At 51.1% G+C, this 60,658-nt stretch overlaps 1 protein-coding gene, 1 long non-coding RNA gene and 1 other non-coding gene across 4 annotated transcripts; all 3 read right to left on the reverse strand.

Annotated features, from left to right (window-relative positions):
* Window positions 1-5,030: 5,030 nt before the first annotated feature.
* MED10 (mediator complex subunit 10) lies at window positions 5,031-29,216 on the reverse strand. Of its 2 annotated transcripts, none has more exons than XM_058715115.1 (4): window positions 29,022-29,216; window positions 27,610-27,693; window positions 24,863-24,965; window positions 5,031-5,066 (listed from the first exon to the last, which is right to left on the reverse strand). In XM_058715115.1, exons 1-4 carry the CDS (start codon window positions 29,141-29,143, stop codon window positions 5,046-5,048), a joined length of 330 nt encoding a protein of 109 aa, XP_058571098.1. In that variant the 5' UTR covers window positions 29,144-29,216; the 3' UTR covers window positions 5,031-5,045. The 2 variants fall into 2 exon arrangements, with proteins under 2 accessions (XP_058571098.1, XP_058571094.1); XM_058715111.1 differs by lacking the exon at window positions 5,031-5,066 and adding an exon at window positions 22,086-22,722 and having other exon boundaries at window positions 29,022-29,214.
* Window positions 7,438-15,265, reverse strand: LOC131503631 (uncharacterized). Its single transcript, XR_009257499.1, has 2 exons — window positions 11,703-15,265; window positions 7,438-10,546 (listed from the first exon to the last, which is right to left on the reverse strand). It is a non-coding gene; the product is annotated as an uncharacterized LOC131503631 (long non-coding RNA).
* Window positions 29,217-34,187: 4,971 nt separating the features above from the next.
* LOC131489617 (U6 spliceosomal RNA) lies at window positions 34,188-34,294 on the reverse strand. The gene has a single exon (XR_009250666.1). It is a non-coding gene; the product is annotated as a U6 spliceosomal RNA (small nuclear RNA).
* Between the last annotated feature and the right edge of the window lie 26,364 nt (window positions 34,295-60,658).

Consider the following 60,658-nt stretch of genomic DNA (forward strand, 5'->3'; position numbering starts at 1 on the left):
GCCCACCAGTAGGAGCCCCAGAGGCCAATGGAGGAGAGCGACCGGATGTGGCTTGGGGAGTTGGAAGGAAGACACTTATAGGAAATGGATGCCCTTGAGGGAATTGAGAAAGAGGAAAGGGGGTGCTAAGGCCTGGGGAGCCAGGAGAGAGGCTTTGTCACCTTATGGAGACTGGTTCTGGGGATGGCAGATGTGGCAACTGAAGGAGAACCCCAGGTTCTATATGAAACCCGCCTGTCTGCCAGCGTCTGTCACCCTTGCCAAATACTGAAACCAGGATGGATGAGACAATGGCTGAATGGATAGGTAGATGGATGGATGGATGGATGGATGGATGGATGGATGGATGGGACAATGGCTGAATGGATAGGTGGATGGATGGATGGAAGGATGGATGGATGGATGGATGGATGGATGGATGGATGGATGGATGGGACAATGGCTGAATGGATAGGTGGATGGATGGAAGGATGGATGGATGGATGGATGGATGGATGGATGGATGGATGGATAGGCAGGATGGTAGATGGAAGGGTGGATGGATGGATAGGAAGGTGAGTATATGGATGGGTAGATGGAGAGATAGTCCATAATAAACCTTCCAACTAAACAGAACCTAAAACTAACAATAACCTCACTTTCCCATCTGTGAAATGGAACTGTTGTTTTCTATAGCCTTTATCTTTGCATTGTACAATTCGGTTTCAATAAATTGGGTGGCAGTTCTGATGTCATACCACAAAATGCTGCACAAAACTCTTCTAACCTTCTTTTCCTCCACCACTCTGTGTCCTCCTGCCTTTGTGTTCCCACCGAACTCTTGGAGAGCGGGGCTTGTGCCTGGCCAGAGTCCAGGGTCACTCACCTCACCATACCCATCGGCACCCAGCAAGAGGCTCTGTCCCCACTGGACACCAGCTTTTGGTTTGACCACCCCAACTTGTAGTGACATCAGGACCCGTGCACCGTGGCTGACGAAGAACTGTTTCTGAATGTGTCTCTTAGCTTCTGATCATGCTGAGCAATTCCAGGCCCTTGGTCGCGGCTGGCCGCGCATCGCCAACGTGTCTGTTATCATCGCTTGCCAAATGAGTGAATGTGTGAACACGTGAACCAATTCTCGGGCTTCTCCTACGCCGTCAGAAGACAGGCCCCCCAGCTCACATTGCTAACTCTGTTCAGACTCTGGAAAAACAGGTTCCAGAAAATACAGAAATTAGACCGAGAATAACAGCCCCTAACATCTGGGGAATATAATCCGCTCACTTCCCTACATCTAGTGTGCGCCACCCCCCACTCCCCCGTCCCCCCCCCCCCCCCGCCGTGAGCTAGAGAAGTCGTCTCAGAACGCATGCTGAGTGGTTTGTCTTCCCAGAATATGAACCCCTGCACTGTAACTGAGATAATGTAGAATAGATGTTACTTCATTTTCAGTGGCTTTCATTGCAACTGATCTGTTTCTAATGGAGATCTGACTACTACAATGAAGTTTATTTCTTTGCATTCCTAAGCTTCTCAACTTGACTTTCAATACTATTTCAATAGGCTTTTTAGTTAGTGACGGGATGCTGGGGGGACTGCCTTTAGCAGTTTTTAGTAAAAGCTTCTCTCATAAGCATAAATGTGTAACACCAATTTATTTCTCCCTGAACTTATAACCAGCGTCATTCAAAAAAAAAAAAGTCTTAAACATAAAGGTCACTGATTTACTTTTATGAAACTCATCAAAAATACAGCTTCCCAAGATGAGCAAAGCTCATGCAGACTGAACCTTCCCCCCAGTTCTCCCGGCCTGTGGTCACGGAGCATGGCTAACCAGACGCCTAGCGCAAAGGTTCACTGAGAGCCTTGGGCCCTGGAGGCCACCTGGGGGCCGCTCCAGGAGCAGTACCCCTGTGACCGGGGTTCAGACACCTCTGCCGCGGGCAGATGGGTGGGGACAGCAGGACTCAGCTCCCTCTGCTGTCAGGGTGGAGGCAGGAACTCTGCCAAGGGCGAGAAGGCAGCTGCAGGTGTCCCAGCTCCGGCAGGTGTGTGCAAGCTGCTTGTGACATGGAACCGGAGTGGCCCTGCAGACTGAGTGGCACGGGAGATCTGGGACACGGGGACACAGGGGGGCTGGGTGACAGAGCAGGCTCACAACCCGCACTCGTCCCTGGGGCCGGGCGGCTGGAGGCCAGGGTCCTCAGGGTGGTGGCAGGACCTTGCTCCCTCTGCGGGCTCCAGGGGAGTGTCTGATCCACGCCCTCCTCGCGGCCCTGGTGCTTGCCCACGTTCCCGGTGTTCCAGTCCTTGCCTCTGCCGCCACGTGGCAGTCTCCCTGCGTGACGTCACATGGCCTTCCCTCCCTGCTTGCCCACCCTGGGATTCCTCTTCTTATGGGGACACCACCTGTGGGATGAGCACCAGCCTAGTCTCCTACCTCATCACCGTAACTTGATGACGTCGGCAAAGACCTTCTTTCCAAATAAGGTCACATTCGCCAGGCTCTAGGACTTCCACACCACTTTTGGGGGACAGATTCAACTCCTAACAGACCAGCTGCTTGGCAGGCCGCAGGAGGCAGAGGCAGAAGAGGGCTGCGCCTGGCGGCAAGGCTGGGGAACAAGAACGCGGGGCTGTGGTCCCAGACAGGGGCCCCCAGGGCAGGAGCCCAGCTTCACATGGCTTTGGGGCTTCCAGCCGCCAGCGGGGCGCAGGCCCCCTCTGTGTCCTCACAGGACAGGTTAACGTTCCACCTGGTGCTACTTCCTTAGGGTCATGGAAACCGCCACTGCCCCCCCACCCCGAAGCCAACGGCAGGGTCATGGAAACCCCCCACTGCCCCCACCCCGAACCCAACAACAGGGTCATGGAAATCACCACTGCCCACCCCCTGAACCCAATGACAGGGTCGTGGAAATGCCCCACTGCCCCCCACCCCAAACCCGACACAGGATCATGGAAACCCCCACTTCCCCCCACCCCGAACCCGACACAGGGTCATGGAAACCCCCCACTGCCCCCACCCCGAACCCAACAACAGGGTCATGGAAATCACCACTGCCCACCCCCTGAACCCAATGACAGGGTCGTGGAAATGCCCCACTGCCCCCCACCCCGAACCCGACACAGGGTCATGGAAACCCCCACTTCCCCCCACCCTGAACCCGACGACAGGAGCCTGGGGGTGGCTGTTTGACCCTGACTGAGGAGCCAGCTTCTGTCTCCCACGGAAGAGGCCGACCCACAGGGGTGGTAGGAAGCCATCCTGGGACCCCAAGGCCCAGATTCCAGGCCCCACTCTGTGCCTCCCGAGCCAGCCTTCTGATCTACGAAAGGAGGGCTTTGGGGGAGAAATCTCAAGTGATTTCCGCTTCCACCACTCTGAACCCCACTTTTCCGCTGACTGATCTGGTAACTTCACAGTGGCCAGACTCCCCTTCTCCGTGACCTTCAGCGGCAACCTCTTGACCTTCCCATCGCTAGTTCACAGACACCTTCCAGAGAAGGCGCAGAGGCTCGGAGGGGCCCTCCAAGGCCCAGGAGAGCCACTGCCACACCTACCACCCAGAACCTGAACCCCGCTCTAGCTTTTAACGTGGTTTCCAACAGCTGAGGCAAGAGAAGGTGGGTGGGTGGCCAGCAGAAGGGCCCCCAGGGCCCTGAGTCAAGGATGCACCTTTCCGGCCCCGCCTTTATCTCCAGAAGTGCTTGTCCCCGCGAGAAGCCACACGGCACCGTCACCCGCAGAGGAGGCAGCAGACGTGGCTTTAAGGGCCCCGCTCCAGAAGCTCAGCCTCACCTTGGTGCCCCACGCGTGTCCCACACTGGACACCACTCCTCGCCCCCTGGAAGGAGGGGACGGGCCTGGCCATCCCCGCTGGCAGGTCAGGGAACCGTGCACGCTGGCTCTGAGACGCGACAGAGGTGCCCTGGCACCATCAGGCTTCCTGAGGCAGAGGCTGACTGGAGGCGAAAACCCTGGCCAGCTCTCACCTCTCCTTGCACTCGTATTTGGGGGCCATATTATCCATCAGCCATTAACGTACAAGAGGTTACGAGGGACAGGAAGTAGTGAACATATGTGTCAACACATGAGAAAAGAATAGCATCCAAGGGAACGTGCCAGCCTGGCATCACTTACCTGAAGTCGGCACACACTCGTCTAACGGGTTAAAGGCGCTAAGAAAATCAATGATTTTTTTCCCTCATGCATATGCAATTATATACGGGATACCGCCTCTCTCTGTATGTAGCTTCAAAATCATTATTACCTTTGTCAAAGGGGGCAGCTAATGAACGTGCAACGCTGCATAATTAGTGAACTCTTTAATAATAAGGTTCATTTAATTGACCTTCATTTCTGGTTTCAGAATAAATCTGACAATATTACTTGCCAGCCACTCCCAAAAGCAATAGTTGTACCGTAAGAGCAATAATCTTGGGGCCTGAAAATTCATCTCTAAATGAAAGAATTTTCTTGTTATGGCCGGAACCCTACAATAATGGCAGCACCCTGGGTAGAGGGCAGGGGAGAGGAAGTGGGAGAGACAGGATTGGAAACTTTCTGATAAAGAGGCACCGTGGTGCTCACAGTTGTTCTTGTCCCGTCCATGCATTATTTTATAAGAATTGTGTAAGGGCACCAGTTGGTAAATACCAGAGGGCTGTCACAGCAGGGATACCCGGCTCCGTAAACACATATGCGCACAAGTGCTTATAAACTGGCCGTCGATCATGCCAGGAAGACTTTCCAGCCTGTGCCATCGTGTCCCAGGGTGTCTCTGGCTACAGGAGGTGTTGTGAGGTGTCTCTGGGAAGCGTAGTCCCTACCTCTTCTCTTCAAGACCTACAGCATCACCCTCGGTGCAGGGACAGCACCATCAACAGTGACCCGTGGTGTGGGACAAGCCTGCACCAGTGTCCAATGAGTCTGGGCTCCCACTGTGCTCTGGACCCGGGGGGTGGGGGGGGGGGGGGGGGGTCAGGAGGAACCCACTGCCCCTCAGCACCTTCCCTACCCCTGGCTGGTGTCCCATGGTTTCCTCTTCTCTTCTCCAAGCCTATGCTCTTCCACTGGGTTCCTGGAAGGGCAAGGAAAGAAGGGCTTCTGTGGCCTCATCATCACCGAGAGTCCCCCGCTCTGACAACTGCACAGCTCTGTGCAGAAGCCAGCATCATCAACAAGTAATGAGAGCAATAGAAACACAGTAGCCAACAATCCCGAAATTCTGAAATCCACAATTAAAAACTGGAAAGTTTCTGCAACTGGTATGTTGGTCCCAGGCCGACTCACCACTAGGGGAACAAGAACCCGCCAGGATCGGAATGGCGTGTGCTCCAAGGCAGAGACTGCGGAGAAGCAAGGAGGACGGGCCGTGACAAGACCCCGGAGCAGAAGCAGGAGGAACATCTGACCAGCGTTCCCTCCAAAGGGCTCCCCTCGGAAGAGACGACCCGCGTTGCATGGAGAGCCATGCGGGACAGTCGCTTAGACGTGAGTTCCTTGTTTCACACGTACCTTGTTCGTTTCATCTTCTAGCAAACTTCTTTTCTCCCCAGCAGAGGGGTACTAATTAGTGCATATTAAGCACCTATTAATGGCACTTTGCCTACTTGGCCCTCAGGCATTGCTGAAAATGCAGACCTGGGTCCAAGAACCAACTGGTAACTGGGTTTAAAACCCTAGGAGCCAATTGTCCCACGATTCTACACCCTCCCCAGCCCACCCCACCACCATGCTTTTCAACCAGGGGCCACAAGCACACCAAAGGGACAAAAAGCACCAGGGTAAAACAAGGAACACTTTCTGTGCCAACAATGTTGCTCAAGGCAGACAAACTTTAACTTCTTTTATTTAGAGCAAATGCAAGCCTATTAAACTAGACAGTATTCATTATTCTTTAAGTGAGACGAGTGATTTTTCAAAAAATGTTCTGTGGAAGGTCTTTTTTTTTTTTTACCTTTATTTTTTATTTTTGAGACAGAGAGAGATAGAGCATGAATGGGGGAGGGTCAGAGAGAGACGGAGACATAGAAGGCTCCGAGCTGTCAGCACAGAGCCCGATGCGGGGCTCAAACCCACGAACCGTGAGATCATGACCTGAGCCGAAGTCGGACGCCCAACCGACCGAGCCACCCAGGCGCCCCAGAAGGTCTTTTTTTTAATTCGCTTATTTATTAGGGGAGGGGAGGGGAAGGGAGGGGAAGGGAGGGGAGGGGAGGGGAGGGGAGAGAATCCCAAGCAGGTTCCAGGCTATCAGCTCAAGAAACCTCGAGACCAAGACCTGAGCCAAAACCAAGAGTGGGAGGCTTAACGGACTGAGTCACCCCGGTGCCCCCTGAGGCAGATCTTCTATCCCTGCTTCCAGACCAGGAATCCAGGCCGGAGTCCTTCTCCGCTGTGAAGAGAGGCTTTGGTGAAAGGGTCCTAGGACACTGAGCAGCAGCGGGCCCCCCCTCTCGCCCAGCTGCAATGGCCCTGAACGCTGAAATCCCGGTCCATCTGTGGGCCTGCTGTTCCTCCCAGAGCCTCTCACCAGTAGACCTGGAAAGGTCCACAGAACTGGGCTCAGGCTGCACACAATTATGCTTTTAACTTCCTCTCCGAGTACTGTGTCGTGTTTGTGTTCATGGGGACCCCGGGCCAGCTCTACAAGTCTTCCTCCTCAGTGACATCTGGCCTGGACTCAGCGGGCAGCTCTGGGCTCAGCGGGGCTCTCTCACGGACCTGAGCTCGGCTTCCAGGTCAGCTGGGGACTGGCCGGTCCAGGGGGCCTCCGCTGGGTAGGTCAGTCTACACCACGAGGTTCTGATCCTCCTGCACACCAGCCCTGACCTGCCCACGACGGCAGCCGGGCAGGGTTCTCAGGAGACCGCAGAAGCACACACGGCCCCGTGAAGCCCGCACTTGGCACTGACACGGCACCACGTCCGTTACCGACTGTCAGTCAAAGCAAGTCGTGAGATCGGCCCAGATTCAAGCAGGAGAAAAACAGACGGTACCTCCTGACAGAAGAGAGCGGACGTCACACTGCAGACAGGGAGGGGAATCATCGCTGCCATTTTTTGCAAACATGCAGTGTTTTCTCTTCCCGTATGCTTCCATCCAGAACCTCTAGATCACAGCTTCCCAGGAAGCTTTACCCGTTCCCAAGGACGTGCAGTTGGGGGCCCCACAGACAGATGCGCGCACACGTGTGCATGTGCGTGAATGTGTCTGCCTAAGAAAGAGAGTAGGGGTTTCAGCATCATCTGCAAGAATGAAGCATCTGTAAATTGCACTTCGTAGGGGGAAGGGTCCGTGCATCTCTCATATTCCCTACTACCGCCAAAACACGTCCGCATGTCGTGTTCTGTTTCCTTTGCCAACAGCTGTCGTCTTTCTCCTTTCTAATTCACTCACCAGCTATTCCAGCTCTACGTAGCCAGAAAAACAAGGACCATACCAGACAGTTCAATAGACAACATTTAATATGGGAAACTGGTTACAAAGATGTTAGAAGAGATAGAAAACCAAACCATGAGGCAACCCAAGGATTGGCTAAAGCAGGAGAACCCTCCCCCGGGATGGGAGGACTACCAGAGAGAGGCAGAGGTTAGTGGAGCCCAGAGGCCAGGTCCCCTGCAGGAGCTGGTCCTCAGGAGGGGCCACAAGGCAAAAGCTGGAACCACAGCCAGCACATAGCAGCTGCCAGAAATACCTCCTGGGGCTGAAGAGAGAGGAGAGGGTCCAGGGACACCTGCTGGGGCTGAAGGCAGGGGAGAGGGGAGAGGGTCCAGGGACACCTCCTGGGGCTGAAGGGAGGGGAGAGGGTCCTGGTCCTGGGACACCTGCTGGGGCTGAAGGGAGGGGAGAGGGTCCAGGGACACCTGCTGGGGCTGAAGGGAGGGGAGAGGGTCCAGGGACACCTGCTGGGGCTGAAGGGAGGGGAGAGGGTCCAGAGACACCACCTGGGGCTGAAGGGAAGGGAGAGGCTCCTGGGACACCTGCTGGGGCTGAAGGGAGGGGAGAGGGTCCAGAGACACCACCTGGGGCTGAAGGGAGGGGTGAGGGGAGAGGGTGCAGGGATACCTGTTGGGGCTGAAGGGAGGGGAGAGGGTCCTGGGACACCTGCTGGGGCTGAAGGGAGGGGAGAGGGTCCTGGGACACCTGCTGGGGCTGAAGAGAAGGGTGAGGGGAGAGGGTGCAGGGATACCTGTTGGGGCTGAAGGGAGGGGAGAGGGTCCTGGGACACCTGCTGGGGCTGAAGGGAGGGGAGAGGGTCCTGGGACACCTGCTGGGGCTGAAGAGAAGGGTGAGGGGAGAGGGTGCAGGGATACCTGTTGGGGCTGAAGGGAGGGGAGAGGGTCCTGGGACACCTGCTGGGGCTGAAGGGAGGGGAGAGGGTCCTGAGACACCTGTTGGGGCTGAAGGGAGGGGAGAGGGTCCGGGGACACCTGCTGGGGCTGAAGGGAGGGGAGAGGGTCCAGAGACACCTGCTGGGGCTGAAGGGAGGGGAGAGGGTCCTGGGACACCTGCTGGGGCTGAAGGGAGGGGAGAGGGTCCTGGGACACCTGCTGGGGCTGAAGGGAGGGGAGAGGGTCCTGGGATACCTGTTGGGGCTGAAAGGAGGGGAGAGGGTCCTGGGACACCTGTTGGGGCTGAAAGGAGGGGAGAGGGTCCTGAGACACCTGCTGGGGCTGAAGGGAGGGGAGAGGGTCCGGGGACACCTCCTGGGGCTGAAGAGAGGAGAGAGAGTCCAGGGACAACTCTGGGGTTGAAGAGAGGGGAGAAGGGAGAGGGTCCAGGGATACCTGTTGGGGCTGAAGGGAGGGGAGAGGGTCCAGGGACACCTGCTGGGGCTGAAGAGAAGAGAGAGGGTCCAGGGACAACTCTGGGGTTGAAGAGAGGAGAGAAGGGAGAGGGTCCTGGGACACCTGTTGGGGCTGAAGGGAGGGGAGAGGGGAGGGGGTCCAGGGATACCTGTTGGGGCTGAAGGGAGGGAAGAGGGTACTGGGACACCTGCTGGGGCTGAAGGGAGGGGAGAGGGTACAGGGCCGGCTCTGGGGTTGAAGAGAGGGGAGAGGGGAGAGGGTCCTGGGACACCTGCTGGGGCTGAAGGGAGGGGAGAGGGTCCTGGAACACCTGCTGGGGTTGACAAGCAGCAAAGACACCCTGGCTGCTGCAACCCTCCTTCCAATGCCGCCCACGGGCCGACCCAGGCCAGAAGCCTGGCTGTGCACAGGGACAAACCACCTCGGTGGCTCACAAGGAAGGCCTATTTCTCACTCTGCTCCAGTGCCCATCACACCTGGGTCTGGGCTGAAGAGCAGGTGTGCTGTCCTCATGGCAGACAAGGGGGGTCAGGGCGGGTCAAGGACCACCAAGGAGGCTGTGCCGGGCCCTGGAAGGGCCCACACTTCATGGGACGACACAAGTCACATGGCCCAGCCCAACACGGATGAGAGAGCTCCGTCCACACAGGGTCCCCATCAGCCCCGTGGCGGTAGGCAAGAGAGGTATTCCTCTTGCAGAAAGGGCAGCTGTATGTTTCCTGTCGCTGCAAGTAAGAAATCACCACACACTGAAAACAACACAAATGTATTTTCTTACAGTGCTGGAGACCAGAATTTTGAAATCGGTCTCACTGGGCTAAAGTCAAGGAGTCGCCGGGGGTTCCTTCCGCAGGCACCAGGGGAGAATCCCTTTCCTGTCTTTTCTGCTTCTGGGTCCACCCACATTGTCTGGTGTGTAGCCCCTCCCTCACATCACCCCAACCTCTTACCTCCATTGTGACTTTCCCACTTCCTCTTCTGATCTCCTGCCTGTCGTTCCCCCATAAGGACACTTATTGTTACTTTGGGCCCACCTGGATCATCCAGACAGCCTCCCCATCTCATGATGCTTAACCTAATCCCAGCTGCAAAGTCCCCTTTGCCGTACAGAATAGCATTCCCAGGTTCTGGGGGTTGGGATGTGGACGTTCATCCACGACAAGCAGCACTAGCTCGATCCACCAGCAAGGGGTCTGGAGCGATGCAGGGTGCAGGGACCAGGCTCCCGCACCAGGGAGCACAACAGAGGAAGGGCAGGGAGGTCTTCCGGAGTCTCCTCCCAGCCTCTTCTTTATCAAGAAACAGTCCTTGCGTGCAGGGGGGGCTCCATCCCACCCACGAAGGGAAGAAATTCACAGCTCCTCGCCTGCCGCATGAGCTCATGAATGGTCTGCTGCTAAAGTCTGTGCAGCCCGGTGTCAGACTCTCGGACAAGTGAGATAAACAACGGTCATAATTCAGGTGTCCTACCTCGTAACACATTGTGTTTATGAACACACTGGCTAAGAGCTCCAGCTCCAGAATTTATCTCCTTGAGCACTATGATTCCTACAGGCTGTCACTGGAGGCCACCTCGGTTCCACAGGCAGGTCACAACATGGCCGTTTGCATCGTCAAGGCCAGTGGAAGAAAGAATGTCTTTCACACCAGTCTGCTAAGACGGCGTGTTAGATGATGTTATGTGGTCTGGGAAGGCACATGTCCTCTCCTTGGTTACACTCTATTGGTTAGGACTCACAGGTTCCACCTGCACTCAAGGGAGAGGGGATTATACACGAGTGTGACTCATTGAGAGTCATCTTAGGGTGTATCAACCAGACAGAAAGAGAGAGAGAGAGAGAGAAAGAGAGAGAGAGAGAGAGACGATAGACGATTGATAGATGATAGATAGCCCATCGATACATAATAGATGATTGATAGATGATTGATAGACGATAGATAACAGATAGACGGATGGATAGATGAATGGATGGATGGATAATGGACGGATAGACAGATGATAGACAATTGATAGATGATAGATAGCCTATCGATATATAATAGATGATTGATAGATAATTGATAGATGATAGATAACAGATGGACAGATGGATGGATGGATGAATGGATGGATGGATAATGGACAGATAGATAGATAGATAAATAGACATACAATAGATAACAGATGAATGGATGGATGGATGGATGGATGGGTAGATAAATAAAAGACGGATGGATGGATGGATGGATAGATAGATAGAAGTTCACTCAAATGGAAAGTTACTGAGAAGACCCCAAAATACATAATATTGGAACTGTCAGTAGACATACGGCTATCTTGTTCCAGGGAGAGCAAAACTGAAACCACCAGAGGAAAGCTGCAGGCAAACACACTTGGTCACCACATAAGAGAACTTTCTGACAATCCAGCGTTCAGAGGTGGAAGGAGGGGGTGGCCTGGGGACGGACCAAGTTCTTCCCTTGGCACTCACAAAGAGGCCCTGGGGACACTGACGCTCCTCTGCGGAGGGTTCTCGGCAAAAGCAGTCGTGGTACCTACCACCTGAAGGCCCAGGCTTCTTCCAGCTCTAGGTACCAATAACTTTCCATCTCCAAAGTTTTGAGAATGGATTCCTTCAAAACTAAAGGGACCCCGGCCCATCAGAGATACGGAGTTTAGAAGGCATCACGGCTTTGCGGGAACCCGGCAATGGTGACCATCTGTAACATTTTAGCCCTGGCTGGGAACACAGCAGCCAGGGCACAGTGAGACGGTGCGTGAGTGGAAGATAACGGGGGAGGAGTGAGCCACACTGGGGTCACTGACACTAGAAATCAAGAAAAAGGAAAATTCCAACATTTGGTCTTCAGCTGAAACCAAACAGATGTTTAGAGAACTGAGAGGAGCTTCGGGTAAGACGTACATAGTTCAAGCTGCAGCGACTGAGAGGGGAACCTCAAAGTATCTCAGATCCGTATCATTAACGGCCCTGGAGGAAGACACGGGAGCTGAGAAGCTTGCTCGTGGCTGGTCCGGTGGCAGCGCGTTCCACGTCTCGTGCCCCGCAAAAGCCTGGGGATGTAAGCACAGGGTTTCGCCTCTCATGAGGCCCTGGCCCAGGACCGGAAGCAGTCTCTCTCCCTGCTCCCTCTCCGTCCTACTCCTTTACCTTCTGCTCCTACGGCTGGGATTGCTCACCTCTTCACAGCAATCTTGAGAGACGACATCCCAGCATCCATCCCAGAGCTCTTTTTGCAAAGCCCAACTGGACCTCAGCCTCCTCCGTCTGAGCGAGCGGTTCCCGAGGGCCCCATCTGCCATGACCCACCCCCGCCACTCCAGGGGTAGGAGCCATGTGCCGAGAGGGTGGAGTGGACAGGGGCTGCAGGAGGCCGGTCGTGGGCTGCCCACCTCAGAGGACATCTTCGGGGACAGGCGGCCGTCCGGTCAACTGAGGTGTCCTTAGAGGGCAGTGTCCCATTTCCAAGTGTGTGGTTACAGATCGGCGCTGCTTTGCTCCCAAAAGAAACGGACGTCTCCCGGCTCCACGGTGCCAGCAGGCCGCTCTGAAAGGCCACGCGCACGGCGTGTTCCTGGGCTGTCCACAGCCCGACCGGCGCGTACTAACTACACGGCCAGAGCCACACCAGCAGCTGCAGAGGAAAAGGGCTGTCCACGGAAGGACAGCCGCAGCCGGCTCTCCAGCTTGGGGCAAGGCAGCCCAGCCCCAAGCCAGTTCCGCCAGCCTGGGCCCTTGGCCGGGACTCAGCTTCTCCGGATCCGCTTCCATGGCCAAGTGGGAGGACACAACTGTTGTGACAATAACCTTCCTTCAGTGTCAGTGTCCTTCTCTTCCTCCTCCTCGCCCTTCCTGGGAAGAAGGCTTCCACACGCACGGACCACTCACCTGTGCCCTGGGTGACCGTCTGATCCACAGCCCATCCCTTGCAGACGTCACACAGATGGGGGAAGGAGCCACCAGGTCTGAGAGCGTCACTCTGGGCCCACGGGGCCTCCTTCATGTCAGACCCGTGCAGGGCGCCCAGCCATGGCCAGCTGGCCGGAGGAAGGCCAAACGGCGGGGGCGGACACGGGTGAGGACAGAGGAGTGATAACAGAGCAGTGAGATTCAGCCACTTTTAACCTTGGGTGGCTTGAATCAACACTGCGCCTCTCATCACAAGAACACTGGGGGAGCACAGCATACTTTTCCCTCGGCAGGTAGGGGCCCCTCCATGGGCTGTGAACCCAATTTAGTGGATCACCATTGCTTCTGGGAAGAGAAGGAGAAAGAAAGGAGGGGAGGGGAAGCGAGGGGAGGGGGAGGGTCGGGTAGGTCAAAGCTCACACGTATGGCCAAAGTAGGTATGATTCTGTGAGGCTTTGGGTACGTGGTCCCGGAAGGGGATGGAAACTGTATTTCTGACCATGGGTGCACTGAAGCTATTTGAAAGCAGAAACGGACGTACTGACCTTGGCATGAGCCAGCCAAGCGCACACAGAGCCACCCTTCCCCTTGTTCCAACCACGGCCTCCGAGCCACACAAGAGTCGGGGCCGGCTTGTTCGGGGTCTGCATCCCTCCTCCCCAGCCGGACTCCTGCATGAACGTGGACGCCCGTGTCTGGAAGGCGAGAAGGGGACACATCTCTGATTTCCTTGGCCAGACACGGCCATCGCTGTGGGGCCTGCACCTCCCCAAGCACTTCCAGTGCTCCCGGGACCCACACGTCCCAGCCCGGGGAGATTTTCCGGACTATTTGGGGGATTAAGGGAGCGAGCACGCACATGACCTCAGCACACATACACGACCACTGGAAGGACACCCAGAAAACCTTGAGCTTTGGAGGTCTGCCTGCCTGTGCAGAGGGTCCAGAGAACTGGTGCTCAGCAACTCGGAGGTCAGTCCCGGCTCAGGGCTTCCGAGCTCCACGCTGGGAGACCTACTCGGGGCCTCTCTCTGGCTAGCAATCTGGCAATAATTATGAAAATGTATATACGTGCAACTCCCCTTCAAGACATTAATCTCAAGGGATACGCTCCGATGTCGTCGGTACTGAACAAAGGTGCATCCTGTGGTATCTGTGCTAGAGCTGAGAGAGAAGGGCCCAAGGACCACCCGACGGAGACAGTGTGGGTGCTGGACAGCGCATCCGGGGGACAAGGCTCTGGTGCCAGCCTGAGGTGGCCCCACACATGCTGACAGGAGGGCATCTCCAGAGATACTGTAAGTAAAAACAGTGAGAGGCTGAACAGTGTGTATAACGTGATCCTGTTTGTATTTTTTTAAGTTTGTTTATTTTGAGAGAGAGAAAGAGAGAGCGAGCAGGGGGGAGAGGGGGTGGGGACAGAGAATCCAAAGGGAGCTCTGTGCTGACAGTAGGGAGCGCTTCGCGGGGCTCAAAGTCACGACCCGTGAGATCGTGACCTGAGCCGAAGTCGGACGCTTAACTGACTGAGCCACCCACACATGCTTCTGTATAAGCAGAAGCGTGGACGCATACTTAGAGCATCTGTGGTTGCCGGGAAGATATCTGGACTTAATAAGCTGGGGGCTGGCATATGCCATCCACACTGTGCTGTCTGCATTTTTCAAGGTGGAAAACAAGCACGTGAGATAACAGCGCTAAGCACGCTCTCTGATTTCGCTTGCTGTACATTTGTACCAACAGGACCACTGAAGCTTAACACGAGACGCAGGAAGAAAAACCGGTCCAGATCGATACTGCGTGGCCCGCCTTCTCTACGTGGGGAGGCCGCGACGCTCTGTGCGAAGAGCCTGGCTGCACACTGTGCACGGTGAGTAAACGGTTATTAATAACAGTAATGACGGCCTCCATTTGCTCCTGCAACACCATTGGCTTCACCGTGGGGCAGGATATACCCTGAAGACAGGCCTTCGGTTTCCACTCCCATCTCAAACTTAAAGAGGTCAGAAGACAGTTTACATGAAAGGCCCATCTCTTGTTCTGCTCTCTGCCGGGGCCCCAGCTGCTTCCTTTGATTAAATCCGCCGACAACCGCGTTAGCATCCCTTTGGACACTAAACGCTCCCGTCTGCACACACTCACAAATTCATAAATGCCTCGGCACACACGGGATGCCCACAGGCTACAATACGTGCACAGGTCCCCGAACATGGGGCCCCGCCCAGTTAACAGAAGGGTCCTGCAATGTCGCCTGGGGTAGCACACAGAGAGGGCGGGAAGGGAGGACGGGGCGGAAAAGACCAGTCTCTCCTTCATCCCGAGCGCATCTCACACTCGGCGCCTCCCTAGGAGGGCAGCTGAGACGGTCTGGACGGAGCTCAGGGCCTTCTCCAGAAGAAGGGGGGCAGGGGTGGGGCTGGGGGGCAGCAGACCCTGCAGGAACCCAGCCTGGAGAAGGGAGAACACAAGGAGGTGGAAGAGGTGACGGCAGATGTTGGGGAGAAGCGGGGCACGTGTGGGGCAGCGGGCTTTGAAGAGGCCGATGGCTGTCCCCGCGCTCCCCAGGCCCCCGCTTCCCCTCCCCCGCCCCCTCCAGCTGCAGGAAGCTTTAGAACCACGGGGCACCCAAGGCTCTTGCAGCTCAGGGACCCGGGGCTCCTCCACCTGGCCTTGGAGGACCAGAGCCAGCACTGGCCACGGCGGCCTCTGGAGCCACTAAGAAGGACCACACGGGCAGGGACGACAGTGAAGCCGGGTCAGAGGCGTGACAAGGACCTGGGGCAAGGCACTGCCGAGGCCACTCAGCTCCCTGGCGAAAGGAGAAGTGGGTCACAGGCTCCACCTGCTCTTGATCTCTGGCGTCCAGATTATCGCCCGGCGCCTGGGATGAGCCTGGGGAGGGCCCTGCGTCCTGCCCCTTCTCCTTCCACACGCTGTCCACGCAGCGGGACCACACGTAGCTTTGTACCTTCGGCTCATAATACAAAAGACACCACGTGTGCGCCAAGTAAACTAAACTTGAAACACTCCTAGCGCTGCATCTGGGATCTAAATTTACTTCCACGAAATTTAAGGTTTTGGCCTTAAATTACCCCTACAAGTGAGCTTCTGCGGAAAAGAATCGACGTCAGCACCTGCTACCTGGAAATCCAGGTCTCATGTCCTGAATGTGCCAGAAGGGGCCCTGTAGGTCACCTGACAGCTCCCTTTCCCAGTCCCCTCCCTCCTGACCTGCCTCTGCCCTACAGGCCGTAAAAGCTAAGATCTAGATCCCCTCGCCACCCTCACGATTCGGGGTGCCCAAGAGACACCATCCTGGCCAATGAGACGCAGTACAAGCCCCTCAAGGAGACAGTTCCTCCAGAATGAAATGGCGAGGCCTCCGCAGTCGCGGTCTTTCTGTCACCCTTTCCCCATTCCTCTTCTACGTTCTCCCTGCCTGGAATGCAGTCGCTGTGCCCGGAGGGAGAGCAGCCATCTTGTGATGTGAAGGCAAGACCATCTGCTACAAGTGGCATTGACAAAGGTGTATCGCTGTGGAGCCTGGTTAATGCTTGGGAGGAGCTGTAGCTGCTCTGGGCAGACAACTTCAAATCGCTTCCCACAGGAGAAAGAAATCTAAGCCCCATCTTTTTTCACAATTGTTAGCTGAACCTTCCCTAATTTGCTGCCTACACACCTGTAAGAGTGATAGAGGCTAATAATGATGGCAACCAAATAAAACCGTAACAAAATGAAAGCAATGAAATTATACACGCACACGCGTACATAATTATTTTCAATGTATATTGCAATTATCAAATGAGATAAGTTATACAACATTGTAAGTTTTTTCAACGTTTTTTTTTTTTGTTTTTTGGTTTTTTTTTGGGGGGACAGAGAGAGACAGAGCATGAACGGGGGAGGGGCAGAGAGAGAGGGAGACACAGAATCGGAAACAGGCTCCAGGCTCCGAGCCATCAGCCCAGAGCCTGACGCGGGGCTCGAACTCACGGACCGTGAGATCATGACCTGGCTGAAGTCGGACGCTTAGCCGGCTGCGCCACCCAGGCGCCCCAACACTGTAAGTTTTAAAACATTATTGATAGCATTATTCTACCTAAGATTGCTCATGCCCGAAAAGCCTTTGAAACTTGAAAAGACAGTGGACAAAGTAAATGCCTCTGGGTCCTAGTGAGAAATCCCAGCCCAGGTGAGACACCATTCCCCAACAAAAATGGAAAGGTGGGAAAGCCCTCCTGAAAGAGAGATTCTCACAATCCTGCCTCTCTCGCACACGAGTCCCTTCGTTTACCGGGCAGTAAAAGGCCTCGCGGACTGTAACTCGGCCACAGAACCTGACGACCGGACTGCAGAGGCCGGAGCAGAACACGGGTCAGGGCTGCGGGAGGAAACAAAGCCCCAGAGCCCACAAAGTCCCAGCAGCAGCGGGACACGGGAAGGACGGCCCCACCTATCTGCTGCTTAGCGGATTTCTGATTCTGCACCAGACGATGCTCTAAATAAAGCCAGGAATAAATATTCCGTCAGCACATCCCTTGTTTCCTCAGCGCGTGTGTGTTCAGCTGCACAGCGAGGCTGGCCTCCCTTCCCACCCTCATTATCCTAACGGCGCCCCCCCCCCCCCGCCAAAAATGGCAAAGAAGACAGCTCTTGTGTCCCCCATTGGTCTGTGCCCACCTCGAGGAGCAGTCTGTCTCCCTTCTGCCCAGACTTCATGTCTAGGCTGGAAAAGTTCCAAGAAGATAACAAAGGACCTGAGTCTTGTCTTCTCCAAGCAGGCTGTGGTTGCCCGCGGTGGAGATGCCATGGGACCACCCTCTTCCTCCTCCTCCTCGTCCCCCTCCCCTTCCCTCTCCTCCTCCTCCCCCTCCCCTTCCCCTCCTCCTCCCCCAACCACCCTCTTCCTCCTCCTCCTCCTCCTTCTCTGCCTCCTCCTCCCCCTCCCCTTCCCCCTCCTCTTCCCCTTCCCCCTCCTCCTCCCCCTCCCCTTCCCCCTCCTCCTCCCCCAACCACCCTCTTCCTCCTCCTCCTCCTCCTCCTCCTCTGCCTCCTCCTCCTCCTCCTCTCCCCCTTCCCCCTCCTCCTCCCCCAACCACCCTCTTCCTCCTCCTCCTCCTCCTCTGCCTCCTCCTCTGCCTCCTCCTCCCCCTCCCCTTCCCCCTCCTCCACCTCCTCCTCCCCCCTCCCTCTCCTCCAGCCAGTGTAAAGCACCCCACTGCGTGGACGAGCTGGGTGTGATGGGCAAAATAATCAGACAGTGGCTCTGGGAACCGAGACTAGCAATCAGACTAAGTAAAATTTAACAGAGAAATCGTAAAAATGTGTGACTCTTTATTGACTGATCATTATTGGTCGGTCGGTCTGTAGATTGATAAGCTGTCGTGTCCCAAGCACAGAGTACACAGGTGTGTCCCAGCCAGCTCGAATGCTGCCAACAAAGCACCACAGACGGACGGCTTCAACCTCTGGCATCCGCTCCTCACAGCTCTGGAGGCTAGAGGTCGGCAATGGGGCTGCCGAGGTCGGGTCCTGGTGCATTGTAGACGGCCCCCTGTCCCCGCCGTGTCCCCACGTGGACTTTCAAGCCCGCCAGCGTCCTTCCTCTTCTTCCTCTGGTGCCATCGATCCTATTTGATTAGGACCCCACACCACGACCTCACTTAACCGTACTTAACGTCCTCGGAGGTCCCATCTCTAAATACAGCCACACTGGTGGTTAGGACATGTGAATTTGGAGGGGGTGGGGACTCTATGGACGTGTATACGTACATGCATGCGTGTGTCTGTATACACATGGTGCCCATGATGCATTACACAGTGCAGAAACGCAGGCGGGCACACACGTATTTGCACGTCTATCGTTAGACCGACGGGAATCCTACAGTTATTATTTTGGCTACCTCTGTGACTTAGGGGCCACCATCTACACCGAATTGCAGATCTGGGCCTGGAACACCCCCGGTGGGGTTCCTTGAGGTCCCTGCTCCCTGCGTGGCTCTTCCAGAGCCAGGACAGACGGTGCCTTCCGCGTGGCACGGATCGGGGACCATGGACCACGACCGGCACCCGCCGCCCTGCCCACGCCCCTCCTGAACAACCGTCCGAGCACATTCCCCTCCATGCCAGCAGCGAGAGCGGCACCGGCCGGCCTGGGGGGGGGTTCCAGGTGCACGAGGCAATCGGAGTTCCTGCAAACAGAAGGCATTACTGGCTGCACAGGCTGGCAGGAACGTCCCCACCACGTCTCTTCACTCCTCCCTGGGAGCCCCGGCCAAGTCCCGCCCACTGTCCCCAGCACCTCTCCTGCAGCACACTGGTCCCCTCACCGGTGGCCTCTGAGCACAGACCCCCTGGGGGGTACGAGACCCCAGGAACACACCTTCTGTCCCAGGTTCACTAACCCTCTCAGCGGGAACAAGAGAGGCCTCGCGAATGTGGTCTGAGGGTGAAAGGAGACAGGACAGTCAGTGACTGATCCCCATCAGCCATCTCTGCCACCACGCAGACTCGGAGGGACAACAGCTTCGTTTTCTCCGTCGGGTCAGTGACCACGTGCTCTCGCGCTCCCAAAGTCGGCGGCAGCCAGATCCCCTCCGCAGCGTATGTCTGGAGGCCAGCCGTCTGCCTCAACGCCTGGCACCGTGGGGAGGCCTGATGTGGGGCGGGCAGGGCCACCAGGGTGCCCACACACCCAGGCCTCCACAAGGCTCCCGGTGGGATGGGGCAGGGTTCCCAAGAATAGCTCCAAGTGGTTCATCTCGGACACCCCAAACCAAACAGACTTGACCTCCTTTGGAGGAATCATTTATAAGTCCAAGTTCAGCTCCTGAGCCCATGTAGTGAAAACCAACCCTCCAGTGCAAAGACCAGAAGGACAGGGCTGGCCCCGTCCCTCCTTCTCCAGCCCCACAGCACAGGCGGTCATCAGCCGGCCCCCGACGAGGCTCGTTCCCGCCCCACTGATACTCAAGGCTGCTACCACGTCAGTTCAGTAATAAAGCCCTCTGCTCCTGAGCACCAGATTAGAGGTCAGGTTTGGGACGGCACTGTGCCACCATTTAGTCCGCTTGTGACCCAGACGGTTCCTATGCAGGTGGCCCACCCCTCCTGTCACTGGTGGATGAGGCAGGATGCAATCCCGTGCACAGATGGAACTAAAGCCCAAAACGATGGCCGGTGATTTAGAGCTGTCCTCTGCCTGTACTTCCGACGTGGTTTAAGTTTGTTTCTTTATTTTGAGAGGGATGGAGAGACTGCAGGCAGGGGAGGGGCAGAGAGCGAGGGAGACAGGGAAACCCGAGCAGCCTCCGCACAGTCAGAGCAGAGCCCGATGCGAGGCTGGATCTCACAAACCCGAGATCATGACCTGAGCCGAAATCAAGAGTCAGACGCTTAACCGACTGGGCCACCCAGGCGCCCTCCAACGTGTCTTACAATTAAATGGACACGTGCGTCCCGTCACTCTGTTTGCAGCGCACTTACCCAAAAATCGGAACCCATTTTAAACGTCTGCTTTGGGAGGCCGTACTCACATAAAGGACCGGTGGGAGCTTGCACGGCATGTGCCACCAGAGAGGACGTGTCCTCCGCTTGGGAGAAGGCCGGCGGGCTCTGCACCCAGATGAGGAAGTGTGGCTTTGGTCACTTCACGCTACCGTTCCTCCCGTGGGCGTGACACAGGGCTCCCCAAGGCTGCCACGGAGGCTGCAGTGCCCTTCCGGAGCCTCCGTCCTCAGGATCCCAAAGCTCCCCCAAGCCGCAGCTGGGCTCCAGTCACTGCCTTTTCACATAATGCCTTCCCTCGCACCCCCCGCCCCGGCCCCAGCACGCCTGCAGTAATGCAGTCGTCACTGACGTGTCTGTGTCAATGCACGTGGCCACGTCCGTCTGGATCTGTGTGTACATGCTTCTGTGTGTGTGTGTCTGTGTGTCTGTGTCTATCTGGATCCGTGTGTATGTGCCTGTGTGGGTCTGTGTGTGTGTGTGTGTGTGTGTGTGTGTCTGGATCCACGTGTATGTGCCTGTATCTGGGTCTCTGTAACTTCCACCACCGTCACCCACAATGCCGCTTCCTCATCACCAAACCATAATGCCTGTGTCTTCCTTTTTTGTACAACTTAGTATTTGCTTTCAAAACGTAGAAAAAGATCTTACAGAGGAAGGAAAAAGTATCATTCTGTCTCCACGTAGACACACATAGCTTCACCGTCTTCACCAGGCCGCAGCTTCAAACTCAAGCTGTGGCCCGTGGCCCCGGGTGACAGGGGCTCATCAGGCAGTCACGCAGGCAGCAGCCCGCTTTGAATGGATCTGGGGGTGCAGACACGGCAGCCCCCCAGCAGCAAAGCCAGGGCGCTTGACGGCCAGACCCACCAAACAGGACACCGTGTGGGTGAGTGGTGGCCCCCAGAAAGGTGTGTCCCCTTGGACCCTGTGAATGTCACCTTATTTTGAAAGTCTTCGCAGGTGCGATTAAGATTCTGGACCTGGATTGTCCAGGTGGGACCTAAGCCCAGCAACAAACACCACTGGGAGAGACGGGGGAGACACGTGGAGAAGACAGAGCCACGTGAACACAGGCACAGATCGGGGCAGCGCTGCCTCAGGAGCACCCGGAGCCACCAGAACCCCGCGGGAGGCAGGAAGGACCCCCCCCCTCCCCCCCCCCCGCTGCCGACACCTTCATTTCCGGTCTCTGGAACCAGAAGCTAAACCTCCATTGTTTTAAGCCACCCGGTTTGTGGCGCTCTGTTTCGGCAGCCACACAAAACTCCCAGGGCACAGGCAGACGTTCCGGAGCAGGTCCCTGTGCTCGGTGCTCATCCCACTCCAAGGATCCCTCCTCACGGCCGCTGTCCTGCCCCAGGAGAATCGCCCGAGTTTACGAGGAACCAGGCTCCCGGGACCTGCACATCCTGCGGCTGAAAGGCGCAGCCCCGGGCCATTTCACTGGTGTCCGTGAACCCGCCTCCCTCAGGATGGTACACCCTCTAGGAACCCGGCTGCAGGAAATCACAAAGCTGCTCTGTAGTTTTTAATGTTTATTTATTTTGAGAGAGAGAGAGCGAGAGAGCGTGCAGGTGAACAGGGGAGGGGCACAGAGGGAAAGGGAGAGAGAGAATCCCAAGCAGGCCCTGCACGGTCAGCGCAGAGCCCGACTCAGGGCTCAATCTCACACTGAGATCGTGACCGGAGCCAAAATCAAGAGTCAGACACTTAACGGACTGAGCCCCCAGGCGCCTCCAGAATTCTGCCTGGAGAACAAATTGTATGAATATTACTCACACTTTGGGGGAAGCAATACTTGACGGTTTACAAGATATACTGTACTACACTATAAAATGTCATAAAAATCACTGCACGGAATACATCATGTAAATACTTAAAGGCTTTATTATGTGCTTACGTCTAATCGAAATCCATGTACAGTCACACTGAACACATTCTTTATGCACCATAACTGAAAACATAAAACACAAAACCGACTCAAAGTATTGCTGAAATAAAAGCAATTTTTCTTTGTTTTAAGGTGTGAAACCATGGTAAAATGGAAAAGAAACAGCACATAAAAAGAAACCATCAGGTGGATTTTTAAAAACTTAATTTAACTATTATAGCGAGTATTCCCAAGACTACTCTGCTGTGGACAATTAAATGCATCGCACTCACGATCCCCAGCCATGTGAAAGCTCAGGGACCGAACAGACGCACATCGGGGACAGAGGGGCAGCCGGGAGCACAGCTCTGCCAGCCCTCCGGGCCCCACAGTCCCCCAGGGCCAAGGACGAGGACAGGGTGGCTGGAGGACGGGCCCGGGAAAGCCGCACTGGTGCCGCGGTCAGTCCCAGCCTGCCTGAAGGTCACAGCGACTTACACAAGACCAGGAGGGTCTTCAGAAAGCAGGGCGGTGAAGTTAGGAAGGGGGGTGGTCCTCCCCTCGGATGCTTCGATACTTAGCCATGTCTTCAGGGAATACTTTAGAAAGTTCTTGAATCAACAGGCTTTTAAATTTCTAAGAAGAAAAACACACAGCATCAAAGTATCTTTGTTGGTGACCCGTCACCCAAGTTACAGACTACTTACTCCCCACCCCCCAAGCCTCAAACTCAAAAGAACAGAAACTGTGCCTGCCCTTTGTGTAAGCGGCCGTCCACACTGCCTGCTCATGACCCGGCTACGAGCAATGCCTACGAGCTTAGAACTGTGTTAGAGGTACGTTAACGAACTACCTGAGAGAGGAATCCATGAGCACAACATAAATACTTCAACTAGAAAAGCCCCTCCTGTAAGGTGCCAGCCACACATGTGGAAATGACTTTTGCAGACAACACACGTAACGGGAATCCTCACACAATATTTAACTAAGCAATTATTAACTCAAACCACGTCAAACTCGCTGTGTGCAAACAGCTTGATCAAAGCTTTCGGAGCACCTGGAAACCTCTATACTGCAAATGCTGCGGCTTCTTGATCCTACTTATCCGCCTCACACTTGTTCTAATCCGGTCTGAAAAGCAGCGAAGTACCTGCCAGCATCTGAAAGCCTCTCCTTGAGAGTCACACTAAAAGGCAGCTCTAAAGACACGAGCAGACCTCACACATGTTCTCAAGGGACACCGCACCTCAACACGACCACCGTCTAAGCTGGAACTCGGGCAAGGTTGAACACACGGTCCGCGGGGCAGACGAAGGCCATGGAACTGCGCCACGAGACCCGCACAGATCTCCAATGATGGAGACGGATGCGCGCTGAAGGTCACAGTCCCCATGCGTCACCGCCCGCAGGGATCCCCGCGCTGTCCGCGGCGCTGGAGTCGACCAGGGCGAGGCCAAAGCGGGAGCCGAGCGCACACAGCCCACGACCCGTCCGCTCGCTCACAAGGGCACCGGCCACCACGGCCTGATGTCCTGAGGGTGACGCTGAGCTCAAGGGCAACGCACCCCAAACTGACAAAACAGGAAGGAAGCTGCGGGCACCACACAGACCTTCACAGCAGTGTCACGCGCGGGGCAGGCTACCCGCCACCAGGACGGATCACCGGGGGAGACGTTAGGAAGCCCGGCGACCCAGGGCAGCAGGTGACAAAGCCGTCACGGTCATCCAGGCAGGGCCTCTCTGCTCCTTTCCCGCGCTCAGCCACAGAGCCCTGGGCCCCGAGCCCCGAGGTCACCGCGTGGCCATCCCCGCACACACAAGATATCGACCTGGCACTCAGTGGGCGCTGGGCCCCAGCAGGGACACAACGCTCGTCCCCAAGGTGCTGGAGCCCAGGCTGCCACAGACGAGATGGGAGAGGAAGGGAAGAGGGGCTTCCTCCTCAGGCACCCCATGGAAAGGTTGGTCCCCAAGGCCTGAGGAGGAGACGCAGGCTGAGCCCCGAGGATGGAGGGTGCAGAGGACAGGCCAGAGCTCCAGAGAAGGCCGCGCGAGAGGAAACAGGAGGGAGGGGGACACGAGGCCGGGCAGCCAGGCAGGGGTGAGGAGTGGGTGGAGGCGGGAGCTCGCAGCACGAAGCCAGCACGCACGGGCGACGAGGGGACGGTGCAGCGCGGGAAAGGAAGAACCACGCACCCCAATCTGAACCACCACTCAGTCAATGTAAATTGAAAAAAAGCCCCGCATATTTCACGTCCAAGATGCATGGAATTTTCTAGTTCTCATCAAAGCAAAGAACACACAGAGAAGTGCTCTGTGGAGCGCTGAGGACAGGGGCCACAGCACGAACGGGCCTGGAGCCAGGCGCTGGAGACAAGCACTGAACAAGGAGCAGGGGATAAAGATTTCGGAACCTTCTAAGCCCCGGAACCATCATTCCAGGAAGTGGCAGAACAGACGGCATCAAAAAGCAGCAAAGTACAACCTGCAGTTGGTCTTGTGCCAACGGCTGGCCAGCGACAAGGAACCGTCGCGAGAACTCGCTGGGCTCTCCTAAAAGGCAGGCCGCCACCTGCTGCGTCCCGTCCGCCCCGGCCAGGCCCTCCACTGCTCTGTGTCACTTACCGCCCGTTACACACAGAGATCTCAGCTGTGCCACCGTGGGAAATAGTGCACGTTTTGCCACGTGTGGAAAGGAACAAGGTCTATCGGCCAAATCTGCTTTGTAAGGATCTCTTCACATTCGGACCTTAGCTTGTGCTCACAAGCGCCTTACCTTCATGGTGTCGATCTTGCCTTTCACCTGTTCATTCCTGGCCAGGGCCCTCTCCAGGCACTCTTTGGTGTAGAGTTGGGGGTTTCGTCCTTGATCTATGTATCTGGGGACAGCAAACACCTCCATTAACGTTCTCCTGGCTGACACCTATTCTCAGTTCTCTCAGGGACAGAAAGGAGCGAGCGCAATACAACTTCACACGGCCTTGTTTGGACGAAACAGTGCCCGGGAACCAAGTGAATCAGGATTCTTCCATTCACGCAAGTATAGATGATTTGATCTATGACTTCTAATGGCGCGACTGACTCACGCAACCAAGCAATGACCAATTACAACCCAAGCGAGCTTCACATCCTCAGTGTTCGCTCTACTTCAGTTCCCTTGACCCTCACGATAACCTGTAAGGTCGGGCAGCTCTCGACAAAGAGAGGACCGACGCGAGCCAGGGTTTCAGGCTGGGGAGGGGAGGGGTTCTCGCCAATATGTGGCCTCCACTCCGGGGCGGGGGGGGGCACCCCATCGGTCCCTGGGGAATCCCTTTGCAGAGGAGCCTGGGGACTGCCGGAGCAGCCGGGGAGCGGTGCACGGGGCAGCCCCAGCCCTGCCGGCCCCAAGATTACACACAAACTGTTGTACCACTTTTGGGGGGCGGGGGCCCTGACACACTACTTCCCTAAATACACCCAAGTAACATGAATTTAACAGAGGGATTCTCTCCAATTGTTTCTAAATTGTAGAGCTGTTTTTGAGATTTCTGACACTAGTCCCCAACATGTCTTCATTCCCCTGCAGACTTCACCAAGCGCACTGGCTGGATGAATATCCACGTTTACCAGCCGTGGGCCACGTGCCCGCTTCCGTACCTTACAGACCTTCATACCCTTCAGCTACACTAATTACTCATTACAAAGGAAAAGAAATCACGGCCACGAAGTCCAGTTTACGCTCCAACAAAAAACTGTCACTTCAGAGATTTAAAAAAAAACAAAAACACTGTTCAGTTACTGTTAATGGCATAAAAACTGGCCTTTAATTATGACAGATAAAAAAATCAATACATCACATGTTTTAGAAATTCCATTTTATTGTAATGTTTTTGAAATGATGGAATGAAAGAAGCCAAGTTAGGGTTAGTTCTGAACAAAACACATCCAATTCTGAAGAAAAACACCTGACAGGCTTAAGTGTCCGAAACAAGTAACTGTCTCAACAGCAACAGCGTTCGGATGGGGCTCTCTCTCCAGGCCCGAGGGCCAAGTGCGCTCCCGCGGACACATCAACCCCCAGTCCCGGAGAGAGGAGCACGGGTTACAGTTTTCTCTCTGCCACAGTCAGTGTGCCTGTCTGGAAGCGTGAGCTAAAAAAGGCCCGAGACCCCGGAAACTCCTCCCGCATCGTACACGTCGACGGACAGTTCTCACCTGCTACCTGGTGGAGCTCAGAGGCCAACGCGGTCCCAATGCCCCGGATGAATCTCAACCGTCCCTTCTGCCCACTGGCTGTGGCCATGGCGGCCCAGGCCGCACCGCCTGCTGCCCATACACAATCAGTCCCCATCCCTTTCTCTCACTGGCCCTTCGGAAGGCTGGGGCAGTCACCTGGCATCTGGCCTGACATCCATCCCACACATTCACGGCCAGAACAGCACTAATGAGGACACTTCAAGAAAAGCAAATTAGCCTCCACGTTCCTGCAATTCACAGGCAGGCAGGCAGCCACCGTCCGGGAGCCTAAAGCCGTAACACACGCACGCGGAGAACTCGATGGGCTCACAGAACACGCTAAGAACACGCAACACCATGGCCAGGGAGAAAGGACAGGGCCAAGAGCAGTAAGAGTGCAGCCTGTGTGTCCCGTCTATGTGGGCAGCTCCTAAGCTGTGCTGTCACGAGGCCCTGCATCTCTGACCTTTCCGCGACGTTAAAATGGTAACGTTTCCCTTAACTGTCCAAGGAAATCTAGTGACTCAACATTTGCAGTTTTAAGGCCAAAAGGACTGACATGCTCTTGCCATCAATGCTGGCTCCGCCTCCGGAGAGAGACGCTGCCTGGCAAGAGACATCGGCTCTGGGCGAAGGACGAGTCCAGAATTTTTCTCTTAACTCTGACACTTAGGAGCCACACAGCCCGGCATAGTTACTTACCAGTTCTCTCACCTGTAAAATCAGTGTGATAAAACCTGAACTAAACAAATCTGTAACTTTATTTCCTGGAGGCGTTCTCTGGGCCACGCCTAGGACAGGCACACACAGCTCTCCGGCAGCAAACAGTGAACAGCCTTCCCAATTTCACTTAGTCTAAGAACCTTTATTTCCCCCCCCAGAGCAGATATTTACCATCTCCTAAAATTAGCACTCCCAGTGCAGCCTGAAAGACATCACACCAAATTACTTCTCACGCTGTTTCTGCCTATAGTTTTTTCTTTTTTCTTTTATAACAGCCCGAGTAGAACTTTTTATCCCTCAAGAAAAAAAGCAATATGGACTTTTGAGAGCCTATGGTGTTTTTCACATATTTAATAAACCTTTACTCACATGTTAACTCTTTTTCAACAATATGTAGATTTTTTTTTTTTTTAGTTTTTAATCCCATTAAAACACAGACTCCCTGAAAGCAAGTAATTTTTGTCTATCTTCACTGGCTTATCCCCAACACCTATAATGTGCTAAATGCCAGTAGCTGAAGGAGTCATTATAGCATCATTAAACAAGAATTCTACTCAAATGAAAATCAAGAATGATACTTACTCAAAAACTTCTAAAGGCACAGTAATGTCATGAAGCTGCTGCCTGCACTTATCAATATCCTGTAAGCCAGTAACGATAAAATTCCTGGGGGAAAAAACAAAAGTGGGCCATGTGGTTAATTCACATGACAGCAGGAACACCACCCAGGCGGCCAACTAGAACTCCACAGGGGACAGAGTTCCTTACCCCAACAAGGCGCATGGCTCTGTTTAGCTACAGAATTCCTAGAAAAGCTCTGGAGTTGGAGAATACCCTCAGGTATCTGACTTTCTTCCTTTTTTCATGTATTTATTTTTGAGAGAGAGAGAGAGAGTGAGCGCACGCAGGGGAGGGGCAAAAAGGGAGGGGACAGAGGATCTGAAGCAGGCTCTGTGCAGACAGCACAGAGCCAGATGTGAGGCTCGAACTCATGAACAGCGAGATCATGACCTGAGCTGAAGCCAGACGCTTAACCACTGAGTCACCCAGGCAACCCTTGACTTTCTTTGCTAAAGTAGAAACAACCAATGGGGGGGGGGGGGGGCGGGGAAGAAACCAACCCTTTTGAGAATCTGATGAAAACTATCAATCTTCTCTCAAAAACAATTACCCTGACTTCCACCTGGTTTTGTGTGCAATTTCAGAACACGGGGCAGCGGACTCCCACTTAAGAACCCATCCTCCGAGTCTGGGGAAAAGAAAACCATCCCTGGCTGGTTCAATCTCAGCCTCCTTTTGGAGGCTTCAGAGATCACCAGGCTAGTCCCCCTGCACTGGGTTTGTAACGCTGGGTTGTAATTATGTTGGATGTCTGTACCCCCTATAAAGCCGAGCTCTTCATCAGGACATTCTGTTCGCGTATTTGCCTCTTGTTCATCCCAGGGCCTAATACCATGGCCAGCACGGAGCTGTTGCCAAAAAAGTTAATAAACGGTCTGCAACCTTCCTCACCACCTCCCCCATCCAACTCCTCCACATTCAGGCCTCCGCAGCAAGTGGTTTTAGATCCCTCTCCTTCCGGGGCTCAATCCGGTGCACTGCCCCGTGAAGTCCGCCTCCCCTCTGGGGACGGGGACAGAACTCCCCAGGAGGGCCCAGGAGAAAAGGAAGGAGTCACACGCGCTCGAGGACAGGCTTTGATTATCAGGCCCAGAAACTGCAGTCGGCCCATGGTGACGTCTCCAAATGGGCCCCCAAGAAAAGGTTGCAGCAAAGCAGAGCGGGAGGGAGGAGGGCCGGCAAGAGGCGGCGGCGAGCCCGCCCCGGGCGCTCAGCCTGGAGCCAGACCAGGCCCAGACGACGGCGGAGAGGGGCGGCTCCCGGCCAGGCCCCGGCTCCCCCGCGGCCCGGCTCCCCGGCTCCCCGGCGCGACTCCCGGCAGACGCCGCCCCGCCAGCCCCGGCAGACGCCCGCGGACTCGGGCCGCCACTCACAGCTTCTGGTTGAGCCCGGCCTGGCTGCTGGGCTGGAAGTCGCTGACGATGATGCCGAGCTGCCGGATGTTCTCCACGAACTTCTCCAGGTGCTCCTCGAGGTGGTCGAACTTCTCCGCCATGGCCCCACAACAAACACCGCCCCGCGCGTGGTCCTGCTCCGCCGCTTCCTGCTTCCGCCCGAGCCCGCCGCCACTTCCGTTTCCTCCAGCGGCAGGAGGCGGGGTCTGAGGGGGCTACCCGCGCGGCCGGGGGGGCGGGACCTAGGCTGTGGGCGGGACGAGCGTTGGGGGGCGGAGCTCGAGCGCTGGGCGGGACGGAAGCCAGCTCAGCCCCGCCCCAGCAGCCCCAGCAGCCCCGAGCCGCCCAGGTGAGCGGGATCCTTCCAGCTAAACCGGGTCCCCAGGTGTTGTCAGTCCTCAGGACTGCCCTGTTGCTCTGAGGCCCGCCAGGAGCTAGCCCTGGGGACCTGCGACACCTCCTTCTGCCTCCCCTAGCCCTGCGCAAGCTAGCCTCTGAGCCTTCGTTCTCGTCCATCAACTTGGAATATTGAGTGCAGACAGCTGCTTGAGATTAGACTGGTTTAAGACCCTGAGCGCAACAGGCAGTGCTTGGAAACAGTAGCTTATCCCCACGAGGAAAATGACTTTTGTTTTCTGAATATACAAATTACTCATTGCAAATAATTAAAACAATACAGGAAAAAATATAATGAAGAAAGAGGGAAAGACACCTGAAATCCTGCACCCTGACATAACCATCTTTAAGATCTCGGATACCACTCACTCCTGCATTTCTTTATTTGCAGAGTCCAGCAGGCACCCCACCCCCCCACCCCCACCTGCTCCCCTGGAGGCTGGCCTCCCTCAGCCAGGCCCAGGCCCTCTTGGAGCCGCCCAGCCTTGGCCCTGGCACTGAAAGTCAGCTCATGCTGGGCTTTGGACCTGCGACTTTCCCAGTAGCGAACTATCTGCCTTCCCCAAATGAGTACACGAGCAGCCAGGACAGCTCAGGGTGACTAAAGCCTGGCGTCACAATTGAGGCCTTCCAGCACTAACTCCCGCCAGTCCCACCAGAGGCCAGTCATCTCCATGCACCATACAGTGCAGCACCTTCACAAACCCCCACCTAGATGGAAATCCAAAAGCTTCCATGAAAGGCCCAACAAAGGTAGTTTCCCTGCCCCGCTGTTGGAACCCTTGCAGTCAGCGCCGGCCCCCCTTCCTTCCTCTCCTGTGCAGCTAGCATCCACCTCCTGAAATTCTTCTGTCCAACCACCTCCCACTCGGCGCTTCCTTCCCTAACTCCTGCCACCTACTGAAGGCAGGCCCTCCCCCACTCCTGCCAGCTCTAATGAAACTGCCCTATCTATAAAGAATAACCCTTCCTGCACAGAGCTTGTGGTAAGCTGCTGCTCACTGATCTTAGGAAATTCCATCTTGATTGCATCACTCTTGTTCTTAAGAAACTTTTCTGCCCATTCTTCTAGGACTAACCGTGGTTAGCTCTGGACTTTTCAGACTGCAGTGATTTCCTCCTTTACTAAATATCATAATATGCATCGTCCTCACTCTTCAGTTCCTAGAGTCTTAGGCAAAATGAGGTAGCTCCTTTTCTAGATGTTCATTCCCAGGTGTGACCAAAAATGGGCACCCAGTGAAGGTAATTGATTTGTCAAACGTACTGAAATCAGGGACTCCAATCGTTGTGCTGTACGAAACTTACATGGGGAGCCTCTGTTCTGCTCTGAGTACACAGAAATATTAGGTAAAATACTTCCCTCCCCATTCAACAACAACTAACCTCAGGGGGATTGTCAGACAAGGCAGAAATTAAATATTTGTCAAAGAAGAAAAAGATGATTGGGGAGAGATCAGGATACGAAGTTAACAGTCCTCCATTTCATAAGAAAGTGATAGATATTGATGGGAAATTAGAATTTGTTCAGTATTTATTTTAAAAATTTAAGATTCCCTCTTTAGTAGAATATATAATGTCCAACCTGGTCAGGTGAAAGGGAATTAGGAACACATAATCAATTCAATAGAAGGCAAGAAAAAGAGAATATGTGAAGCAAAGAACAAACATGGAAAAGAAGCTACAATAAGGTGAAAGAATGAAGGACAAATGTGTTGGTGATCAGGATAAATGTAAGCAGATTTAACTATTTAGTTTTAAAACAGACTCTCAAATTGGAAGTACCGTACGTTGCTGATGTTATGCTTGCTGTTTTAATCTAGGTACACGGTTTTCCAAGGGCACACCTAAAACAAACGCACAGGAAGGTTGAAGTAAAGAGACAGGATACAGTAAGATATGCCAGCAACCAAATGAAAGTTGTGAAAGCATATAAAATCAAAAATTCATAAAAGGTGGAAAGATCGTTTTCCTGACAAAGGGAAGAAACCACGAAGATGATGTAATATGAATCTATAAGCAACTAACAAAACAGCTTTATGATATCTAGCACAAAAATTGATAAATAATGCGGTATCATTGAAAATCCATAATCATAACAGGAGATTTGGAATACCTCTATCAGAACATGATATATGAAGTAGATATATAGATAGAGAGAGAGAGGATTTGAATAAGAGGGCTAATTAATGGGATCTGTGAGAACAGGGAACCCTGAAAACAAATTGTTTCCAAGCACATGTGGTGTATTTATAAAAATGGGACCATTCACTAGACCACAAAGGAAGTTTCAGCAAATTCCAAATTTTATTACATAGACCCGACTTTCTGACTTCAGTGTAATTATAACAGAAATCAATGAAGTTATTTGCTCTTTACACACACACACACACACACACACACACACATACACACACACACACACTTGAAAACCAAAACACACTCTGAAATAATCTATGGGTGTCCATACATCTGAATTTGCATGGGCAAGACCCACTGGTTGGTTGTCATCCTGGTGATTGCTAATGGCACCTCTTCCATTCACCACCAAAGACGTCTCCATCTGGTTGATACATGCCATGGTAATTCTAGTTAAAGGGGAAAGTATAAAATATTTGGAACTGAATGACAAGCCTTTCTTATCAAACGTCTGCTTTGGTTCTAAAGCTATAGTTTGAGGGGAAATTGCCCAGAAATAATAAGCTATGGGTTCAACTCAAAAAGTAAAAAAAACAAAACAAAACAAAAAAAAAAAAAAAGGAAGAGAGAAATCATGAGCCCAGAAATTATATGGAAAGGAGTGATAAAGACAGGTAATGATGAAAATGAAAGCGATTTTGGGGCGCCTGGGTGGTGCAGTCGGTTAAGTGTCCGACTTCAGCCAGGTCACGATCTCACGGTCCGTGAGTTCGAGCCCCGTGTCAGGCTCTGGGCTGATGGCTCGGAGCCTGGAGACTGTTTCCGATTCTGTGTCTCCCTCTCTCTCTGCCCCTCCCCCGTTCATGCTCTGTCTCTCTCTGTCCCAAAAATAAAAAATAAATAAAAAATAAATAAAAAAAAAAGAAAATGAAAGCGATTTCATTCGTTTTCTTTCTACTTTCACTAGAAGCCAAAAGATAAGCAGTAAAAAAAAAAAAAAGCTTATAGCTGAAAAGATGAATAAAAATCAAATAGACATACTTCCAGCCAGTCCCATCAGGGAGGCCAAGAGACAGAAAATCAACAATATTATACATGAATGAGGGGACATAATTGAGTTACAATGAAACTTATATGTCCCTGTTTTGAAACCTTGGAGGATGTCACAATTTTCTAGGATACTTATGAAAATTGACCTAATTTGACCTAATAGGAAATCAGAATAGATCCTAATCTTTCAATAAGCTGGCCAGTAGACAAAAAAAATCTCTTTCAAAGAAATGAAAAGTATCAAGCCCAGACAGCTTTTTACACTAGTTCATCTCTTTTTAATCAAACATGAAGGAAAAAATAATTTCCAAGTTACCTGAATGCTCTCCAAGACTAGAAAAACAAGGAATACATCCCAGCTCATTTTTAAAGGGTTATATAACTTTGATATTAAAAAGCAGACAAGGGCAGTGGAAAGAAATAAAGGAGAGAAGGAAGGGAGGAAGGAAAGAAAGGGAGGGAGGAAGGAAGGAAGGAAGGAAGGAAGGAAGGAAGGAAGGAAGGAAGGAAGGAAGAAATATCAGTCAATTCTCCTTCTGAAAATAAATGCAAAAATCCTAAATAAAATAGCAGAAAATCAGTTATTATGTATCACTTATCATTTATTTCTGCATAACAAACCTCCCTAAAACTCAGTGGCTTAAAATACAACCATCCTGTATCTTGCTCTCAAATCTGCGGTGTGGGCTGTGTATGGCATTCACAGCTTGCCTCTGTTCCTTGTCACATCGGCTGGGCTGGCTTACCTGGGACTGAGGGATCTCACGCACATGGCCACCACGTTGGTAGTGGATGTGAGCTGAGAGCTTAGCTGACGGTAAGCCAGAGACCACAGCTCACCTCCGTGCTTCTCTGTGGGCTTTGGAGCTTCCTCACATCATGCCAGTGGGTTCCGGGAGCACATAGCTCAGGAGAAGCGGGCAGAACCTTTTATGACCTAGCCTCAGAAGTCCCACTATGCCACCTCCACCACAGCTGTGGCATAGCTAGATTCCCAGGGAAGGACCGTGAAGGCGATCCATCAGTGGAAGAGGCAAGAAATCATACTACTGGAAGAGCAGGTAAAAAGTAGGAGATATTACTGAAGCCCATTCTTGGAAAATACAACCTGTCCCACCTCACAGTGAAAAAAAAGAATGATCTATTGGGCCTTTCCTAGGACTGCAGGAAAGGTTCACCACCATAACATCTATTATATAACTAAGTCCATTGAAGACTGAAGGAGAAACACATGTCAGGTAGATTTTTAAAAAAATAGACACTTGAAAAAATCCAACCAGATTTATGATCTAAAAAAACAACAACAACAAAAACACTTCTGGGAAACTGGAGAATGAAAGAAACTTTCTAAACCTAAGAAAGGACAGTCTTGAAAAACTTCCTGAAGCCATCGGACATAGCCAGGAAATTTCAGGAACATTTCCATCAGAGTTATGGACACAGCCAGGGTGTCCAAGGTCTCCCCAACTATTAAGGGTCGCCCTGGAGTTGGGCCACTGCACGGCAACCATGGACGTAGCCTTGCTGTCATTTGTGGCCTCCCTATCATCAGCCTCTGTTTTTAATGTGGAAGGCTTCTGGAATCTGCATGCCATCCGCGAGCAGGGGCCATGCTGATCTTCTCCGAATCGTTCCAGTTTTAGCGTATGTGCTGACGAAGCGATCGCTGTCTGCCCCTTCTGACACTGAACTTCCGTGTGGCCCCTGAATTGTCCTTAACACTCCTGGGTGTTTCATGCCTCAGCATCCCAGCTGTATTTAAGCATTCTACACTTACACATCCCCCAGTGTCCCAAACATAGGCAAACTAACTCTGTAAATGATTTTTGATCATCCGAAGGCCGAGGGAAAAGGAGACCAAGAAATCGGCATAAGGAAACCAAACGCCTGTTTTCCTGTTATGGCTGTGACCCCTCAGGAAGCTGCCCTCTCCTGTTGCGTAGACCCGAACCTCAACTTGCTTTCCAAATAATTAAGAGAAATCTGTGCTTCTGTGGTTTTAACTTCTGGCCCCTCCGCCACGCCCCTGTCCTGTATTTGCACTGTTCTTTTATCCAGCGCTTCCTGAGTGCTTTCTGCTGTCTGCTGAATTTTGCATCGATAGCCCCCCATGGGGCCAGCTTCTAAGAGCAGCTTTGTCCTGAGGCGGGGTTCCTATTCTGCTCTGCTATTCTGGTCCTTCCTAATTAAGGTGCCCCGAGTTTGTGATCATGCTACCCTTTGTATTAGTTCCCTAGCACTGCTGTAACAAAATATCATAGACAGGGGGCTTAGACAAGAAAAATGTATTGCCTCACAGTTCTGGAGTCTATAGGTGCAAGATCAAGGTGTTGCAAGGGTTGGGTCCTGAGGCTGTGAGAAGAATCGGTTCCATGCCTCTCTCCTGGCTTCTGGCGGTTGCTGGTAATCTTTGGATTCCGTGGCTTATCGAAGCATCACCCTAATCTCTGCTTTCATGTTTACACAACACTTGCCCTGTATGTCTGTGTTCAAATTTCCCCTTTTATAAGGACACCAGTCAGATCAGGTTAGGGCCCACCCAAATGACCTTATTTTAACTTGATTACATCTGGAAGAACCCTAATTCCAAATAAAGTCACATTCAGAGGTACTGGGTGTTAGGTATCTTTGGGCGAGGGGGAAAAAATTCAACCCCTAACACCTTCCTCTTTTGTTCAGGAACACTAGCCCTAGCTTTCTGTGTTGTGACCACAGGGTGGTTAACTCAGGGCCAGATCGCAATGAGTACGACCATGCTATCAGTCCCGACACTTTTGTGATCCGTGATTAGTCTGCCAATTACCAATTTCATCCCCATAGACTTTTCTCCTTCCCCTCTCCTCCTGTTTGCATGGGCTAGAGTGAGAGCAAGAATGGAAGGTTGTGGGGTGCCCTGGTTAAGCCGGTTAAGCCTCTGACTCTTGATTTCAGCTCAGGTCATGATCTCACAGTTTGAGTTCGAGGCTCTCATTGGGGTCTGTGCTGACAGTGCAGAGTCTGCTTGAGATTCTCTCTCTCTCTTTCTCTCTGCCCCTCCCCCGTTCTCTCTCTCTCTCTCAAAATAAATAAATAAACTTAAAAAAAAAAAGAAATGGAAGGTTGTAAAGTCAGACTTTTAAAACCATCCCAAATGGAACCATCGAGGTCCATTAAATACAAGAGAGTTAAAAAGTACTTCTAGGGGCACCTGGGTGGCTCAGTCGGTTGAGTGTCTCACTCTGGATTTTGGCTCAGATCATGATCTCAGGGTCATGGGATCGACCCCCTTTGGGGGCTCTGCACTGAGCACAAAGTCTGCTTAAGGTTCTCATTCTCTCTCTCTCTCTCCCTTTGCCCCCTCCCCCATTCATGCATGCATGCTCTCTCTCTCTCTAAAATAAAATAAAATAAAACAAAATAAAATAAAATAAAATAAAAGTTCTTCTGGATCACTTAATCCAAAATTACTGTTCTGTTGATTACTGTTCTCTGCTGGAAGCCAAAGCATCTCCAACCCATGAAACCCAGCACCAAAATTTTCCCTTGTCTCCTTAAACAACTAAACAGTGGCTGCTTTTTTACTTAGCATCCTGAGTGCTGTTGATTTGTGGTAAGAAATGTTTTGAAATGGAAGCACCCCAGGCTCCAGATGTAAATGGAATTAAGTCAGAAAATCCCAGCAAGTCAGAAGATGTACCTGTTAGGATGCTGCCTGCAGAAACCCACAGAGTGCTGCTGCCCATACACTTGGCCATTTGTTTTCCCTCTGAAGCTGACTTGGTCCGCCCCTGGGAAATTTCCTAACTTCTAATACTTCGTGACCTTGGGATCTGGAGGTTGTGTTTTTCGTCCTTTTTTTTTTTTCGTTCCCATTATTCCTCTATCAGCACTCATGACCCTTACTGATGCCATTTGGGACATTTTTTGCCATTCACTCTAATTTATTCTGAGAACCAGATTCAGCTTAAGTTAAATTAAAAAAAAAAAAAAGCAGCTATTGTACCGAGAGGGCGAAATAAGTGGTTTCTGCTTTTCATTTTGTGGATTTCAGCAGATTAGCAGTTCTAGCAGAAGGGAAGATTTGCAGCTCTGTTGTTTTGATGGTGATGATGGTGGTCATGATCATACAATGGTAATATCTAGCACTCTACTGAGCATTTTATATAGATCATTTTATTTATTCTTCATAACCCTAAGAGGAAGCTACTATAATTTGAACCATACATGGCCAAATGTGAGCCAGAAAGTTTTCGCTAAATACAAAATTGGGAGGCGGAATAATTCCAGTTGGTAGAGGATGCTGATACTGTTTTTCCCCCAAGTTCCACATTAGCGCATGAGTGTTGAAATCAATCAGATACTCCATTCATTCTATTAGGTTCACATGTCAAAGAGAGGACATGCCTTGTGCAATAAAAAATAGAAATTGTCTCATGTTTTTACACTAAGAACTATTGAGAAACCCTAAGATAGTTCTTCTGTTTTCTTTTCTATGTAACGTTTGCGGATCTATCTAGAATTCTGTGTAATCAACCTGTGACCAAGATTTGAAAAGCAACAAGATAAGATTATACTCGTATGGCCTACAGATTGGCATATGAGCCAATCAGGAAATGCAAGCATGCAGTTAACTTTCATAATCAAGTTTCTATGAAAAACATGACACAAATTCAAGAGAGGGCAGGATAACATTGCAGAATTAGGGATGGATAGAGTGAGGCATCTAACTCTTTAGCAAGTCATACAAACAGAGGAACATAAACTGTTAAGACTTTGTACCTGTTTTTACCCTGCTAGTTCTTCTAGCACCCCTGGGAGGCCTGATGTCTCATAGCCCTGTGTAAAAATTAATGACATCCAGCTGAAGTCCAAGTTTGTCTTAAACGCCCCAGAGAGAAATGAGTTGTGCTCAAGGATGCTCTTCTAATTGTGATGATCCAGAAAACAAAGTCTTGCCTGGCAGGAAGTCACAGTGCACGTGGACCTGAAATACATACTTCCAGTTCTGATCCAGAAAGACCGAGAACTGGGATGCTGTCCAGCAGCAAAGAGCGTCTGAAATAAGCAAATAGGAAGCAGATTTTGTCAGGAAACTAAGTAAAAATATCTTACAATTCTCTGCTATGGAAGATAGAGCTAAGAGAGGACACGATGTGGGTCGATACAAGTTTGAAAGGACATGGTGAGTGAATGCCCGGGACAGCAGGACCCCTGTTAACCTCCTTAACCTTCTAAAAGTGGCAGTACTGCTCTTCAAACAGGTCTTCTGAGAAGAGGGTCCCAAGAGGGGATTGAACATGCAAGAACTTTTTTAGGGGAAATATCTGTGAGAGGAAATGAGGAGGGAACCAGAAAAGGCTGGAAGAACCATCCAGAAAGGTGCGGGTCTGACACCAGAAGAAAGAAGGAAGGAAGGAAGGAAGGAAGGAAGGAAGTGAGCTCTAGATCTGTGCTGACCCAGATGGTGAATGCTGGATACTTGAAATGTGACTAGTGCAGCCGAGGAACTGAAATTACTGTATTTTAATCCATTTAAAGTGAATGGTGGGGGTGCCTGGGTGGTTTGGTTGGTTAAGTGTCCGACTTAGGCTCAGGTCATGATCTCACAGTTTGTGAGTTCGAGCCCCACGTCGGGCTCCGTGCTGACAGCTCAGAGCCTGGAGCCTGCTTCAGATTCTGTTTCCCTCTCTCTCTGCCCCTCCCCCACTTGCACTGTCTCTATCTCTCATAAATAAATAAACTCTAAATTTTTGTTTTAATAAATAAAGTGAATTCATCTGGAAATCGCCTCATGCCGCCAGTGGCATTGGAGCCCTCGAGGATGGAGGAACGATGACTCAGAAGGAGCATGAGTCCTGGAATGCCCAGTGGAGGAGAGCTGCCCCACCACACTGGACTACTTACCTTGGACTTTTGGAATAAGAGAGAGAAAAAAGTCAATATCTTTAGGACAGATAGGGTAATGTGGCATCCTATTAATCGCAGTGATCTGAAGGTGGATGTCTCAGCTCGAGCAGAGAACAAATTTGCCCTTGTTCTACCTTTTTTGGTCTATGCAGGTCCTCAACAGATTGGATGATACCCACCCACATTGATGAGGGTGGTCTTCCCTCAGGCTACCAACTCGAATGCCCGTCTCTTCTGGAGATACCCTCACAGGCACACCAAGAAATAATGTCTTACCAGCTACCTGGGCACCTCTTAGCCATCAGGTTGACACACACAATTAATCATCATGGGCAGGGAGATATGAGATTCTTTATACATTTTTGCCATATTCTCCTTTCTCACCACAGGGCAAGGCAGAACACTTTGGAGGAACATATCTGCCAAAGTTCCTGCCCCCTGCTAACTCGCATTCCAGTGGGGAAGATTGGTAAGTGGTGCCATCCATGCTCGGAGAAGGAGGGCCAAGTGGTGTCTTGGATTTGTCAGTGCACATGGGCTGCTCCCTAGAAACCCCAGTAATACACTAGTCTCCAGCAGAGGAGCCCTGAGAAGGAGGCCTGAGATCCAGCATCGGTGCGGGCAAGCTAACCAGTGGTGGACTAGGATATGGGGGATACACAGCCCACCTGTCTTCTTCAGATGAAGCTTGGAGGTAGGCCGCATACCCGTGTCCGCATTTACAGGTCTAGCAAATCCTTGGCACACAATAACTGTCTGTTGCTTGAGCTTATGGGCTGGTCATCTCTCTTGCGTCTTGGGATGGAAAAGTCTAGAGAGTCAGAAGGAGCGGTTCCAACCCAACACTCGGCCAGCTTTCAAAGCCTTCACATTCATTATTGCCATCCCTGTGAAAGAGTTAAAGACTCACTCTTTAAAGGTTGAGAAGTCTCGTCTTTGGGGCCCTGGGGAAGCAGGGGCATCTGGTCTCCCGGAGCAAAGCCTTCCCATGGGGGAGAAGTGACGTGTGTGCACTTTAAGGGGAGAGGCAGGCTGAGGGGCGGGGGAAGGAGCTATTTGCAAGGGAATTTGAAAGCTTTTCCTGCTACTTTACCTTCTCAACACCAAATAAAATGGTTCCTTGCAAGGACTGCTGTTTACCGGGGACAGTTTGGAAACCTGTTGCTACAAACAGTGGCTCAGAACCATGCAGACTCGTTCTCTTCAATTCTGGAGGGCAGCCCTCAGACACAAACCTGAGGGGGCCAAAACCTAGGCGTTAAGGGGCTGCATTCCTCCCAGACACTCCAGGGCAGAACTTGAAGTCTTGCTTTTTCCAGCCCCCAGAGGCTGCCCACATTTTTGAGCTCACAGCTTGTCCCTCAGCCTCAGATCCAGCAGCTACGTCACACTGACCTCTGCTTCTGTCCTCACATCTCCTTCTACGCCTCTGAGCCCCCTGCCTCCTGCTCTCACGTTTTAGAACCCGGTGATTGCACTGAGCCCACCTGGAGAATCTGAGCTACTCCTCCAACTGTGAGATCCACTGATGAGCAACCCTGTTCCCATCTGCTATCTTAATTCCCCCTCGCCACACAACCTAACATACAAGTTTGAGATACCTTTGTGGGGGAGCAGTATTCTGCTACCAGGGAAACACTATGGGCACACAGTAGGTGGGGGACCGAGGATGCTAACAACTGTGAGACTGTCCCCCACAAGGAAGGGTTTTCCTCCCAGAATACCACCAGTACCCTCTTGAGAAACATAGCTAGAGCCTTGTTCATCCAAGATGCTTCGTGCTTGGCAGTGCAGAGAAGGAGGCGGTGGCTTAGCTGGGCATGTCAAGGTGCCCTCCATATTTGTAATTACAGCACTGAAGAAAGAATGAGAGTAGAAGAGGAAGAGACACTTAGAGAAAGAGAAACGAGATGGACATCTATACAGGTAGTCTGTCATCGTCTCATGGAGAGGCTGCAAAACTGGACTTAACGATTCCCAGACTTGCCCACAGAAGACAACGTCCCACCCATGAAAAGAGGTCACATGAGAGATCAACTTGAAATGGAGTTCAGCAGGGAGAAGGGTGGCAGGGAGAAGGGAAGGCCTGTGGCATCCATCCTGCGGGGCAGCCCTGAACGGGGATAGAGCATTAGAGCTGTGGACAGCTTCCCACGCCATCCGCATTGGCTGGAGCAGCCAAGCCTTCCAGAACAAGACAGAGCTGGGGCTCCTGGGCTCAGGAGCGGGTTCTGGGACTCCTGCCTAGAAGCTCCTTCTGCAGCCCAGCTGTAGATTCCGTGCACCACACTCCCTGCATTCAGTCACTTTCTGTGCTCACCGGCTGGAGGAAGTTCACGGTGGAGCCCCCATGGGGAGGTCTCCAGCAGAGGACCCTTGCACCTGTATCCACGGGCATCTGTAAGACACAAAGAATGCCCAATTCGGGGACGTGAGAGTACAGTACATGACAATAATCAGCCCCTCATTACTCCTAGGAGATCACTGACAGACTTTACCCGGGAAAAAGAACAGCCAACAACCAGGAAAAAATAAGACTTGCAACCAAATTATTTGTACTTTTCAGCTTTTGCCGTGGCAATAAGCAGCCTCGACATGTCAATGGCTTGGCCAGAAACAGTTATTTCCTGCTGATGAGACACGAGGCAGGGACGGGGCAGCCATGACTTGGCTTCACTTGGCTCTTTTGGGCTCTGCTTGGCACAACTCCGGTCTTCTTCCAGAACCTGGGCTAAAAAGGTAGTGCATTCTGGGACGTGCTCTTCCTACGGGAGGAAGGCGGGAGCCCTAGAGCCTGGGCACACCACAAGATCACATGCGAAGCCTCTGCTCAGCCGTAGTAAATGTCTGGTCACTCACATCCCAGTGACCAGAGTATCTTACAGCCCAGCCAAGCCCAGTGAGGGGAGCGCACACGCCTCCCAGGAGGCTGCTCTGGGAGGAAATGTGGTGGTGAGGGGGATGCGACATTCTTTATAGAGACGAGCTAAGGGTTAGGAACAATATTCCAACTAGTCCTCACTCACTGTTGCAAGATTGGATACCATCCACCCCCCGGCCCTACATGCCTGTTAATTCCCCCTAAGTTGGAAAGACCAGACCGTCCCATTGGTCCAGGAGAGCCCTGTTTACCCTGGTTGTACCTAAGTCTCACTCAATTGAGCACTGGTCCCAGATAGAAGTGCCTCAGGTTGGATAATACACCACAGAGTCTCTTCCTTGTGGCCACATCCTTTACCTCTTAGCTATAGATTCTTCTCATCAGCAGGCTGGGGGGGGGGGTGGTCTTTTGTGAGGTAATATCCAGACTGTGGGAGGACATCCTTGCTGCAGTTCTGAGGCAGCAGACGGTTAGGGGGGGGGCGGGGGGGGGGGAGCCATGGGCCCTGGGGCCTCCTGCCATCTACTAGTTAGGACCCAAGGCAAGGAACCTAGTCTCTCTGACCCTCAGTTTTGTCCCCTGAAAACTGGAATTAGGCTACATGACAAAGATTTTTTGAGGATCACCTGTGAGCTAGGAATGCAGCCCCACATTCCTCATACACAATTCCAAATCCTAACGTGCCTAAAAACCTAAGGGTGTGGTCATTTCATTTAGCAGCAGGATCTGAACTGTTGGAGGGTCAGTTATAATCTTTTTTAATATGAGTGAGCTTGTATGTTGTTTATAGATTTCTCTTAAAAAAGAGAATGGGGGCGCCTGGGTGGCTCAGTCAGTTGAGCATCCAACTTTGGCTCAGGTCATGATTTCATAGTTCATGGGATTGAGCCCCATATGGGGCTCTGTGCTGTCAGAGTCTGCTTGGGATTTTCACTCTGTCCTCTCTCTCTGACCGCCCCCAACTTGGTCTCTCTCTCTCTCAAAAAAAATAAATAAACTTAAAAAAAATACAAATGAAGTTGACGCCCAAGTGCTATACCAGACCTAACATAATATCCTATGTTTACGCCATTGTACCCATTGTATTAGGGCTCTCCAGAGAAATAGAATTGATAGGATGGATGGCTGGAGTGATAGATGATGATAGACAGAGTTTATTTTAAGGAATTTGCTCATGTAATTGCAGAAGCTAGCAAGTCCAAAATCTTCAGGTAGACCAGTAGGCTGGAGACCAGAGAAGCGTTGGTGCTGTAGTTTAGGTCTAACAGCTGTTTGATGACAGAATTCCCTCTTCTTCTGAAAACAGTCTTTTTCTCTTAAGGATTTCAATGGATTGGATCAAGCCCATCCACATAATGGATGTACTCAAGGTCTGTTGTACTCAAGGTCTGTTGAACCTGTTGTACTCAAGGTCTACTGAATTAGATGTTCGTTTCATCTAAAACTGTTCTCACAGAAGCACCTAGAATAGTGTTTGACAGAATATCGGGGCACCATTGACGCAGCCGAGGTGACACATAAAATTAACCATCACAGCCATGTTCCTTTATAAAGTCAGAAAAATTGAATGTTGATGCAGGTCTGGGGCCACCTCAAGGTCAGTTGGTTCTGTCCAGCAGGAGCAGGTCCCAGCAGAGCACCGTGAGAGGGGAGAAGAACACATCCATATCCAAACCATTTAGGATGTCCCTGACTGTGCCCTGAGTTCATTCCCTGCTACCCCGAGACCCCAATATCACCACTCTTGTCAGCACCCCTGCAATTCGAGGAAGTGGGGTCTCCAGAAAGCGTTGAAAAATCCATAGGCAGGAATTCTGACCTGAGATATTTCACTTGGAGCATCGCTGTGGGAGCTTCGAGCATTTGGGCATCTGACATTGGACCAACATCAATCAGAGTTTAAGGAACCCACTCGAGGTGGGGCCTTGTGTCCACTTGCCTGTAAGTGAGGATGGCCAGGCCACGACTGCATGTGGGATTTTCCCAGACTCAAATGTTCACTAATTTTGTTTGCATTGTATGACTTTTTACTCCCATCACTTCAACGCATTCTTATTATCTGAAGTAAATGCCAGTAGCCAAGAGACAGCTCATCCTGCTGTCCTTCACTGCCTGGCTCTCACCAGCGGGAGTCAAGACATACCCTGGGCACTGAGGCTGGCTCACAGCACCTCCTCCCCACATGGGACAGTGTCCCCTCCCCACATGGACAGGGCCGCCTCCCCACATTGGACAATATTCCTAATGCCTGGAAACATTCGGCAGTAGCTGCCCTGGTAGTTAAGAGTTGGCCATTCTCTCATTTCAATACTATACCTTCTCCAAATCTTGGATAAAGATCTAATAATTTGTTAGCCATGTAAAATTGCCTTTTAAAAATCATTAAAATAGTGTCACGGGTCTACTCGTGGTGTCTGCTCTGCTGAATTATGTATGTATATTCACGGCAAGAACATCATCACACAGGAGCTGTGATTTCTTAGCCTTCACTCTTTACATGTTAATCTCCAGTCTGTTGATCTAAGTAGAATATATTTCACCAGCATTATCATTGCAGAAATTATCCAGCTTTGGTTCTGATTGAAAGTATAAATAACATTTCTTTGCATAATCATGACAGCAAATTGAACTAAGAAATGCCTGGCCACTAAATTCTCAAAGGACTTTTGTACTTAACTCATAAACCACTCTGATCGATAATCCATTCCATGGTATATATTTTATTTTGGCTTCTGTAATCATTGCTGGCTTTTAAAAGTCCATATTTTGGGAATAGCATATGAATTCCCATTTCTTGAGAGGGTGAATTAACACTTCTCAAAGCTTAACACTATTTATAGATTCTAAATTGGGGACAGGGACTTTTTTTAAGTTAACAGTATTAAGGAACCCCTCTATGGCAGGCCTTTTTACATATGTTCCTGTCATTAAGTTTGGAAATCTGTTTTTCCTTTTATTATTACTTCTTGTGCAGCTTCTTGGCCTCATTCTTCTATTCTCTTTCCTCTGTAACGTCTTCTTTCTTGATGGGATCCCTCTGAATGTAAACAGCATTGTCTCCACACACAGATTTGCCAGAAGCTCTTTGTAAGCCCAGGGATTGTAAGACTCACGGCTGATGAGTTCTGCATTCAGGTGCCCCGGGGAGCCCTGGTGTCAGCTTCGTCGGATGTGAGTCGGACACAGTTCTGAAGAGTCCCCTCAGGGCCATGACCTGTGTGTGCATGTGGAGACACGATGTGAGGATGTGTGAATGTGTGTATATGTGAATGTGTGTGTATGCATGTGTGTATCTGTGAGTCTGTGTGAGACAGTACAAGAGAGCATGTATGTATGTAGATGGGAATGCGTGTGTGTGTGTGCGTGTGTGTGTGTGTGTGTGTGTGTGTGTGTGTGTTGGTGGGGATGTCCAGAGTGGAGAAAGCCACCGAACACTTGTGTGAGAAATAATCTTTTATTTCTTAATTTTCTTAATTAAAAATAACCCTTAATTTTAGGGTTAGCTTTTTCCTCACTCAGCTACAGGGTGACGAGCCCAGTCAGACACTAAAAATCGAAGCCTCTGAGGCCGGGGGCGAGGGTCAGAAAGGCTAGGAATCTCCCAGTGTGGGGGCTGGAAACAGGACATGAAATTCTGACCAAAACTCAGGTCGTAACAGAATCTCTAGTACAGAGCAGATAATCCCACATCGGCCCCCCTACCCAACCCAGGGAAACCTGGTAAAGGCCTTCTTGTTTTTTTAAGTTATTGAACACACTTTTTTTTTTTTTTTACGATTGCTACCCAATAATGCAATGCACAGAAAAAATACTCAAATAGTACAAGCGGACTTATAAAGAGTGGCAGTCCCCCGCCCCGTGCTTCCCAACCCCCTCCCTGTGGTCCTTCCCTCTTCTAGGCGTTACCCCCGTATCTCTATGAAATGTGCTCTGCTTGGCATTATTTCATTTGTCAGCTTCAGTGTTACGTGTCAGTGTTTTCCACTGCGATCAGCGGGTTTAGCTTAAGTTTGCCTTACCACCACTCCCAACCAAGCGCATCACTATTTTTAGTTTTCCTAGTGTTTCCTTTGTAACCCTGAGGAATTTGCTCGCACTTCATGCTCCGTCTGGTACAAACCACTCACCCGGACTCTGTGAGGCGGCGGCCGCTTGTCCCCTACCCCAGGAGCCCTTCGGGGCTTCATTGACTTCATCTGCAGAGTTGGTTCCCAATGTTATACAGCAGCAGTGATTATCTGCCCCAGACTGAGAAATCATGTTTACATGCAGCCGGGTGGTGTGCTTTGATATCCTTTTTTGCTCTACTGTTCACTGCACCCTCTCTGGAGTTTCTAACGCCTTTGAACCCTTTGCCTTCTTTGTGTCTTTTCCCTTCTTGTTTCCCTCAAACTCTCCAGCAGTCGAGCTCTGTGGTCACATCCTCCTCCCGCCCAGGCACACCCTCCAGGGGCTCTTCAGCCTCCTGCTCCTGACTGCCCTGGGGCTGCCCTGCTGGGGGGCAGGACCCTGTGTCCTCTGGCCCTGCTGTCTTCCTTCCCTGCTTGATTCAGGCTCAAGGAGCTCTCAGTGAAAGAACACTGGTAGATAACATTTGGGAATCCTTCCACATCTGCAACTTTTTCCGCTCTGCCTTCTCACTTTCTACTTTGATAGTTTGGCTGGGTAGAGAAATTCCAGTCACCTTCCATCAGATTGGTAGTGTTTTAGCATCCACCATGGATAAGAAGAGATCTTATTTCAAACCCGTTTATGTTCCTAGGAAGAACTTTTCTGCACCCTTGGTTTCCTGAAAATGGGTCTGGGGATAGGTCTCCCCACTCGTGGCACTGAGAAACCAACCAATGGGCTGCTTCAGTCTGAACACTCCTGTCTTTATTCTGGACAATTCTCAATCTCTATTTTTCATATAACTTCACTCTATTTTCTTTTATTGATTCCTACTAGTCACGTATTGAACCTCATACATTCTTCCTTCAGGTCTTTTGGGGTTTTTTTCCTCTTATATATTTTATCTCTTTTTTCTTATTCTCCTGACAAGATGATCTCTATTTTGTCCCCCTACCCTTCCCTGATTTTTGAAATTTCTCAACAATTATTTTTCACTTTAAAAGCTTTTCCTTATCCTCTGATTGCTCCCTCTTCCTGTAAAACCTTTTTCTTGCTTAGCAGAAGCAATATATATGTGTGTGTGCTGTTTCTTCCTTTTCCTGTTCATCTGCCTTGGTCTTTCTAGCCACTGGCAGAGGCTGCCACATCACTTGGTCCCTACTCACCCATTCCCAATTAAGTACAAAGCTGCCTCGAAGCTCATTATACGTGGGGGGCACTTCCTCATGCTGGGGATGGGCCCCAAATGCAAGAAGGCAGAGTCTGCTGCTTGGGAAACCAGTTCCCACAACTAACTAGCTGGAGTTCTCTTCAGACATTTCAGTGAGTGTCTTCAGAAAATAATGCGACTTGGAAAAAAGGATGGCGATGAGGTAATGGAGACTTGTTTTATGTGTGCTGTCGTTATTGTTGCTAACTAGGAAATAAATTCTTTTTGTGATGGGGTAGTCTTCCTGGGAGACAGAGGAGGATCTGACCCTTACGAAAGTACAGCATGTCCAGCAACCACGTCAACATCCCTTACAGTAAGAGGGGAGGAAATTGAATCAGATATTTCTCTGCAGTCAACAAAACCAGTGGAATTCAAGCCCAGCCCGCAAGCCCGTCTGGATTTCCCAGCTCACGATGCAGCTGAAACCTCACGGGGATCCCTAATGGGGACGAAAACCACAGCACTCTTAGCATGAAAAGATTTGAACCCAAATGAAACAGAACTCTTTAATTATATCAAAATGGGGATGTAGACTGTCCTCAAACGCATTCTCTGCTACTTACGGCTTCCCTTTGCTTCCTTATATCAACATTCCTCAAATTATGTGTAAAACCAGACTGCTTTCCTTGCTGGTGTGCAATCTTAGAGATGGGAGTGACTTCGTAGTCACTGATTTAAGTTCTAATCTCAGAGATGAAGAAAAGGAAGCCCAAGGAAGTTTCCAAAGTGCAATACCAAGGTCATACAACCAGCTGGTGGGAGAGAATGTTAATTAATGATTTTTGCCATTATTCTGGTAGTGATAAGTAACTTGGAGTGCTTCTTAAGATCTTAAAGATGGGCATGTCCTCAACCCCGCTGCTCTGAGAAATTATTATTTTCATACTCTTTTCTCAGAAATGTACTCCAGATTCTGACGCTTTATGTATCCTACGTTCTATTACGAACATTCCTCTACTTGGTTTTCAGTGATATACACTGGGGGAAAAAGACAATGCTTCCAGGATATAATTTAATTTAATTTAATTTGGGGAGATTACCCTTCCTTTGGAGTATTTTCATGGAACTCTGTGGTTCACGTTTACATGGGGCATTTGTTCTGCAAATGAGTTGAAAATTTTGTTGATTTTAAAATACTGTTCATCAGGTGCAGAATCTCAATGACAAGTATTTGTTCCCCAAACCATCTGGTGCACACATATCAGGTTCCATTTCCAGACACCGGGCACCTTGCCATTGTCCCATTCGGATACAGGTGGTTTCAGAGCAGGACTGCGTTAGCGAAAGCTAATGAGCAAAGCTGCTTGCGATAACAGATCTTTTGGCAGATTTATTTCTGCCCAACATTCTTAGGACGCGGCTGGATATTGACAAACTGTGAGAGAGAAATTTCCAGGTAAAAGAAAAGGATCTTTGAGAGTTCCAGGGTTTGGGAGTGGAGGTGGGGGGTCCAAACCGTCCAGAGGCCGTTTCTGAGGCCAGCAGCTCCCTGTACAAATGGGGACCCCACTGCTGTGCTTTCCAACACCCTTGTTAGCTGTGGCCTCGGTGAGTCACCTGCCTTCCTTTGGGCTTTGGGTTGTGCATTTGTGAAACAAGGCACAGGGCAGGGGACGGGGGAGACGCCCAGGGATTGTCACAGCCTCAGGATTTCATGCTTCTATGTCACAAATAAAAAAAAATTTCTGGAATGTGGCTCAAAAACAAGCCATTTAAAGTCTCTCTGTCTCTGGCTGCAGAACATTTAACAGAGGCCTGCAGAGTTCTTTACCGACGAGCTGAGTGTATTTCAGGTCACACCAAGGTTGAAAACGCAGCATGTCTCGGTGACAAGTGCCTTAGAGATCTTTTGAAGGCATTCACGTCTGCTTCAGTGTTTCTCTAGCCCAGGGTCATATTTTATCTTGAATTGTGATGTTGACGTCGAATTATAAATACTGTAAGTGTTAATACACATGTTCGGTTACATAACACAAGTGGATAACATTGTTTAAGTGAGTAAGTTCAATTAAAAAAAAAAAAAGCCTCCTGTGTGACCCATGGACATTCTTATCAGCATTTGAGGCTGACATGTGACTTACGTGTGTGGCACCAGCACCAAAAGCAGCATAATCAACTTTGTAATAAACCCGATTCCTCAGCCCCCGTCACCACCAACCGTGACAACGGGCGTGCACAAACACAACTCATGCCCGCTCCCTGGGGCTGGGGGCCCGCCCCTGGAGGTCACATCGCTGGGGTCACCTCAGTCCTTGGCAAGGACACTCCCAAAGAGGCAGTGTGGCACCTGCGTCCTGCTCCCTCATGGTGCCAGTGGTTACAGGAATGCCTGTTCAAAGCCAGGGCTTCCTTGAAAAACACAGGTCAAACCAAAGCCAGCTGCTCTTTGGACAGTGACCTGCTGCAACGTGACAACCGACAACAGCAAAGGCAGGCAGGAGCCCGGGACACCGGAGTGACGGGCCCCATGCGTTCTCTGCATCTTGTAAACCCTCCCCGGCCTTCATTTCCACCTGTGTTCACGGGATTCTGTTTTCAAGAAGGGCGTGGGTCTGGAAAGAAAAGAGCATTTACTTTAATGTCAGCCCAGAAAACCCTTGGGAAGGAGCCAGTGGTCATGCGGAAGAAGAGCGAGTGTTTTCAGGTGGCGGAATCAATAAAATCCAGAGCACAGATTTCCCAGCCAGCTCGGCCCTGAACCCTCCCGCCCCCCCGGGCTGCTGCCTTTCTGCTCCGTCTCCCGGACAAAGCGGTCATGGTCACGGAGGTGGGAGGGAAGAAGGCTACACCCCGGCTCCCCCATAAAACGGGAAAAGAGAGTAATGAGGTCCCGAGGATGAAATAATTAAGCTCCTCCACCCCTGGACTCTAACTTCAGACATTGGGCAGATGTGTTTCTTCTCGCCATCAGGGTGGCCCCTTTGAGGGTTTCACGTGACCACATCTCAGAGGGACTTCTCTCAATATTCCAATTCCAGAGCAAGCTGACTTGAAAAAACAATATTAGCCCAGACTGGCAGTGTGGATCCAGCAGGAGGGAACAGACCCACCGTGTCGGTCTCTTTAGGGATATATGATGACAGAATGTCCAGATGTCGCCAGCCCCCAAGGCACAAACCCTCCCTCCTGACCTCAGGACATCACTGCCTTGCGACAAACAGGGACAAGAGCAAATGGCAGCTCAGTGCTGGGAGGACTCTCCCAAGAAAGTACCCGCCTTGCTTCCTTTTCCCCTGCGAGACGCCCCGCAGGACCCCGTAAAGGTACAAAGTGCTTCGTCTCCTCCCCAGAGGCTCAACAGGAAGTAAAGATCACAAGAAAAGTCCGCTCCATCAAGAGATCTTAAGTTAGAGTAACAAAGTCCTAAGCTCCCAGGGCAGAGCTCAGTTTATAACTTCTGGACCCTGGCCCGGGTTTTGATAGCACCGTCGATATTCCCGGGCGAAAACTTAATAGGAAAAAAAAAGCACCGAGAAGGTTGGGTTTTCAATGCGATTGCTCCCAACGTGCATGACTGAAACAATTGATAAAGACGTCGAGTGAGTTTGGATGGTCACCCGCACGCACCCAGGACCTGGACAGCCCTTGAGAGACATAGGCTCTGTTCATAAAGAGCACTCAAGGGTTAAGACATAATAAACGATCTGCGCAAGCAGTCGTTTGAAAGTGACAACCGAGACCTAAGAGGAGCTTAACAATATGTGTGTGACAGATAAGTTTGAATATGCAGGATGGGAAAGATAATGTTTCTCATGTGCTTCTTTAATTATAGCTTTGGAAGAGAAGGTTGTCAGTTACACCTTCCTGGAGGAAGCTGTCTTGCGATGTCTCCGTTAATTACGGCCGTCTGTGTATTGTTGAGAAGGTTCCCAGTCCCCCGGCCTTGTGGTAGGTAGGTCCCTGGCTGGGGCACTTTATCCACAGGTTGTTCAGTGCAGTTTTCCAAAAAGGGGTGACATCAACAGGCCATCCACTTGGACCCACGCGGAATCCCCTGCTAGCCTCCGCGAGAAGCCCCATCAGCATAAGTGCCACGTCACCTCCACGGCACTGGCCCCCTGGACACCGATACCAAAGTCCATCGTGGTCATTAATCTTATTGATGGAGAGCTGTGTGAGTCACCGATGGCTTTGACATCTGTCGTTTGCAAAGGGGTAAGTTCAGGGAACAGTTGGACTCACATGTCAGAAAGGCCCTGACTAGGTAGAATTCCAAATGATATGCATAAATACTTCCCCCTCCAGCTGGTGAGCTTACCACCACCCTTATCCCCCTGGAGTGTGGGCTTGACCTCGTGACTCACTTCCAAAAGACAGAGGATAGAAAGGAGTGAGTAACGGTACATCGGACCCTCCACCTGAACCAAACGGTCAAGGTGATCGCGCACAGTGACGTCACGTCCGCATCGTGTGCCCCTGATACAATGCCATCCAAGGGAACTTCACCTTCCTGGTATTCTTTCCAAAAAGTCCCTGAGCCCCTGTGTCAACATGAGAAAAGTCTCAGAGAAGCCAAATTGTGAGACATTCTACAACACTGAATAACACTCCTCAAAACCGTCAAAAATGACAAAGACTGAGAAACCGTCACAGACCAGAGGAACCTGGGCAGGCAGGATGCTACATGCAGTGTGCTTCCCGGGACAGGGTCCTGGACCACAGAAAGGTCACGTGTGGGGGAACTTGGGAAATCCAGACAAAGGCTGGTGTCCGGTTGGCAGCAATGCAGCGCCGTGAATCTCCGACACACCACGGCCATGAAGGATGGCATCAGGGCGGACCGGGTGAGGGGGACACAGGAACGGGGCGGGGACCAGGCGCAGGTGAGAGAGGCATCTGGATGCAAATTTATGGAGGCGCTCGCTCTCAGGACGTTGCACGTGCTGGCCCTGCGTGACCCTGGGTGAGGACTCTGTGCTACGTTTGCAGCTTTTCTATGAATCTAAACTTATGCCAAAATCAAACATTTATGAAAGAGAAAGATTCTGGTTGGAATCTTGCAATATCCTCATTAGCATACAGAACTGCAGCGTTCCTGGTGAGGGAAAGGGAGAGTCTGGCACGAGCAGGAAGGGGCCGTGACCATGGGGGTCAGCCTATTATACCTGCTCTCCAGGTGCGTGTGGATCTGCCACATTAGGTGTAACACAGACGGACACCGTCGTTAGGCAACCCCAGCAAACCAGCTGGGGTATAATAGTCAAGCAGGAGCACCCCAGGTAAGGTCCCCATGTGTAACAAACCCAGAAGGACTCCTTAACTCAGGACCTTAGAAACCCAGTCAAAGTACCTGTGAAGGATGTTGGCCCACATATCGATGGGCTATACTCACTGCTTACACCAAATGGGGATGATACAGAATGGATGCTGGTAAGACTCCCTAAAGCACCGGGACGCCCAGGTGGCTCAGTCAGTGAAGCGTCTGACTTTGGCTCAGGTCATGATCTCACCATTTGTGGGTTCGAGCCCCGTGTTGGGCTCTGTGCTGACAGCTCAGAGCCTGGAGTCTGCTTCGGATTCTGTGTCTCCCACTCTCCATGCCCCTCCCCCACCCACCCACACACTGTCTCTCTCTCTCTGTCTCTCTGTCTCTGCCCCTCCCCTGCTCACACTCTCTCTCTCTCTCTCTTAAAAAAAAAAATAAACATTAAAAAAAAAGAATCCTCAAAGCACTGACAAGAGCCCCCAAATCAAGGTGGATAGCATCTCATTGGGTCTTGACGGGAGTGAAACCATATTACGTGGTCTGGACTGGTTGGAAGGACATTACTGCCCAGTAGCCCCACGTCTATTGGCCACGGAGGCTCTCAGCCTTCACTTGAGAACCTCAGGAAGGAGCCACGTGATGTTACAAATCTCTCTCCTACCCCGGGCATTCTATGTCTGCGGTCGCCTTGAAAGATGAACATTCCCACTGGCTATGCCCTTGACAGATTGTAACAAGACACAGGGCACAGGATGGAGGGAGGGCGCGAGGAGATTTCGGGAGAAGAGTCACCTCCTACTTGAATCGAGAGCTAAAATAAGTTTCCCCATTTGTGCAGCAGCACGTAACTTCCGGTGTAACGCCATGAAACACCCCCGCTCAGAACACTCAGATGCCTGTTCCTCCTCCACTGGCCGGTGCCTGGGCACAGCCAAGGGGAGCCAACTACCCCTGGAAGCAGCCAGTGCCGAGGGAGATGGGGACATAACAACGAACAAATAGGCTTTTTTTTTTTTTTTTAATTGACAAGGTGAAAAAAGTTTTAAGATTGGGGACTCGTGCCTGAGGAACAGCTGAATGTCGGTGATGAAAAATAACACGGAATAAACCCAAAATATGTTCTAAGGAAACCCCAAAATGTCTTCTGCATAATATTATCTCCCTGGGCTGGAAAGCCAATTTTGAGTTTCTCACTATTTTTATTTTCTTGAGAAATAATCATTTTTATAAATAGCTTTTTAAATGTCAAACTAACCAGCTGAGTAATTTATCTCTACTTATCCTGAGTAACTTAACCCTTGCTTAATTTTCTCAGCATGTCTAAAGGGGTGGGGTGGGAGATGGGGAGGTGACATCAGCCATAAACATCCAGAGTAAGTCATACTGGCTTTGAAAGGCTTGACTTTCTCTCATACTGGCCATGCCTGTCCCAATGGCTGGAAGGTGGTTGTCTGGCTGACATCCTGTTGGTTCTGGCCACTCATCAGTCACAGCCCACGACTGATGTCAGATAAGACAGATTGAAACCACTGAGGAGCCACTAACCAGGGTCCACAGGTGGCCATACATCCACCCAGTCTGAGGTACTGTGGACACCTGCCCACTTGGATGGTTATGGGCTCCTTGGTCGGGGCCAATCAGAACCAGCTCAAAGCCGGGCTGAAGAGACCAGGAGTCTAGCTTGACCCGGAACTTAGTTCTCCAAGGTCATGCAAGGGCATCCGGGGCATCTGGGATTCACTAGAAATGCACATTCTTGCCCCTCCCCCAGACTCAGAGAACTGGAACTCAGGAGTGGGGACCGTGACAATGACCTGATCAAGTTCAGGAATCCCTAGTCTACAACCTTGGTTCTCAAATGGGCTGTCTGTTAAAAAACAAAAACACAAACACATTTTATCACCAGAGGTTATAATTCCGTAATATGGGATATGGCTCGGACACTGGGATTTTCAACATTCCTCCAGGTGACTGTGAAGGGTGACAACAATCCAGAAGCTCTGAGCCTCGGTCTTTCTTCAACTCCGTGCACTAGGGGAACACTCTGTCTTGCAGGTCCAAAACACTCGTTGGTCTCTGAGCATCAGTCTAGAGCAGGGTTCACTGCTCTGGCTGCACACTGAATCATTTAGTGAGGTCTCCAAGATTCTTGCTAAATTGCTTTTTAATTTTATTATTATTATTATTATTATTATCATTATTATTATTATTTCTCAGGTAATTTTAATGTTCAACCCAAGTGAAGAATTAAGGGGTAAGAAGCCACACTCCATTCTCATTTGGGCAGGGCTGCTCTCCAACAAAGCACTGAATGATCTCACAGATGGGATTGGGGTGGGGTGATATTGTAATTTTTATAACAGGAAATAAGTTTTTGGTCTTTTCTCTTTTCCTGGCATAGAGCTCCTAAAACCCTTGGAATTTCCTGAAAGGCTGAGAGCAATGAAGGTGTCTTTTGTTATGTTAATGATGTGCCTTCTGGAAAGCACCAGAGGGATGGGGCCCCGGTGGTCAATAGAGCCAACCCTATGATTCTAGGGTTGGAACTTTCAGTCCCATCCCCTGACCTCTGGGGAGGGGAAAGAGGCTGGAGACCAAGTTCAGTCACCAACGGCCAATGATCTAATGAATCCTGCCTGTGCACTGAAGCCTCCATAAAAACCCAAAAGGATGGGGTTCAGGGGGTTTCTGGATTGGTGAACACGTGGAGGTCTAGAGAGAGTGGCACACCTGGAGAGGGCAGGGAAGCTCTCCGTCCTTTCCCTTCACCTGTCCTCTGCATCTCTTAAGCATAGCTGGCTGTTCAGAGTTAGGTGTTTTTTATAATAAACCAGTCGTCTAGTAAGAAAAATGTTTCTCTGAGTTCTGCGAGCCTCTCTAGAAGGGGAACCCAAGGAGGCAGTCGTGGGAGTCTGCAATCCGCAGTGGGGCCATCAGAAGCCCAGGAGACAATTTCCCCTTGTGATTGGTGTCTCCAGGTCAACAGTGTCAGAACTGAGTTGCAGGACACCCAGCTGGTGTCCCAGATTGCCTGGTGGTGGGGAACCTTCACACATTGGAATTGGTGACCAGAATTGTCAGCTGGGAATTCAGTCCAGGGTTAAAGGTGAGTTCACTCTTCCCAGTACTTTGGGATGGCTTGGTTCTTTGCCGTGCACAGACCACCCTTCCTGAATGACGCTTCTTACACCTCTCCTGGGACTTTGGGTCACAGCAAACCAAAGACCCCTGTGAGCAACGCCTTCCCGATATCAGCCGCTGGCTCGACCTCTCTGCAAAGCTCATTCCGTGGTGGTATCGTGTTTCTATAAAGAGGAGAAGTATCATCTTTTCCCTTTTAATGTTCCCTGTTTGTATTCAGGGGCATTCATAATTAGGGCAATTTTATTAAATCTTTAAAATAAATAATCCCAAATTACATTTTACTGTAGCCTGTTTCACTGTAATTAAAATGCCCTGGTAAATATGAATCACCCAGAGGAAATCAAGGCCTCCATTTACATTTCTAAAGCAAGTGTGCAAAATCTTACTTAAAAGGATCTCAGCTCAACTGTGTCCCTTCCTCCAGGAAGCCCTCTGTGACCTCCCCCAAGGGAAACGAAACCCCTGGTCAAGGGCCTTCTGGCTCCATAGAACTTTTCTCCTTGTCACTCAAGAGTCTGCAGCCATTGACTCCTGGGCGCTTTAGTTCCTCTCTGTCCGGTGAGGACTCAGCCAGCGAGGTGGCCCCCTCTTGTACCCCCAGGGCTTGACCCAGCAGCTGACACAGACCTCGAATGAGCAGTGATTTCCTCCTACTGCAAAGAGCAGAGCGTGTATCCCTTCTCTCGCCTTCGCAGCCTTCTCCGGAAAGGTGGGCAATTCGACACCCACAGGCACTGGAAGGGATGCTGCCTTTCAGGAGCGCTGGCTGCACAGCACGCGTGGGGCTAGTCGAGGCTGGTTTTTCCATTTTGGATTCTTTTTGCTCCAGAGGGTCGAACACAAAGCAGGAAACGTGCCACAGTTGAAGGGGTCAGAAATCCCCCAACGAGATCTTAATAAATGCTACCATGGTGGGGAGGGGGGTTAGAAGGAGCAGACCTTCTTTAAAGAGGGTGGGGCTCTTTCCCCTGATTGCCTGTGGTTGATTGCATCTCGGAAATTTTCTGGACAGAATTACAATCTTATCATTTGGTATGGACTGAGTTGTGTCTCCCTAAATTCATATGTTGCTGCCCTAATCCCCAGCGTGACTGCATTTGGAGATGGGGCTTTCACGGAGGTGATTAAGGTTACATGAGGTCGTAAGGGTGCGAGCCGAATCCAGTAAGACTGTGTCCTTACAAGAGGAGGAAGAGACCCCAGAGCTCTCTCCCCGCACACGGAGGCAAGGCCGCGTGAGGACACAGCAGGACAGTGGCCGTCCGCAAGCTGAGGAAAGATGGCTCTGCAGAAACCAGCTTGGACCTCAGACTTGCAGCCTCCAGAACAGCGAGAACATAAACCTTTGTGGCTGACCCTGCCCTTGTCTGTGAAACTGTTAGGGCGGCCTGAGCAGACCGACTCAGCATTCATATCTGCCTTATCAACAGCCATGTGTCTGATTTTATCCAGTAAACCTGGGACAATCAGCAAGAGGGCTGACTTGGGAGAGTGGGACTACCCAGGCACGTTGGTTTCCCTGGCCCTCCGGCTCTGGGTGTTAGGATTTCACTCACACTGGACCTCAACGCCTTGTTTTTGTACAATCCTTTATCCCCTCCCTATAACCAGGGGTTCTCAACCGGGGGCAACCTTGTCCCCTACGAAGCAAGGGTCACTTGGCAATTCCTGGTTGTCCCAACCAAGGGCACGTCGCTGCTGGCTTCTGGTGGATGGGGACAGGGATGCCACTAGATGCACAAGACAGCCCCCTCAGCCCAGGTCCACGCACAGTGACCCTGCCCCCAAGAATAGGACGAGAAACCGGCTCTCATTCCACAGGTTCAGGTTCTGCATAGTCACAATGTTTTCAAACCCCAGATTCGCTCAACTAAACCCATCATTAGCTGAAGCCTGTGAATAATTACATTACAGACACCAGAAGAGAGTCATGGAAGAAAATGGGAAGGAAGGAAGGAATCATATAAGTTTCCAGTGAGCTTTATTAAAACCGAACAATTAATCTTATCACATCCTAATGCAAATAAAACATTAGCTACCAGATAAGATGATGTTCTTTTCGATGCCAGCTTGTCACCTCGGCATGTTTTCCGACGGGTCTCACATTACGGTGATGGCAGGAGAGAGCCCCCGTGACATTCTCTCTGTAAACACAGTGTCAGTCATCCGAGAGGCTTGTGGTTACGGCCGCAGGAGACCAAGCTTCCCAAACCCATGCTTTTCCTGCTCCGCCTTTTACAATTTAATAATATCTCGTATAATTATACACTGTTACAGGCTGTGATGTCAGAGATGCGTTCAGAATGCTTCTTTGGGGGGTGGGGCCCCTTGGCTATGCTGCACCCAGACGCTTTCCCAATCTTCAAGATGTTCTAGTCTTTTTATAGATTTAACTAATAGAGAAATAACAAGGCAGCTGCTAAAAAGCGCCCCTTTGCGTGGACCGCCCCTGCCTTCAGTGGGGCTCGAGGACCGTGGCGTTCAGGGAAGTGACGCTTGGCTTGCACGGGGCGCCATGTGGCTCGAGCCAGGGAAACAGCCCGCATCTTCGCAACGGGGGCCAAACCCGCGCCCCCTTCCCTGCTTTCTCCGGCCCCTGTGCGTTCGTTTCCCGGGGCTGCCACCGCAAAGTGCCAGCAACTGGGAAGCTGAGACGGCAGAAACCCACTTCTCCTGCCTCTGCAGGTCATTAGTCCAAGGTCAAGGTGTCGGCAGGGCCACGCTCCCATTGGAGGCGCTAGGGAAGAGTCTGGTCCAGGCTTCTCCCCACGGCGTGTCCCTCTGTGCCTGGCCAGGTGTCCACGTTTCCCCCTTTTATGAGGACAAGTGTACTGGATCAGAGCCTGCCCCCTCCCGCAAACTCCTAGGTTACAGACGAAACCCCCACCGAGGATGTGAGGAGCTGAGGCCTCCAGAGATGCTTCAGTCATGAGGCTGCGGCACAGTTGTCTGTCCACACCCTCCGACGTAATCTCTCCGCAGCCAAATAACAGGCTGAATTTCCTCCCACTTGGAGGAAGTAGCGGACAGGACATTTAAACAAGCGGCTCACGCAGCTCGGTGCTGGGGGTCTGACCCGTTCCCAAGGCCACGCACTTTCCCAGGCTGGCCTGCGGCCTCCAGCCGCCTCTCCTTATCCTTGTAATTAAAGTAAATGGGCGTTCATTTAGCTCTTCTATCTAAGAGCCCTACCGCTACCCTAGAGAACACCAGAAAGCCCTGGTGTGTCACAAACGTGTCATTGGGAAACTGGCTTCCACGATTTTGTGTTGTCGACTTAGGGGACAAGCGCGGCCCGTCGGCTCCGTAGTGATTTTTCTGAGTCTCGTTATTATGCTCTTGGAGATCCTGTATCTGATTGCTTTCCATTTTTTTTTTTTTTTTTCTAAATAAGGGACTTCTTGCCTTTGAAGCGAGCAGTGACCCTGCACAACTCCTGCGGGTAAACTCACTCTGTCATCTCGGTGACGACAACTGCCAGGGCAAGAGCAACGTCACATGAACCTCAGGGGAACGGGCTTCCGCAGGACCGCACGCGGCCCAGACTCTGACTCGGGAGCAGGTGGCTGAGTCAGAACTCCAGATGAAGTCATCTCTCTCTCTCTCTCTCTCTCTCTCTCATCATTTTGGCTTGCTCACCTTGACCACTTCCCACTTCCCAGTCTCGCCAAAACTCCACTTGGGAGACGGACTGTGTGCTTTGCCCCACAAATCGGGACACGCATATTCTGCCCATTTTAATTATGTCCATGACTTCACGGCATACTGACAAGTGGAAAACCACTCTCATGGGAGTTGGACTGTATTTCATGGGACAGAAATGGCACACGGAGAGGCTGGCGATCGCCAGCAAGTTAACAGAACAGAGTCCCCTCGTGGTCGCCCGAGACCATGCTCACTCTCAGTACTGTCCTCTCTTGCTGTTTCATTCAGGGTTTGACACCTTCCATACAAGCGTGCCATTTTTATTTTCTCACCTGTTACGGGTTGAATTGTGCCCCCAAAAGATACACTAAAACCTTGGTTTGCGAGCATAATTCATTCCGGAAGCATGCTTGTAATCCAAAGCACTTGTATATCCAAGTGAATTTCCCCATAAGAAATAATGGAAACTCAGATGATTCTTTCCACAACCCCAAACTAGTCATATAAAAATGATTACAATGCTGTCATACAACACAAAATAAACAAAATACAAAACATAAAGAAAAACATTTTGACCGGCACTTACCTTAGAGAACCGTCGTGAGTGCTGTGCGGGAGACAAGAGAGAGGAGGGTTACCGTGTAGGACGACTTTCACTATCACTGGGGCACCTGGGTGGCTCAGTCGGTTGAGCGTCCAACTTCAGCTCAGGTCACGATCTTACAGTCTACGGGTTCGAGCCCTGTGTCGGGCTCTGTGCTGACAGCTCAGGGCCTGGAGCCTGCTTCGGATTCTGTGTCTCCCTCTCTCTCTGCCCCTCCCCTGCTCACAGTCTCACTCTTAAAAGTAAATAAACATTTATGGGGCGCCTGGGTGGCGCAGTCGGTTAAGCGTCCGACTTCAGCCAGGTCACGATCTCGCGGTCCGTGAGTTCGAGCCCCGCGTCAGGCTCTGGGCTGATGGCTCGGAGCCTGGAGCCTGTTTCCAATTCTGTGTCTCCCTCTCTCTCTGCCCCTCCCCCGTTCATGCTCTGTCTCTCTCTGTCCCAAAATAAATAAAAAATGTTGAAAAAAAAAAAATTAATAAAAAAAAAAAAAAAAGTAAATAAACATTTAAAAAAATGTTAAATGTCCTTGAGAACAGGAATTATGTTTTCCTTCTTCCTAACATGTGCTGGTGCTGTGCCTAATGCCCTTCTACTGGGGAACATATGCCTAGAGCATCTTATGCTAATTATGTCACTTGCGACAACATATTCATGTATGGATGTATGTGATATATAAATTATACTGTATGATATACATCATATTTGCATAGTATAACTGCACTAAAATGGAATTTTTTATTCTAATTATTATATAATCGATTGTATTTATAACCACATAAATATAAATCTTTAAAAGCATATTATAGGGGCGCCTAGGTGGCTCAGTCGGTTAAGCGTCCGAATTTGGCTCAGGTCTTGTGGTTCGTGAGTTCAGGCCCCGCGTTGGACTCTGTGCTGACAGCTCAAAGTCTGGAGCCTGATTCGGATTCTGTATCTCCCTCTCTCTCTCTGCCCCTCCCCTGCTCTCTCTCTCTCTCTCTCTCTCTCATAAATAAATAAATAAACAATAAAAAAAATTTTTTTTTAAGTATGTTATATTGGAGACCCTAAAATCTCTCTGAACCTGACTAAGACACAATTAGCCTTTTGCCTTTTTAGATAGCTTGCCCCTAAAGGTCCTTGACAGACAGATGAATGCATGGATGGAGGGAGGGATTTATTGATATACAGGCCTCTATCTTGAATCAAATGACATTTTAATATAGAAGCTTTAATATAGAAGCTTTTGCCCCCAGGGGACATCTGGCAACATCCAGAGACCTTTCTCATTCTCACAACCGAGTCATGAGGATGCCACGGGCAGCTGGTGGGCAGAGGCCAGGGATGCCGCTTGACTCCC

Source organism: Neofelis nebulosa, chromosome 1, assembly GCF_028018385.1.
Source record: "Neofelis nebulosa isolate mNeoNeb1 chromosome 1, mNeoNeb1.pri, whole genome shotgun sequence".
Lineage (NCBI taxonomy): Eukaryota > Metazoa > Chordata > Mammalia > Carnivora > Felidae > Neofelis > Neofelis nebulosa.

Bases quoted from the DNA above. Each gene is read 5' to 3' on its own strand.
- MED10 (XM_058715111.1), bottom strand. From the start codon at position 29,143: ATGGCGGAGAAGTTCGACCACCTCGAGGAGCACCTGGAGAAGTTCGTG. The intron at 27,694-29,021 runs GTGAGTGGCGGC...TTTTTCCCCCAG, and splicing joins GCCGGGCTCAACCAGAAGCT to GAATTTTATCGTTACTGGCT. The intron at 24,966-27,609 runs GTAAGTATCATT...TGCTGTCCCCAG, and splicing joins GTGCCTTTAGAAGTTTTTGA to ATACATAGATCAAGGACGAA.